Raw genomic sequence first — 72089 nt, forward strand, 5'->3', positions numbered from 1 at the left:
ATATCTTGGCACCCTGCCCTTAACTAAAATGGTAATTAATCTTTGAAATTAATGTACTTGAGTATGAGTTTTATTTATTAATGTAATTTGTCGGCGGTGGTGAACTCTGAGCCTTGATGCCATTCCTCAGCTCCTCAGCTCAAGACTAGTGCTCTACCACTTGGGCCACAGTACCACTTCTATCTTCTTCTGCTTAGGTGGTGCTGAGGAATCAAACCCAGGGTCTCGTGCATTTAAGGCAAGCTGTCTACAACTGATGCACCTTCTCAGCCGTTATGAGTGTCTACAACTGATCCGCCTTCTCAGCCCCTATGAGTGGTATGTTTGTGCACGGGTCTATCAACCAAATCTATTGAGCAAATGTATACATTTGCCACTAGACATATTCATTATGAATTATGAATTATGAATTATAATTAATTATGAATTAAATGATATTTTAATGAATAAAACTGTTATCATTGATACTAGGAAGTGTTTGTCTCCCCATACTAAAAACATGGAGGAGGGTATTTTAAACTAAAACTACAAAAGAAATTTTAAGATCTTGTTGCTAACAAATGTGTCCAAGTATTATTATATTAAACAGACAATTCAAAATAGTTTTTCTTCATGAATACAGAGATCAAAGGTCTTATTATTCTTATTTCAAAATGCAAATTAAAGGGGAAAAAGTCAGGAGGTAATATTTATATTGAATGTTAATAGTTAAAGAGGAAAAGAAGATCCTAAATGACAAACTAAAGACAAAGCCATATCAGAGCACTATATGCTCAATATTAAATAAGAAGGTTTAATTGAAAAATTGAGCTGGAATGTGCACATCAAACAAAAGCAAGAAATCAGAGCCTACCACAAACAAAGAAACACCATAATTCATATCTCAGAAAAAGGAAAAAATTCCTTGTCCTTGATTTCAATGACACATATAACCCCCCTGCACACACACACACACACACACACACACACACACACACACACACACATACTCACGTGCACACACACACACACACACACACACACACACACACACACACACGAATGTATGCAACAGCTCAACCTACTCACATTCATTCAACATGAATCAACGATCTTCCTATAATATTTGGAACTTTAAATGTTTCTAGTCTTGTAAATAATTGATAACAGATGCATAAGCAAATATTTTCTGAATAAAACTCTGTTATGTAAATGAGAATTTATGATGGTTATGTCTACTTAAAATATCTCTCAATCTCGAAAGAATTAAACAAGAAACAATACAAATTTGGGACTATATTTCTACCAGCTATTCTGCAAAGGCTTAATAAGAAATTATGAGATCTAATATTAAATACCAAATTAATACAATTAATACATGTGTAGATGAAGTGAAAGACAGTGATCAGAGACCTATGCTGCCTCCAATTCCCAGCAGGCTGTGCACTGTGACACCTTTGATTCTGCTGTGCCAGGCGCAGAGTTCTTTTCACTACAGCAGTGGCCCTGCTGGGGTTGGGGATGGGGGCTGTGTGGAGAGGAAGGAGGCCACAGGAGAAGCCAAGCTTTGGTTGGGGCTGAGGGAGGTGGGGAGAGGATGGTGGGGAGGCCCTGAAGGAGGCTGTGAATGGAGGAAGAGGCAGTTGGCCAACAGCTCATGCAGCAGCCCTAAAGGCAGCTGGGTTCTGGGGAGTGTATGTGAGGTGTGGAATTTGGGGTGGATTTGCTAGGGCCTGTTTGCTTGGTGAGGAGAGGAAGAAGTCTCGAGTCCCACCCAAACAGATAGTGAAAAATGAGGCAACCAATGGCTGAAGAATTTCAAGAACAAAGGCAGGGACTTATTGGTAACCTCTAGGGGCAGTGAGGACAGCAAGGCTGGGCCTGTGGTTGTCATGCCTCTCTCAGTGCCCTTGGAAGTGAGGGCTAGCTCTGCTGTGGGCTAGGCCTCGCTCTTGCCTTGAAGCAGGCACCAGGAATTGTCAGCACAGCCTCAGCCTGCCCCAAGGAGGTGGCCTGTTGTGGGTGCTGTAGCCTGGGCAGCTGCTAGGAGGCTATACACAGCAGGGCAGAGGAAGCATATTTGGTAGGCTCTGCTACAGCCCAGCCAAGCTCAGGGCCACTTGGGAAGTTCCAGCTCTGGATTAGGACCATCAGGACCAGGCATTGCTCCTTAAACAAGTAGGGCCTCTGGGGACTTGTGCAGTGGCCGCCAAGTGTGGGTTGTGAACCTCCTTAGGATGGCCGAGGAGTCTCAATGAAGAGGTGCATTTGCTTCTGTGCCTCTCCCATCTTCTGGATTCTTGCTCTCCTCTTGCCTCCTGCCTTGTCCAACTACAGGAGTCAACTTCTGCAAGCCACTGAGAGGCCATCCCGGAGATGCTCACAGGGCTATCCAGGCTGCTTCACCATGCACGCAGGGCTCACAGGGTGACATCCTCTAGGCAAAGCATACCCCCATTTCAGTTTGGCCACCCCAGCCTAGGAGACCATGAATTGCATTCTTGCACAGAAAACTAGGGGTACACAAGGCCGTCCTGCAGTCTAAGGCACCCTTTCCTTCCTCTTGCTCAGGTGTGGAGCAGCTGTGGAGCCAACTGCAACATCATGTTTGATTATCTAAAAAGAAGAGGAAAAAAAGCTTCATTGTCCCAGATACAGCTGCCCCTGGGGTTCTCTGTGTACACTAGTCTTGTGCTTAGATAAGGATCCCCAAGACCACCACGGAGCCAGTTCTCATGCAACCACATTAGAGTCATTTATTGCAAGCTTGAGCCTGGAATCACAACTGTCACCATTGCAGTGTGTCAGAGTTGAGAACCCCAACCCTTCAGTTAAATGGGTAATCTTATAACAATCTTATTGGCTAGCAAGTGCAGGCTAAGCAATAAGCAATAATTTGTGGAGGAGAAGGGAAAAAACAAATCGTTTAAATAAGGATACAGGTGGACCCATTGCAACAATGAGATCTACAAGTTCTTATGGAGAAAAACGAACTTTACAACTTTGGTGGGGGGGAGGGGGAGGAGGATTCAATGGGGAGCGGGGGGAGGATGAGAAGGGATGGGAGGGTGAAACAAAGGAGGAGGCTACAATGTTTGATAGGAAATGTACTCATTATCTTGCCCATCTAATTGTAACCACTCTGTACAGTATTTCACAATAAAAAAGTTAAAAAAATTAAAAAATTAAAAAAAATCTGTAACTTTAGATACTTCCCTTCATCTGCTGATGACTATTGTTAGGGGAGTTATGGGCAGAACATTATTATGACATTTCACAGTTTTTCCAGGAACCTGAGTTCTAACTTTCAGTAAAAGTCTACTTACAATGGGTACTTTCAGTAGAGGTCTTCACAAAGGATACTTCCTGATTATTCGGAGTCTAAGTACAGAATGCCTGTACTTTGGCAAAGTCCTCTCACTAGATGTGTGTGTGTGTGTGTGTGTGTGTATGTGTGTGTGTGTGTGTGTGTGTGTGTGTGTGTGTGTGTGTGTGTGTGTGTGTGTTGTGTAAGACAGTCAGACACAGATGAGGTTTGGAGTAAAACACTCCTTCCCTTCAGCATTCAGTTTGTGTATCTATTGTTTGTCCCCCCTCCCCAATCTGGAGTTTTAAGGTTGTCCTTCTAAATATTTTTATCCTTTGATCTTCTTGATATTCAGATTCCTAAGGTCTTCTTGTGAACTTCCACATTTGCTTCATGAAGGTGATGCCTTTCTTCTAAAATTTTTGAAGCCTTTTGCTCTCTTTAAATCCAGTTTTTACTATGTTAGTGTTTTTACTTAGCCCAGACTGTGGTGGTCCTTGCTGTGACTGTTAATTCAGAGATTAGTTTAGGCCAATATGAGATAGTATACTTTCAGAATATCAGTGAAAGAAGTTCAGCATCTTTATTGAAACAATTTCCTGGTTGTAAATACAAACAAAAATATCCAGTGATATAAATCTACAATCTGTTGTTTTTAGTTAATTGTGCACCACTGTAATGAAAAAAAATCTTTTTACTAACTAAAGTGAGTATTTGTAATGGGAAAAATAAAAAATTATAAATCTTAAAAATTGGTGAAATACCAAAAGAAAAAGAAAGACACTGATCAGGAATGAAGTACAAACATAAGTGTTTTATAAATAAATGAAATGTTTAAAATTCATATCCACATAGCAAAGACGAAGTAAAATAAAGAGGAAAGTCAATGAGATCCTATCTTACACACCAGTATAGCTATTACCACTCAAATAAATAAACTGCTGGATAGACTGAAATAAATCAGGAACTATATTTGGTTTTGTGGCATTGTAAACTAGTGCAACCCATAGGAATATATTAATGTAAGTTTACACAATACCAAAATGTCAGATATGTTGAAGACCTTTACCGCAATTGGATACATATTGAAGGAATATAAATCAACAAGAACATCCATGTTCATGGTAGCAATATTCTATAGCAACCAAGCTGTGTAATCAACCTAGATGCACCAGAAAGAGGGAATGAAGAAAATGTGCTATTCATAGCTATAAACATGCTCTGGTATATGAGAAGTGAATGTTTCTACTGTATCATTGTTAAATATTTTGAATATATAACTAATCCTAATTTCACTGCATTTTGTGTCATTGTGTTTTTGCTTTAATGAGCAATGTCCATATTGATTTTCAGACCAGTTACAATAGGTTGAGGTTATCCTATAATATGTGGATATTAGATCAAAATTTAAATATATCAATGAACACATAGAATACCATCATATATAGTATATAATTTGAAGCAATTTTAAGAAGGCAACAGTTGGGGGAAAAGTTGATGTTAGAAGCTTAACAAATACACAGAGATGGAAAAATACAAAAAATGTGCAACTAATTACTGCTAATAGTAAAACATTTTCCTTAAGTTTTAACAATGAAACTATTAAAATAATACTTAATAAAATCAAATAAATATGCCTTGGAAGAAAATGTACCATAGTTATACATTTCCCCATAATTTGTTTTACTTTATAACAAATGGATTAGAAGGAAGTGTAATTACATGTCTGAATATGCTAACACTTTCAAGTGTCATTGATTGAATCCAACAAAGAAAAGTAACAGAGAACTAGAGAGTAAGAACAACCTGGGGTATGGATAAAGATACTCAGTAGAACTTAGTGAAGAAAGAATGTGCTCCATTTTTCTGATTAAAATAGAGCTAGGACAGGTAATTTTTGACAGTACACTTGTAATGTAGAGTAGTGGAGTTACTAATTTAGGTAGTAATTTATTACTTTTATTCCCAAATCTTATGATGTGATTCCCAAATGATGTGAGTGATCCTAGATTTTCTGAGCCCTTTTTTTCATTCAAAGTTTCTAATTCCTCACCCTGCCAATGGTCCTTCTGCTACTCTCATTTCTCTTTGGTTCTGAACTAAACTCTTGTAACCTTTTGGTTCATGAGAAAGAGCTGAAGAAATATGAGGATGGCTTGGAGTCTGAGCTAACATCCACTCCAGCTTGGAGGATCTGGTGAAGGACTTCCACCTGGGTCTCAGAATCAGATATTAATTGGCCTCTTTGGAAATGGAGCAACTAACTCCCTCATGTAGAATCTGTCATTCCTTGACTTTCTCTGAAAAGATTTGATACTAGGGCACAATGAAGAGAATGAGCTTTCCCATTGTCAGAAGTAACAGGTTGAAAACTAAAAGTGGCCTCAGGTCCGAAAGGACCAGTCAGAAGCCAAGAGATCACACTTTCCTCCTCATCAGGGACTTTCTGGTAGGAATAGAGTCTGAGCAAAATCTAAGATGGAGATAAACTGAGCCTGGGCCTAACGAGGACACAAAACAATGACCCTCTCTTTGACTACAAGGGAGTAGTGTAGTGAGACATGACAACTTCCTTCATATATGAAAATTCACTAGGTGAGTTATCTCACTGCCACTTTGCAGGAGGTCAGTTTCCCAAAGGAGAAGTTGTTAAATGTTGTGAGTGCCAGTTTACTCTCTAGGCTGTTGTCACTCTCACCCCTTCTTATGTCAGGAATGCATTGCTTCTTTCAGGCACTCAACTACTTGTCCTGACTCCTCGGGAGGAATACTGCAGGCTATTCTTTGGCTAACCTCTTGGATTTAAGGTAGAATTGGCCCAGGCTTCGCTCATGCCAAGAGGTAGATGCAAGAGGTGAATATAAGCTCAGATTTGTACAGAACAACAATCATATTGAAAAAAAATTAAATGAAATTAATAGTTGAGTAATTTAGGGTTTATAGCCACAAGATTTAGGTAATTAGTAGAAATACATCCAGAATCATGGATTAGGAAGAGAACAGTGAAGTAGGTTCAGGATACGATGGAAAAGACACCATAGCCATAACAGGAGATGTGAGTATGAAGAAATTATTGGCATAGGTTCATTTACTATCTTAAGAGTGACCTTGGATAGGAGGCTTTTAGAATAATAACTAAAAGACTTGCTGGCCAATGGTGTCTCACACCTGTAATCCTAGCTAAGCAGAAGGCTGAGATCTGAGCCTTATGATTCAAATCAAGCCCAGGCAGAAAAAGCCAGAAGTGGTGCTGTGGCTCAAGTGGTAGAGCAAGAGCCTTGAGTTCAGGAACAATGCCTAGGACTTGAGTGCAAGCTTTAGGATCAGCAAAACAACAACAAGAAAACAATAATGATAAAAAAATAAAAGAAGGACTTAAATATATGCGATGTAATCATGATCATATGTAACTCTTTAGGGAACATAAAAGGAGACAAAATTTGGAGCAAAATATATCTATTCTTTACTAATCAAGGATGGAAAGTAAATGCCAAATACCTCTTCTCAAAAACTTCCAAACTTGGGCTGGGAATGTGATTCAGTGGTAGAGTGCTTGCCTTGCATGCATGAGGCCTTGGGTTCGATTCTTCAGCACCACATAAGCAGAAAAAGCCAGAAGTGCTGCTATAGCTGGAGTGGTAGAGCACTAGCCTTGAATTGAAGAGGTGAGGGACAGTGCCCAGGCCCAGAGTTCAGGCCCCCTGTCTGGCCTAAATAAAAACAAAAAAATAAAACAAAAGAAAAACTTATCTTTTCTCATAATTGAAGAGAGGCTCCTTTTAGAGAAATTCTCCTTATCTAGCTCAAGGTTATCAGAACTTCAGCAGACTCATTTTGTTGAGATGTAATGCACCTAACTCTACTGAACCTAATCATGGCTAGGAAAGTATGGACATCGATACATTTGTTGTATTTTTCCTTATAAATATATAATACTGTCAGTTATTATATATAATATATGTTATAATGTAGAATATATTAGACATTATATAATAGATCAAATATATTATAACATGTATTATATATTAATAGACTTCCTAATTTTAGAGTTAGGAACAACATATTGAAAGAAAAATGTTTGAATCTCTGAGTTATTTCTGTACCACAGGACAATACCAGGTTTCATTCTTATTATCCAAAGAGCAACATAGGAAAGCTATGCCCATGGATGTGGTTCTCTGGATTTGGAAACTGTGGTCATATATATATATGATATATGTATATATATATATATATATATATATGAAATATCATTTAATAATAGTGAATATGTAAAACTATAGCAACAGATAAATAAGTGAACACCTATGTGCACACAATCTCAGTCACTTTCATGTATAAGAATTTCTTTTCTATGCTCCTAATCACCTACACAGAGAGTACATGAGTTGCCCTTGAATTGTCTTGGAAGTTCTTTTTTGGGATACTGTAGCTTCACATCCTTTGTTCCCTATGTAGCCAGATGATATGTATTCAATAACAAATCTGTTACAGGCAAAAGTATCCACCCTGACACACAGAGGAACTTGGATTTCAGAAATGCCACAAATAAGTGGGAGGTACAGCAGTACTTTTCAAAATTGAATAGATTACATATTTATTAGAAAGCCGGGTGCTGCAATAGACAATAAATAAAAATTTAAAAATTACATATGACATCAAATTACAAAGTTCCAGGGCATTTCCCTACTCTTAAGAGCTAGAGTAATCCATATTAAAAATAAATAAATGAAAAGACGAATGTTTTATACCAAATTTCAAAACCTACTATCTGTTATCCAAAGGAAATGCAATAAGCATGCATTATTAATCTAGTAACATCATATGGTATGAAAAATCTGATTAACTGATTCATAGAAATCAATACAATGCAGATAAAACATCTGATATCTCAAGTGTCAACTTAGCAGAATACTTTCTATATATGGTGTCTATTTTACATATTATCCAGGCCTATCCATCCAACAATGGCAGAAGGCTCTTCCTGAGAAAGTCCAGTAGACCTGTCTACTGTGAGTGCTCAATGTAGACCTGTTCCCATTCTCTTTTATTTGGGTTTCTGATAGACTGACTATCTGTTAACTTGCCAAAGGCACAATTTGAACAGGCATCCAGTAATGATATTTTAGGTCTCAGAAAAACAGGGAAATTGAAGAGAGAGGGAAAATCTACCAGATCCCTGAAAGATTTCTATCATTGTGCTAAACCTGTAGCTTTCTACTAACACTTGAACAAACTGCAGTAATTGCCACTCCAACCACATGTCCAAAAAGTGGCTTTCCAAATATTGGCCTATTTTCACTTTGGTAAATCAAGACACACTATAAACACTATTGTGGCCCCATTTTACTTAAACTTTTAGCTATGGTTGGCCCAAGGGACAGTTGACCTTACCAATTTCGTAAATTTTAGGTCATCACACAATCACTTAATAGCCCTTAAACATGAAAAATACCTACCCATATAAGTCTGCATTTCATACTTATTACTGTTTTTCTTCATTTGTCATGTTTTACATATTTGTGTATCGCAGGGCTTAGTTCTATAATATTCCTTCTCATGGTTGTTACTACTGAGTACAGTAATTATTTCTGTATTTTTCTCCAGCTCTGTTTTCTTTAATTCAAGTCCTTAATAGCATCCTGTCTACTGACAACTCCTAGCTACTGATTTTAGTAAACTCAAAAGATCCCAAAGTGAGCTTTGATCTCTGTCTACAAACCAATCCCTCATTACTATTTGATTAAGTGATAACTCTTCCAGCTCTCTTGTCAAAATAACTTGGAGTCATTTCAGACTTACATACTTTTTGACACCTCATATTTAATCTATGACCAGGTTTGGACAAATTAACTCACTGTATATTTTAGGAACCATATATATGGTATATGAGTGCTAGTACCATGACTTAAATTTAGGAACTAGGTTCTTTTATTTTTCTTTTTATGGGGGGGGGGTCCGGTCGTGGGGCCTGAACTCTGGGCATGGGTGCTGTTCTTCAGCTCTTCAGCACAAGACTAGTACCCTACCACTTGAGCCACAGCGCCACTTCCAACTTTTTTTCTTTTTGCTTATGTGGTATTGAGGAATTGAACCCAGGACTTCATGCATTCAAGGAAATTGCTCTACCACTGAGCCACCTTCCTAGCTCCTTACTTCACTTTTTTGCTCAGGCTTTATGTGGTATAAAGATCACCTACAATGTCATTACCCACACTTTTTTCATTTAAAAAATATGTATATGTAGCAATGTTATTGCCATTATAACCATAATTAGGAAGATAATGTAGTTTTATCTGTTCCATACATTGTGAAAGGTAATGAATGTGAAACTTACAGCATATCCTCAGATATGCCTGGTGGAAACCTGGATTTGAATTATGGGTCTACAGCTGATCAGTATTAGGTACTTGGGAAATTTGTTTGGCCTTGTTGTCTACTTCTGTTTTTAATAAAACACTTAATTCATTTCTTAACTGGAAGAACTATCATGAGCACTAAAATTACCCTAATGCAGGTGCAGTTCTTGGAATGGGGTCTGCACATTGTGTAGTAGGTCCCAAAGAAGTCAGCTTCCATCAACATAGGCACAGCATCCTACCTGAAAGCCTTAAGAAATATATACCCAACTGACGTTAATATGGGTGAAAATTTGTCTTTACAAAAAAAGGTCTTTTCTTCATATGAAACAATTAATGTTGGGCTGTCCTGTGGCTTTTACTCTGAATGAGTTTTGCCTAAATTTTATTCTTACTCTATTAGTGGTAGCAGTAACATTGTTTAGTGCTACCCTTCATGTTTCTAGTTCTGTGTTCCATTTGGAATATTATTGTAATTTAGTTTATAATCTTTGTTATCAGAATAAATAAATTACAACTGCTGAAATTTTAAATAAAGAGACAATTTTAGGTGTGCATTACATTTATGTGCTTAATACTTTCCTGAAATTATTCCTTTTAAGTTATATATCAAAAAATTATTTTTATGTTTCTTATATGATTTATTATATGATTCTTATATGATTTCTTAGATATCCATAAATAAAACCTCTCAGAACAGGAAAAGAATAGGTAAGAAGTCATAAAAATATTATTATGGTGTCTTAATGGCTAAGTGTCAAGAACATGTAACAAATCAGTTGGAAGACTCATTTGCTCTTTTTGCTATTCTCTCACCCTTCATTGTAGAAACCTTCTCACTATGAAGTGCCAAGTGGTCGAGACCTTTCAAGCCTTGTCTCACTGACAGAAGTGATGGGATTAGGACATGTACTCCTATGACTGGCTCTTAGGAAGTTCACAATAAAGCAATACCAGTACATATAAAGAAACTTTTGTGAGTGGTGTGTATTAAATTCCTCAATTGCCAAAATTAAATTCATATGTCAAAACATAAAATTACATTATAATATATGCAGTTCAACTGGCATCACTAACACATCTATAAATCAAGTGAAAACTAAAAGCTCTATATCAAAAACCAACATCTAAGGCAATGGTGGAAATACAAGATTATACACAATAAATCTAATGGAGTGAGATCTTTACACTCGCAATGAGCAATGATAGCTGAATTTTTAACCAAGCTTGGAAAGTTCAGGTGTCCACTAACTATGTGATTAGAGATGCGGAGTTGACCTTGGTATCAAGATTGGAGGTAAATTTCAAAGGCAGCTAAGGTTGCTGCTGTATTGTAGCTCAATACAGTGTGACCCTGCCTGATAATGGTAAAGCACAAAGTACAAGCTAAGCCAGTAAAATGTATAGGAAGGATTTTCCACTGAGAATAATTGCAGGGGGTGATCATCACTTTTGCGTTGAAAATGTACAGCCCATCATTCTACTTTAAACTCTAGAGTATTTCTGATCTGAAGACACTTATAACAAACCAATGTGCTGTAATTGCTGAGCAGCTTAGGTGTGTATTACTGTAATATATGTAAAATCTTTATAGGTATGGAGTGCCCTGACCCTCACACTTCATTCTGTGTTGTGAAGTTTCATGGAGAAATGTTCATAATTATGCAATTCACACTCATCTAAGTCTGAATCAGGCAACTGAGCTAACACATTAGGATCATCACTCCAGTGACGTGGTTTGTGACCTATGAAATAAATAACATTATTTCACAATGTATATGCGTTTCTGAAAATTTATGCAATACCAAATACCAAATGTACAAAAGGGACAATTGTCCATCGCTTATATTATCAGAAGATAAGATACTCCTGAATTATACTTTCTTGCTAGAGGATCACATGGTGACTGCTGATATTTGGTATCTTTTCAGGTGCTCCTATACATTTGTGAATTTTCTTTGAGGAAGTGTTTTTCCAGTTTGTTTTGAGGTGTTCAAAATATCAGTACTGTTACTAACCACAACCATGGAACAGCAAAGATGAAGGGATACCTGGCCAAAGAACTGAGAAATCACAGGAAGTGATAGGAAAGAAGACACAAGAGGACCCAAAGCCTCATTGCCATGTTCCAGAACCCCAAATCCCACTGAACATGCTTTATATTCATTCTACTACAGGGGAAGGGGAGTGAGTGGCTACAGGTAGGTCCACAAACTAAGGCATCAATCTAGCTTGTGTTTACAACTATTAACTGAGGTATTGTTTGTATACATAGTGATAATTGAATCCCTTATTTTTAGGGAGCGGAAGGGAACAATTGTCATTATGTAATCACTTAACCACCATTAAAATAAAGAACCTCAGGGAAGTTAGGGAGTGAAGGGATGGTAGGGGGAAAACAATGGAGGGGTAACAAAACTCAATAGGAAGTGTACTCATTACCTTGCTCATGTAACTGTAACCCTCTCTATAGTATCATTACAATAAAAAATAAAAAAAGAAAAGAATCCGAAGGCTTGAAAGAAATTCTGTCCCTCACTTTTTTGAATGTGTTTTTACTCATACATAACTTTTCTGTAAACTTCTAGTTGAGAATATTACAGAAAGAAATAATTTGCCGGGAAGTTCCAGTAAGATGGCAGAGGAGAAGCTGGAGGCTAAACAAGCTCTCACATAGAAAGCAGACTTAAAGTTCCAGTGAACAGTCCTAAGCCAGAGAATCACACCAAGTGTGCAATCACAGGACAAAGAGTTAGGCCAGAGAGGGAAAATCCAGGCAAGGAGACAGATCGGAGAACTTGCCAGGAGATGCCACTGCTGTGGGCAGCTGTGTCAGGGGCAGCCATACCAACCATACCTGAAACAGAGAGAGTACAGGAGAAGGAGCCAGCAAGGACTGACAAGGAGCAGACATCTTCATCCTGTAGTTCACAGACCAGAGATGACCCAGGAACCAAGACGCAGCGTGAGTAGAGGCCTAACGTCCTCACTTCCTCTCAGGGAGCAGAGGAGGGAAGGCCATCACCCCCACCCCCAGTACTGGAGATCTCCATCTTGGATACTGACAAAGCTTGGTGGAGCTGCTAGCTCCAACTCAGGCATTGGAAGAAAACTAGGGTCATTTAACAGGTCACAAGACCCTAAAGTGACCTGCCAGACTCAGCTCCACCTAGGGAAAAGTCACTCAGCTCAAGCACCAGCCCCAGGAATGGCTTTCTTCACTGGGTAATCAGAGACAAAGGGTGCCCCTCCCTTTAGAAGCCTTGACAATTTATTGAAATTTAGTAAACATAAACCCAGAGAGTGGCTCCTGGCTGGGCTCTGTGTGTTTCTCACAAACTAACCCCTGGGAAAAGCTACTGTTTGCTGAAAGGCATCAACTCTACCCAGAACCTAGTCTCATCACAGCATCTCCAAACATCAGGAAAAGCCATCTCCCTTTTTTGTGACACTCAAAGCAGATCTCCCTCTCATTGAACTAGCCTGGGAAGAGGATCACAAAATCCAGGGTAAAGCAGAGCATTTATCTGCCTGTGCAAACATACTGACTTAAGAATCCAACCAAGACACAGGAAATTCAAACACCACAACAGACCAGAGAATCCAACAAGAGGCTGGTTACAGACACGAGGGAGATACAGGATTTTTCCCACCCCTCCCAAAAAATCAAAAAACTTTTTATCAATTTTTTGCACCTTTTATAGAAAAATTTTTTTTAATCCTTCATAGCAGAGCTCACACCAATATTCGTCCAACTCTTCAATGAAATAGAAAGAGAAAGTTCACTACCGAACACATTTTATGAAGCCATCATAACCCTCATACAAAAACCAGGCAGGGACTCATCAAAGAAAGAAAACTATGAACCCATTTTTGTGATGAATATTGATGCAAAACTTCTCAACAAAATTTTGGCAAATCAACAGAACGATCAAACAGGATTCATTTCAGGGATGCAAAGCTGGTTCAATATACGCAAATCAATTAATATTATTCATCACATCAACAGGAGCAAGGATAAGAAACACATGGTTATCTCAATAGATGCAGAAAAAGCATTCGACAAGATCCAACGCCCCTTTATGACAAAGGTGTTGGAAAAATTAGGAATCCATGGAACATTCCTCAATACAATAAAGGCTGTATATGACAAACATACAGCCAACATTATATTTAATGATGAAAAACTGAAGCCATTTCCTGTTAACTCAGGAACAAGACAAGGATGTCCATTCTTTACACTTCTCTTCAATCTCGTATAAGAATGCAAAGCTACAGCAATAAGACAAGATGCAGACATAAAGGGGATCCAAATAGGGAAAGAAGAAATAAACCCTCCCTCTTTGCAGATGACATGATCTTGTATTTAAAGCATCCCATAGACTCCACTCCTAAATTATTCAAGCTGATTCAAAACTTTGGCAAAGTAACAGGGTATAAAATTAAGCCTCCAAAATCAATGACATTTCTGTATGCCAACAATTAGAAAAGTGTGGCTGAAATTAGGAAAGCAACTCCATTTGTAATAGCCCCACAAAAAAAAAATAAATACCTAGGAATTAACATAACCAAAGAAGTGAAGGACCTCTATGATGAAAACTTTAAAAACTTGTAAAAGGAAATCAAAACAGAACCTAGAAAATGGCAAAAACTCCCCTGCTCCTGTATTAGAAAGATTAACATCATGAAAATGGCAATACTTCCCAAGGCTATCTACAAATTCAATGAGATACCTATCAAAATTCCAACGTCATTCTTCAAGGAAATAGAAGAGGCAATACAAAAATTCATATGGAACAATAAAAGACCCCAATAGCAAAAACACTCATCAACAGAAAGAACGCTGCTGGAGGAATATCAATACCAAATTTGAGACTCTACTATAAAGCCATAGTAAACAAACCAGCTTGGTACTGGCACAAGAACAGACCTCAGGACCAATGGAATAGAATTGAAAACCCAGAAATAAACCTACAGACCTATAGCCATCTAATATTTCATAAGGGATGTAAAAAAATAGAATGGAAGAAAGACAGCCTCTTCAATAAATGGTGCTGGCAAAATTGGTTAACTACTTGTAGAAATCTAAAGCTAGATCCTTATATATCACCCTGCACCAGAATGAACTCCAAATGGTTCAAAGACCTCCGAGTCAAAGCGGACACTCTGAAAACATTACAGGATGGAATAGGAGAAAACCTTGGTCTCCTTGGCCCAGGCCCAAATTTTCTTAATAGATTCTTGGAAACACAACAAATCAAAGAAAGGTTGGACAAATAGGATTGCATGAAGTTGCAGAGCTTATGCATGGCAAAGGACATAGCTAGCAAGATCAATATAAAGCCCACGGATTGGGAGAAGACCTTCACTAGCCATAAAATGGACAAGGGTCTCATATCTAAAATATACTTGGAACTCAAAAAATTAAATCTGCCAACAACAAATCCTCAAAGAAACAACTGCCCAAAATAAGTGGGCTAATGACTTAAAGAGAAACTTCTCTGAAGAAGAAAGAAGGATGGCCAATAGACACATGAAGAAATGCTCAACCTCCCTAGCCATAAAAGAAATGCAAATCAAAACAACATTAAGATACTACTTCACCCCAGTTAGAATGGCAAAAATCAAGAACTCTAATAACAACAGATGCTGGAGGAGATGTGGACAGCTGGGAACCTTACTTCATTGTTGGTTGGAGTGTAAACTTGTGCAACCACTTTCGAAAGTAGTATGGAGGTTCATCAAAAGACTCCACATAAAGCTCCCCTATGACCTAGCAATCCCAGTTTTGGGCATTTACCCAAATATTTACAAACAAGACCACACTAAAGCTGCCAGCACAAGTGTGTTTATTGCAGCATTATTTACTATAGCTAAGATATGGAACCAACCCAGATGCCCCTCAGTAGATGAATGGATTAAGAACATGTTGAATATATACACAATGGAATTCTATGCCTCCATCAGAAAGAATGACATTGCCCCATTTGTTAGGAAATGGAAAGACTTGGAAACAATTATATTAAGTGAAGAAAACCAAGCCCAAAGAAACATAGGTCCCATGGTTTCCCTTATTTGCAATATCTAGTATATGTATGAGTCAAGCAGAAAAGGTCAGATAAGGTGATGTTAGGAAAATGAACCCTTAGATATGTATTTTAATGTTTTTTTCTTTCATGCATGTGTTTCTAACGCATTTATAAGATTATTTCTTTGTTGCTTTTTATGTCCCTCCCCCACATTATATATCCTGCTTTCACTGTATTTGATGTCGGTATAAATTGTGGAGGGGAAAGGGAAAAAATAGTCGTTTAAATAAAGATACAGGTGGACCCATTGCAACAATGAGAAATACAACTTATGTTGAAAACGAACTTTTCAACTTTGGTTGGGGGGTGAGGATTAATTGGGGAGTGGGGGGGAGGCTGGGAAGTGATGGGAAGGGGAAACAAATCAAAGGAGGAGGCTACAATGCTTGATAAGAAATGTACTCATTATCTTGCCCATGTAATTTTAACCCCTCTGTACATTATTTTCACAATAAAAATAAATTTAATAAAAGAAATAATGTGCCATTTGAAGGGGAGCGTAGAACAAAAGGAAATAACGTTATTTTAAACATGTTCTACTCCAGGGACTGGGAAGGTGGCTCAGTGGTCGAGCGCTTGCCTTGCATGCATGAGGCCCGGGTTCGAATCCTCAGCACCACATAAGCAAAAATAAGCCAGAAGTGGTGCTATGGCTCAATTGTTAGAGGGCTAGCCTTTACTTGAAGAGCTGAGGGACAGCGCCCAGGCCCAGAGTTCAGGCCCATGACTGAACCTCCCCCCACCAAAAAAAAAAAGTTCTACTGCGAAGAAACAAAGACATGGAGGTTTTAAAGTCTTATCGATGTATATTTCACCCCTGAGATGCTTTTCTTGATGCAGGTGTCAGTTATCAATTACTTTAATTTAGACCTGAGTTCTCCAGAGCAAGGAGGATTCCAAAGAAGCATCCAGTGAGTATGATCTGGAAAAGGAGCCTCTTCTCAGATCAGTACTCCTTTACGGAGGGTTCCAATGAAATATCTGAGTTTTTTATTTGCTTGTTTGTTAAGTTTGTGTTGGTTCTGGGGCTTGAACCCAGAGGCTGGACCCTGTCCCTGAACAGTTTTCTTTCCTGCCCACCAGCCCCCAAATCTAGTATTCTACTGCTTGAACCAAAACCCACTTCTGGCTTTTTTCTGTGTAATTACAGATAAGAGTTTGACAGTCTCTCCTGCCAGGGTTGGCTTTGAAGTAAGATAATAAGAAAGCCAAGTGACATCAACTGTATAGACTTCTCTTTTCAAACATGAAATATTAGATGAAGTTTATTTTAAAGCTAATATTTGACAATTTTTTCATTTTTTATTGTGAGAATACCGTTCAGAGGAGTTACAATTACATTGGCAAGATAACAAGTACATTTCGAATCAAGCATTGTTTCCTCCTCTTTGGTTCCCCATCCCATCCCTTCCCGTACTACCCCCCTCCCCCCTCCCGGTCCTTCCCCCCCCCACCAAAGTTGTAAAGTTCTTTTTTCGACGTTACGACTTGTACATATCATTGTTGCAATGGGTCCACCTTTATCCATAGTTAAAAGATTTATTTTTAGAAAATATGACCAGCAAAAAATCCATCACATTACTCAGCAAAATTAGGTGCACTGAATCATTTTGGAATTATTTGTATTGCTTGGGAAGATTATTGATCTTTTCCTTCCTTTGAAACTTAATGTCATATTTCACCTTTTTTATTGGTTGTGGGGCTTGAATTCTGATCCTGGGTGCTGTCCCTCAGCTCTTCAGTTCAACTTGAGTGCACTACCACTTTAGTTACAGCACGACTTCTGGGTTTCTGGTGGTAAACTGAAGATTAGGGTCTCATGGACTTTCCAGAGCAGGCTGACTTTGAACCACAATCCTCTGGTCTCAACCTCCTGAGTGGCTAGGATTACAGGTGTAAATAACCAGCACCTGGCTCATATTTGCATTTATGTGCATTGAATGACACTGTGTTTACAAAGAATGGAAATTTTAACCAAATGATGACATTGCAGCTTTTCATAAAAATTGAGATAGCAATAAATATGTCCTCCATTTCCATTTTGTTACATTAATGACTCATGAGCTATGGGACCCTTACATTAGCATCCTCTGACATCTGTATAGGTGAATTTAGTATCAGGAAATGTTCATTGAGAAATATAGAAAGGCTGTGATTTTTAGAAAGCAAAGAATATCACCTATGAAAGAACAGCATAGAAGGAGATACATTTATCACACAGAGATTAAGAACTAGTCTAAGAGATTTAGAATGCTAAAGACAATGAGGAAAAGCCTAGTTGACAACAAGTTCTTCAATAACCAAAAATGGTTCTCTAGAACAGTTTCTGGTATACATTAGTTACTATCATTTATTCCTTACATCTGCAGTTATTCTTTATCTTCTGTCACAACACTTATTTAACCTCTGCGTTTTTGGTGCCATAACTGACCAAAAGGTTTCAAAATCACACTTAGACTACCCTTCTCTTTGTGATTAGCAGTGACGACCCAAAATCCTGGAATCGTTGAATTTCCAGAATTAATCTTCACCTGACATCTAAGCACATTCCTGGCATTAATAGCTGTGACTTAATGAACAAAACTTTTTTCAACACAGTATCCTAATATAAGTACATGAATTAGGGACTATTGTCAAGTGTCAGTATGGAAGGAGCAATTATATATTACAAGTATGGGTTCTTTATTTTGCATTTACTAACTAAAAGTTTTTGTTTTGTTTTGTTTTGTTTTTGTTTTGCCTGTCCAGGAGCTTAAACTCAGGGGTAGGGAATTATTCCTGAGTTTTTTTTCTTTTTCTTTGCTCAAAGCTAGCACTCTACTACTTGAGGCACAGTACCACTTCCAGAATTTTTCTTTTTATATGTTGCTGAGGAATTGAACCCAGGGTTTCATGCAAGATAGGCAATCACTGTACCATGAAGCCACATTCCAGGAGCCCTAAATGACTTTCTTAAGATGGCATTACATTTTTATTCAATAACTATGTATCATAATTATGGCCAGGTGCTAGAAATGATGTCGAAAGCAATACAATACAATAAGTCCAGTAAGGCTGGATGGACAATGAAGAACTGTCATGGTCTAGCAAGGGCACAGAGGGGCTTATCTCATTGAACTGTTTCAACAGGCTGAGCAAGACAACACCTGACCTACAGCCCACCTCAAGAATGAGAGGGCCACCTTGGGTTCTAGCCACATGGGGATGCGGAACCCCCTCCTCCAGCACCCATTCAACCAGTTCTTGTGAAAGAGGGAGAGAAAAAAGTCACAATTACAATTAAGAAGGTTGCTGGTGGCTTAGAACTCTAATCCTAACTACACAGGAGGCTGGGATACAAACATCATGGTTCATAGCCAGCCGCGGCAGGAACGTCTGTGAGACTATTATATCCAAAGAACCACCAGAAAACCAGAAATTGTGCTGTGGGATCAAGTGGTAGAGTGCTAGCCTTTTGCTAAGGAGCTCAGGAACAGTGCCCAGACCCAGAGTTCAAGCCCCACGACTGACAAGAAGTGGACTTCCTACCACCAGAAGTCTACTGTATAACAACCATTGTCTTAGGGAGGATGGTAGTGAAGTCAGGCTGAGCTTCCTGTGAAGTTGAAGTCATAAGTAGGTCACCTGGCTTCTCTGTGCCTCGGTTTCCCTAGCTGCAAAACTCCACAGAATGAAGGATCCCCTTCCATATGGGGATAGGGTAATGATGAAAGAGAACCATGTTTTGTTTCATAATCCCACATCTGTTGCACGATTAATAGAAGGCCCCATCTGAGCCCTTTCCGGGTATCTTCTTGTCATTTGCAAACAGAACTTCAGAGATCCTTATGTGAAGGCTGCTCCCTCTGTGCCTAGCCATGTTCCAGAGATCCCTCTGCATAAATCCCTTGTTTCCTAACAACTGTCCTGTGAGGAAAATGAGGTCTGATGGTTGCGGCCCTACCCAGAGCTTCACCTATGGTCAAGAATCGGCTGCTATGTACTAAAAGTTGGGAATAAGCCATCTAAATTGATGACTGTGCATGTTGCTACATGTCTACCATCCCAACTACAGAGGACCAGGCCTGGAGGAGCATACCTGTCACATCTAGGAGGACCTCGATCCAGCCCAGCCAGAGCATATATTGAGTCTCTGTTTCAGAAATGGCCAAGACAGAAAGTTGGCTCCTCAGAGCCAGGGAGAGGAAACAAGCAGGGGTCATGGTGTCCCCAGGGGGGGTCTGACCTCGGTGCGGATGATTTGGGGGCGGCCACTCACCTGTGCTGCTGGGAGCAGCTGCTGGAGACTGCTCCAGGTGGGGCGAGCAGTGATGGCAGTGGTATTGTGGACAAATGGGCCCAAAGGAGAGAACCAGGTCCAGGGATCCGGTTGGGGCTTTAATCGGTCTGGCAGCACGACATTGACTGATATTTGAAATCTCGAAACTTAGGAAAGGGGGAAAGCTGCTGGGGCGAAGGCAGGCTTCTCAATTTCCTACTATACTCTGGTCGCCTTGCGTCTCTTCCTCACCACTCAAACACCTCACCTTCCTCAACTGCTGGTAGTGGTGTAAACTAACAGTGGGAATTCCGGTACTACTAGGCAACATGGAATGTGGGCGTGGCCATCATTCTTGTATCCCATTGGTGAGAAAGAACCATGAAAGAATGGGGGTGTGGCCGGAATCCTGTGATGCAAGCAGCATGGGCAGAGTCAAGAAGTTAGCATCTCCCTAGCCATTTTCCCAGGGAACAATGTCAATTCAGTTGGAGACAAGAGGGTGACCAGCTTTAACCGGATGGCTGCACAGATTATGGTGTATGTCTGTTTGTTGCCAGTCCTGGACCTTGAACTCAGGATCTGGGCACAGTCTGTGAGCTACTTTTGCTCAAGGCTGGCCCTCCAAACTAGAGCCACAGCACTTCTGGCTTTGTTGTCACTGAAGTTGGAAAGGGGTCTCAAGGACTTTCCTGCCTAGGATGACTTCAACCATGATCCTCCAATCACAGCCTTGTAAGTATCAACGAGGACTGCTGAGAGCCACTGGTGCCTGCTTAATCATTGGTCTTGCTGATGTTCTTGGATAAACAGGTTAGTTCCCTATCCTTGGGTTTAAGTGGTGGGAGCTGTAGCCCACAGTTCGTATCCTGGTCCTGCCACCTCCAAATGGCAGGAGATCCAAAAAACTTACTCCTATCCATATGATTAACAACGGAATGTGATGTGTGTCATGATTGAATGAGCAGTTCTTGAATGATTCCAGTATAAAATTATACACAATTATATTATAGGACACTGATCGATGTTAGTTAATATTTTATTGAGCATTTAAACAATCACATTAATAAAATGGAGGCATAATGAAATAACTAAGAATTGGGTCTCATATACTATAAAGGTGCCATTTTTCTGCCAGGACTGGTTTTGGAACTCATGGTCTTGGTAACTCTGATGCACTATGTGGGAAGGGAAAGCTGGTTTCCTTGAAGTCAAGAAATTCAAGTCTGTTCCTGAGGCCTGAAATAGATCCCCACCACTGGAAAACATCTTATTCATGTACAATTTACATATATGATTTATATTATAAACATATGTTGACTATATTTCATTCAGTGCAGTTATTTAATTTTTTGTTTTATTCATGCATTGCATTGAACATTTATTTTATTGACTATTATGTCACATAAAACATTGATTACATGGGCCTGGGAGGGTAGCTCAGTGGTAGAACTTTTGCCTTGCATGCATGAGGCCCTGGGTTCGATTCCTCATAAGCAAAAAGAAAAAAGGCAGAAGTGGCGCTCTGGCTCAAGTGGTAGATTGCTAGCATTGAGCTGAAGAGCTGAAGGACAGCGCCCAGGCCCAGAATTCAAGCCCCACGACCAGACCCCACACACACAAAAAGCATTTATTACATTAATTACATAGGATATATGTCTGCATATGTATTCCACTTCATACCTGACACCCAGGACTTTCACAGAAAGGGAAAACATGTGTCACGATCAGCTTCTTACTCCACAATTCATTTTTTTGGCAGTGCTGGCATCTGAACTCATGGCCTACAAGCCTACAAGGCCCAATTCACGAATGGGTGAGTGTCAGCACTCCATCCTGGGGCAAATTGAGCTGACAGGCTGTTCCCAGGACCTGATATCAAGCCCCAGGGGTGAACAAAATAATAACATTGATATGAAGATGGCAGTACATTAATAAATATATATCTTTATCGAGTGTAAAAGATAGCTATATATTATTCAGTTGTATAGATTACATTCCTACCAATTCCTGGGTTTTAATTATTCATCCATGTAATTAATATTATTGTTTTCATCCTTAATGAAATGAGTGTCCTGAAATTATTGTGTTCCTGTAAGTAATAATATTCTTTTAATGCTTCATAAATATTAAATAAAGTCTATCAGCCTCCTGAAATGATGCTGTCTAATTTTATAGGAGCATCATTCACGATCAACTCATTCAACCGTGACATTGAAAACATTCCATTGTTATTCCTATGGATGGGGGACCATGTTCTTAGTATCTCCTGCCATTGGTTGGAGTCAGGACGGGTACTCGATATCAGGGACTATGTTGCCACATTGGCCTATGGCCTCCCCAATAGTCTGGCAGCCTTCACCAATGCAAGATGAAGTACCCTTTGCAACAGTGTCATTCAGACCCACATTTTTTTCTGTGCATTGCTTTCCCTGCAAGGCCTGGGGGTCTAGGATCCCAGGAGCAGCTATAGGTCTAGTGGCTGCACCCCAGCCTAGGGTGATCGAAGCTGAGCAGAGTTGCTACAAGCTGAGTTCAAGCACCATATTGAGAAAAGTAAAATTAAAAAAAAAGCTCTTTGGCTTGCAATTCATGACGTTTCCTCTTCTAGTCTTTGTATTTGAACTCAGGATGTGGGTAAATCTGCAGCAATGTGGATGAAGGGGAGGATCACCGTACTTGAAGATGAGAAAGTCAGGCCTGTTCACTAGTCCTGAATTCAAGCCCAAGCTCTGGAAAACATACTAATTATATACATTGTAAAGATAGGATTTATACTTACCTGTAGATGTTCAGTCCATAGATGTTTGGTGTGGTTGTTCCTTGTATTTTTTGTTTTATTCATTTATTTACCATTGATTGTACTGTGATGAAACCCATTCTGTTTATTTCATTGATGACATCCTATCACAGAGCATCTAGATTTGTAGAAATGTTCTCCACCATGTCAGGATACTCAGGATCACACAGGATATTCAGAAAAAAGGAAAACAAGTTTCACACTTGGCTTCTTACTCCACGATCCACTTGTTGGTAGTGCTGGGATCTGAACTCTGGGCCTAGTAGGACCAATTGGCCAATAAGTCAAGGTTAACACACCAACCTGTGAGCAACTTAGGAGCCAAGCCAGTCGCAGGATCTGACATTGATCACCGAGGTGGTAGACTATAGACATAAATTCATAATTTAAACATACAATCTATATTGACATACATCTGTCAACAGCATATTGTGTTTAGTGAACTTCTCCTTATTTTGTATCTACATCATGGAGGTACTGTGTATTTTACTAAGTATGATGACAGGTATAACTGTGCTGACATGAATGACAAAAGGTTCCCATGGTTATAGGGTTGTCTATGAATTCCCCTTCTTAGTTGATACTCAGGACTTTCACAGGAGAAGAAAACATGTGCAACAACTGGCTTCTGACATCAGGATGAAACTTTTGTCAGTGCTAGGATTTGAACTCTGGTGTGGGTAGCTCTGTTGCACTGTGGGGGAAGGGGAAGCTCACCATCCTTGAAGACTAGAATGTCAGACCTGGTCCAGGGCCTGATTTGAAGCCCAGCACTGGACAAAATAGCAAGCCCACCCTTTTTAAACATAGGACCTCTCTTGACCTACAGGTGTGGTATGCATCTTGCATTCAGTGTAGTTATTCTTTTTTTGTGTGTCTTATTCATTGATGAATTGTGCATTTTATTGAGTATGGTGACAGATATAACTGTGCTGACATGGATGACAACCTATTCCCATGGCTATAGAGTTGCCTATATAGCATTCTCCATCCTCAATGACATCCAGAACATGCACAGAACATGAAAACATGTGCAAACCTAGACTTTTCACATCAGAAAGAATCTTTTGGCAATGCTGGAATTTGATCTCAAGGCCTAGCAGGCACAATTGGTGAATGGGTCATGGTAAGCACACCAGCCTGTGAGCCTCTAAGGAGCTAGACCATTCCCGGGACCTGAGATTGATCCTTGGTGGGGGCCAATATAGTCATAAATTCATAATTAAACAGATGATCTATATTTCCAAACATGGGTGGGCGGCATCTTGCATTTGGTGTAGTCATTCTCTTTATTTTGTGTCTTGTTCATTGATGTATTGTGTATGTTCTTAAGTATAGGTTGACAGATATAATTGTGGTGAACTGGATGACAACCTATTCCCATGAGTATAGAGTTGCCTATACCTTCTCCATCTAGCAGAGACCCAGAATTTGTGCAGCAAAGGAAAACAGGTGCAACAACTGTCTTCTCACATCAGGGTGAATTTTTGGCAGTGCTGGGACTCGAACTCGGGGCTTAAGAGGCCCAACTGCACAGTGGGTCCACATGATCACACCAGACTGTGAGCCAGTAAGGAGCTGGGTTGTTCCCAGGAACTGAGATCGAGCTCTAGTGAGGCCAAAATAGTCCTCAATGCATCATTGAAACATGGGTTGTATATTCACATCCGTGTGTGGACTGCATCATGCATTGAGTGTACTTACTGTCTTTATTTTGTATGCTATTCATGAATGTATTGTGTATTTTCTTGAGTATATGATGACAGGTATAACTGGGCTAACATGTATAACAACTTATTCCCATGACCACAGGGTGACCCATGCAATCGCCATCCTAGCTGTGACCCAGTACTTGCACAGGAAATTAAACAGGTTCAATGATTGGCTTCTGGCATCAAGATGAATCTTTTGGCAGGGCTGGGATCTGAACTCAGGTCTAGCAGGCACCATTGGTGAATGGTACCACATGAGCAGACCAGCCTGTTAGCAACGAAGGAGCTAGGCCTTCCCAGTACCTGAGTTTGAGCCCCCGTGGGGGGAGAGTGGTGAGCACAATAGTCACCCTTCCATAAGCTGAAGGTAGTATGCAAATATGTATATATTTCTATAGAGTAGGATTGATGGTGACCTGTGATGGAATCCAATCTGTGTGACTACTGATTCTTGGATCTTTCCTGATGCCTCCATTTCATGACTGTGATTATTATTGTCACGCTTCATCAACTCTCCTTTACAAATAATCTATACCCCATGAGTCTTGCCTATCATTTCCTACTTGCATCATGCACGAATTACTCATTAAAGGATGAGATCGATTGCATTCCATGACTCTGCCTAGGTCCAGAAATGAATATCTCAGGATCTCCCGCTATTCCCTCTTCATAGGAGGGCTGAATTCAAGCCTCATGCCTGGAAAAGATACTCCTTATATACATTTTAACGATGGGATTTATACTTCCATACAGATGTTCAGTCCATATTGTGTTTGGTGTGGTTATTCATTTTATTTCTTGTTTTATTCATTTATTTACCATTTATTTTATTGACTCTGATGATACCTATACCATTTATTACATTGCTTACATCCTATCACAGAAAATCTAGACTTCAGATATGTTCTCCATCATGTCTGGCAGTGTGAGGATCTGAGAGCTCGGTGTCGAGCAGACCCAATTCATGAATGGGTGAGTTTCAGCATGGCAGCCTCTAGACAATGAAGCTGTCAGGTGTTTGCCCAGCACTAAGATCAACCCCCAGGTTTGGCCAAAACAGCAATACATGGATAGGCAGATGGTGGTATACAAATAAATATATATTGGTAAAGAGTGCCAGAGCCATCTATCTATGATTGAATGACAACTAATACATTCCTACCAATTCTTAGGTATTTATTATCCCACCATTGAAGGAATATTATCCTTTTCATGCTTAATAACATTAAGACCAATCAGCATTCTAGGATTATTGAATCCAATTTTACACAAGACCGGTGTTACTCTTTTAATCACTATTCCTATGCATAGGAATGAGTCTCTTGTGATCTCCTTCCATTGGTACCAGGACTGGGATTTGAACCCACGGCATATGTTGACAGGTTGGCCTATGGCTTCACTGATAACCCACCAGTCATCAGCAAGGGCAGGGCAGGTCCATCTTGCAGCCATGTCATTCAGACCCAGGATGGTTACCGTCCAAAGAAAAAATCATAAAACCCCAGCCCTTGCCACTTTTTGTGCTTTCCAGGTTTTTTTTTCTACCTGCAAGAACTCTGAGCCTAGGATCTCAGGGTCGGCTATGGGAGATTCAAGCTGAGGCAGAGTTGAAACGAACTGAGTTCAAGCCCTATGGTTGAAAAAAAATAAAGAAAGAAAGAAAAAACGTTATTTAAGTAAATTGAAAAAAATAAAGCTCCCTGGTTTGGAATTTCTGCCAGTTTTCTTTCCTAGCCTGGGATTTGAACTCAGGGTCTTGGTAAACTTGTAGCAATGTGAGGGAAGAGTTGCCACAGCTTGAGTTCAAACCACACAAAAATGAAAAACTAAGTCACTGACCTCGGCAGCGTGAGGTAGTTGTGGAGATGGGAGGCAAGGGATGGTAGGGGAAAAACAAAGGAGGAGTCAACAATGCTCAATTGGAAACGTACTCATTACCTTGCTCCTATAACTGTAACCTCTCTGTAAAACATTTTTGCAATAAAAAAGTACAAAAAAGAGAAACAATATAGTTCTCAGAGAAGCACTTTAGAGGTAAGGAAAGTATGTCTGAATATCTGTACAAAATTCTACACTGCTTTTTTTTAATGTTCAGTATGGAACTGAGTAAACATGATTGCTTCCATTAAAAAAAGTAAGTCACTCTCAAAACTTGGGACAATATTTCTGCCATTGCTAGCATTTGAGGTCACCATCCATGTAACTCTTACACCATGGGTGAAGGCGAAGCTCACTGTCTTTGAGGAGAAGAAATTCAGGCTAGAGTTCCCAGGGCCTGAATGAAGGCCCTGCAATTGAAAAAATATTTCTATACATGTGTAATATATGATATACACTTATGCATGTTAATTTCATATTATGATTTTATTGATTTTGTATTTTCTTTTTCTTTGATTCATTAATTGATTGATTATTGTATTTAGCATATTATACACATAATATTTATTACATTTTGCACAACTATAATAAAATTCTATGCAACAATTTAGGACATTGACTCATTTTTCATTAATATTTTATTAAGTATTGAAACATAATACATAATTAAATGGATGCATTTGTCACAGTTTTCACATGTTTAGAGTTTCTTCCAAGTATGAGCTTTGTCCAATCTTTGTACTTTTTCCTATTGGGATTTCTTTAGATGATTTATAGTCAGAAACCTTTTCCTGAGGATAGGCAAGTGAGGGGTAAGATTGAAAGGATGGAGCTAGAAATGTGGCTTAGTGGTAAAGAGCTCGCTTAGAATGCATGAATGCCAGGGTTTGAATCCTCAGTGCCACATACTCAGAAATAGGTAGAAACTGTGGAGTGGCTCAAGTGGCTAGCCTTGAGATAAAGGAGCTCAGAGACAGTACCTAGGCTCTAAGATCAAGACCCAGGACTGTCAAAAACAATAGACCAGATGCCAGTGTCTCACACATGGAAATCTAGCTTCTCAGGAGGCTGAGAGCTGAAGACCACAGTTCAAAGACAGCTTAGCCAAGGAAAGCCTGTTAGACTCTTATCTCCAGTGAACCACCAAAAGACCCCATGTGGTGCTTATTACTCAAGTGGTAGAGTGTTCGTCTTGACCTGAGGGGCTAAGTGACAGTGCCCAGACTTGAGCTCAAGACACACTATTGGGAAAAAAGTGAGGGTTAATCCAGGCACTTTTCCTATTTGCTAATTATGAGATCATTCTTTGGAAAATGAACACTGATGTATACCAGAACTGGAGTCAGAGCTTAAAGTTCAAGTGTAACACATCCATATGCCCAGCCTCTCAGACGCTAGCATTGTAACCTTGTGTCCTACAGGGTTCTGAAAGGTCCAATGTTGAAAGGCTTAATATGCTCCCCAAGCCCATTGTGATAGCAGTTGATTTGTACTGTCAAGGTCATTACAGCTCTGAGCCTAGCAGAGCACCAGTAGTTCAGGCCTGTCACCCTAGCTCAGGAGACTGAGGTTTGAGGATTACAAGGTGAAGCCAGCCAGGGCAGGATAGTCTATGAGACTCTGACTTCCACTTCTGAAAGGTCAGATGTTCAAGAGCTTCCTTTGTTTCCCTTGGTGATGAGAAGAACTTGCACTCTAAATGTTCTTAGAATTCTTGAGCTATAGAAGCAGGAAAGAATCATTGACCCATCTTGGGTTCACATGAAGTTCTTAGGCTCCAAACCCTAGCCCTGTTAGCAGAAAGAACTCCAGTGTAGCACTGTAATTGAAGGACAGAAAACAGTTTCAAAACCAGGCTAGGTGCAGAGACCAGGCCTACAGGATTCGGAGGCAGAATGTACACATTCAACAGATAAGTGAGCAGTAAAACCACTTCATATATTCCAGGCCATTCCAGCAATGGGAGGAAATCTAAAACACTCGTTAGAGTTACAACAGGGTCAGGCTTTTCTCAGCCTCTTCAAACAATGACTAATTAACATTCTTCTCACAAGTTAAGGGAGATTCAGGCTATCTTAGGTTACCAATAGAGCCAGTTTAGTCGGTGAAAGGGGAGGAACAGAGTAGAAAATCCCTGATCTCTGGTTTTAGGGAGTGGGTTTTTGACTCTCCATTTTTCAGATTTGAAAGCCCTTCTTCTCCCTCTGCCCGTCCTTTCTCCTTCCTTCATTCTCCACATAATTAATTCAAATCCCCAGACCAACTAGAGTCAGGGTTGTTTCTCTTCTTTCTCCAAGCATCTGAGTTAGAACCTGGCTCTGCCCAATTGGCTCTGGTGCCCTTGGCTGCCTGAGAAGTGGGAAATAGAGAGTCTTCTTGCTCTCTTGTTGTGTGAAGGCAATGCTGGTGTCCTGGCACACTGCAGAAGACCTAATGACTGGGAATTGTTCCCTTCTTTCCTCCTGAAATCCAAGACCAGATTCATCTATCATCTTCCTATCTATCTATCTATCTATCTATCTATCTATCTATCTATCTATCTATCTATCTATCTATCTATCTATCTATCTATCTATCTATCTATCTACCTATCCTATGTCTGTCTATCTATCTATCTACCTACCTACCATTCTACCTAGGTATCTCTTTGCCAGTTCTTGGGTTGAACTCAAGGCCTGGGCACAGTCTGTAGCACTCTACTACTTGAGCCACAGCCCCAATTGTGGATTATTCTGTGTATGTGCTACTGAGGAATCATACCTAGGGCTTCTTGCATGCTAGAAAAGCACTCTCTCTGTAATCCACATTCCAAGCTCCCTCATCTTTTCCTTAATGGTAGTTTTTTAGGAAAGTATGTTGCCATTTTACCTCCCCAAGTTTAATTTTCTGAATACTGGATACTTCTATGAAACCTGTTATACTTTTCCCCTGCCTAGTTTGTTATGGTTCCTGAATTGGCCTCATAACAAATGTAAATGAAGGCTCCTGAGAGTGTCAGTGTATCATATAAGGACACAGGCCTGGAACCCTGGAAGAGAAAAGCCATGGGCCTGAAATGAAGAGAATGATGCAGTATATGAAAGGAGCATATCTGAAATATAAATCAGTAAATAAAAGGAGAAGCACTGCATAAGGTCTGTTTGCATTCAGGGAGGTAATATACAGACATAAGTAGGTAGGGCACTGATACATAAAATTGGCCTTCTCTTTTTGAAAAATTTTTGTGGACATCCCAAGGCTTAACCTCAGGGCCCAATGCATTCCTCTGCTGTTTTTCCCAAAGCTGCGGCTTTATCACTGCCACAGCTCCACTTTCAGCTATCTGATCATTAATTGGACATAAGCACCTCCCTGGCTTTCCTGCCTGGTCTGGCCTGTGTCTCCTTCTTGGCTTTCTCTCTCAAAGCTGGAACTCTGCCCTCTGGACCACTGTTCCACTTCTGGTTTTCTGGTGGTTTATTGGAGATAAGAGTTTCACAGAATTCTTGCTCAGGCTGAATTTGAACGGCGATCTCCCAAACAGGATTCAAGCGGCTTTCCTCAGGGATACACCAAGGAGTCCTTCCACATAAACCCTTAGTCTAAATCTCGAGAGGCACTAGAGAAAAAGAGATACATGAAGATGCTTCTAGTGGGTTCTAGATATTTAAGGTTGTAGACACACAACACTCATAATTACTAGATCATTTTATAGACAAAAGGAGTAATGCAGACAGTATGAGGATAGCTCCAGCTTTTGGTCTTCTCATCTTGAGACAACAAATTCACTGCAGCTCAATGCTAAGTGACAGAATTGACATGTCCTATGGACATTTGCTCCCAAATCCTGTGACACTCATTTCTCACTTTTGGCTTCAAACATGTGTCCCAGAGGAGAAGATGAGGAGAGAAAATCTTTCTCAGGTAAAGCAGTTCTAAAGAATATTGGGTAGTTAATTTATAAATTCAAACCATTGGAATGACCCTGCTAAGAAGTCAGATTGTCCAGATTAAAAATGAAGAAGAAAAGAAAGAAGGTGCTAGTGGCTATTCACTGTAATCCCAGCTCCTCAGAGGGTGAGATGTAGATAAACTGAATTTGATTCCAGCCAGATTAGGAAAGTCCATAACACTTATTTCTAAGAGATCACAGAAAAACCCAGAAGTGGGGATGTGACTCAAGCTTAATGCATTACCCTTGAGCAAAATGTGCTGAGGGACAAGTTCTAGGCTCATAGTTCCACCCCAAGGCCTGCCCCCTCAAAAAAAGCCTGTACTTCCATTTCTTTGGGTATGTATGGATATATTCCTATAGGTGAAGCTCCAGAGTAGATATGATGAATGGCACCAAACTAGGTAATGTATATTCAATAAAATGATTTCACAACAGAGACTGCTTTCATGATAGTGCATGTTCCGGGGCTCCCCTCACTGTTCCCAGTGTAACCTGAGGGTTTCTCTGCATCCCAGGTCTGCTGGAAAAAGTCTCTCTCATTGTCTGGACAGGCAGACAAAAGGACTCAGTCCTGTACAACTGTGTAGCAAACAACTCCGTCCGAGTCAGATAGTGAGGATGAGTGTTAGTGGGCTCTGAAGTTCAGGAGAAATAGGTCTCTTTGTACCCCAAACTATTTCCCCAGTGCTCTGGTTTGACAGGAAGCCTTCATATGTGCCACCTTCTGTGACAGGCCACGTCATGTGCACTTATCCTGGTTTTGTGAGACTATATTCCAGTGTTCAGATACAGTGCTCAATATAATTCAAGAGTCCTGGCGGACAAGTAGGGCATTGAACCTAATGAAATGTTTCATTGCCTGTGATGATGGGCCTATGATGTCTCTCTTAGATTTCAGGAAGCTTGGGAAATCCAAGCACATATCTGGTATCACAAAGCTTCCTGTCATCTAGGGCTGGTGAATCTCATCAGGTTTTGAAACATTTGACCTCTCCTAGTTGGGCCCTGGGTGGCCAGGTTTTGGGGTAGAACACAGGGCCTGGGTGCTGACCATGAGCTCAGTGCAGAAGCATGGTGCTTTACCATTTTGTGTAACAGCATCACTTCTTGTCTGTGTATGTGTGAGTGTGTGTGTGTGTGCGTGCACACGTGGGAGAGGGCGCATAGGCATATACACGATTCTTGGAGGTTGAACTCAGGACCTGAGCACTGTACCTAGTTTCTCTTTTTTAAGTATAACCCTCTCCTACTTGAGCCACAGAGCCAGTTCAGGCTTTTTTTTAGGATTGTGGTCCTGAGAAATCAAACTCAGGGTTTCATATTTGCAAAGCACTCAAACCCTAAGGCACATTCCCAGCCCTCTACTTCAGGTTTGTTTGTTTGTTTCTGTCTTTTTTTATTGTTGTAGAAGATGATGTCTGGTCCTGGGTGCTATCCTTGAGCTCTTCAGCTCAAGTCTTGTGCTCTACCACTTGAGCCAAATGCCTCTTCAGCTTTTCTGGTGGTCCATTGGAGCTAAGTGTCTCAAGGACTTTCCTGCCCATGCTGGCTTTGAACCATGAACCTCAGATCTCATCCTCCTGAATAGCTTGGATGACAGACATGAGTGACAAGCAACTAGCTTCCACTTCAGGTTTCTTAGTGGTGAATTGGAGATAATAGGCTCATGAGACCTTTTGTGTCTGGGATAGTTTGGAACCCATGTCCTCAGATCTCAGCTTCCTGAGAAAGCAGGATGAGAGACCTCAGCTCTAGACCCCTAGGGCTGTTGCCTCTCCATGCAATTAATAATATTGTTTTCATCCTTAATGAATTATTAATGAAATCAACCACTGTTCCAAAACTATTGAGTCCATGTCATTAATACTATTCTTTGAAAATGTCAAAAATATTCATTAAAATCCATTTGCCTCCTAAAATCACTCTATTTATATAGTAGTATTCAGAAACAACTTATTCAACCTTGCCATTCATAATCTTCCGTCGGTATTCCTATGAATAAGAAGGAGATTCTTAGGATTTCCCACCTTTGGTAGGGGTCACGACTAGGCTTCAAACACAGGGCCTACGTTGCCATGTTGGCCTATGGCTTCCTTGGTAGCTCACCAGCCTTCAGCAATGCCAGGTTACCAACATTTTTCAACAGTGTCATTCAGACAGAATGGTAAAACCGGCAGCCAACTGCAAGTTGCCAGTTGTTTTTTTTTTTTTCCTATGTCGCATTAATTTTTTTTTTCTTGTCAGACTTTAGGGCCCAGGAACCCAGGTTCGGCTGTGGGTCCAGTGGCTACACCCCAGCCTAGAGTGATCAAAGCTGAGGCAGAATTGCCACAACATGAGTTCAAGCCCTATGCTTGACAAAATAAAAATACATACATACATACATACATACATTAAAAATATTTTAAAAATTATGAGGCTCCTTGGCTTGGAATTCACACAATTTTTTCTGCCAGGCCTGGGAATTGAACTCAGGGTCTGGGTAAATCTGCAGCATTGTGAGGGATGGGGAAGATCACCTTTCTGGAAGACAAGAAATTCAGGCCTGTTCCTAGGGCCTGAATTCAAGTCCTAGCACTCGAAAAATTAATATTCGTATATATTTTAAATACATGATTTATATTTACCTACACATGTTTACTGCATACTATGGTTAGTGTATTCATTTTATTTTGTGTTTTATTTGTTTCTTATGGCACTTTAGTGAGTATGACTACAGTTATAACATTTTTTTGCATCCTATTACATAAGACGTAGATGAGCCTATGTATTCTACATCATTCCTGAGTCCCAGAAATTTCACCGATAAGGAAAACAAGTGGGACAATTGGCTCTCCACCAGGATTAAGTTTTTGGCAGTTTTGTAACTTAAACTCAGGGCCTAGCAGGCCCACTTCATGAATGGGTAAATGTTAGCACACCAGTCTGATGCAAGAGACGTTGTGGGGAAATTTGAGGACCTGAGATCAAGCTTTAGGAATGGCCAATATAAAAACAGATAGATGTTTAGATTGCAGTGTGTGTGTGTGTGTGTGTGTGTGTGTGTGTGCGTGTGTGTGTATTTACAAATGTGTATGCATCTATAAATGTATACAGAGAGAGACAGATAGACATTTATGTAGACTCTAGTGTATAACCCTATATAAAGGGTGATCTCTATATATTATTACTATATATTATATTACTACCAATTATTTAGTATAAAATTATGCCTCCATTAATCAATTATAGAAGAAGACTTATAAAGTATTAATCAATGACCTATATTTATTAAATACAATCTTAAACTGGAATGACTAGCTAATTAGTAATTCAGTTAGTACATTTCAAACATTCTATTAGTGTTCCTATAGATAGGAATAAGTTTCCTAGGATCTTCAGCCATGTGTAGGTGGCAGTCCCAGGATTGAACTCCCAGGACTGAATTCAGGGCCTAGGTGTCTAGGTTGGGCTCAGGCTTCACTGAGAGCCCTAAGCCTTCATCAATGCAAGCTCATGTACAATTTTCAAGCTGAGTCATTGAGACCCAGGAGGGTCACAGTGCTAAGGAAACAAAGGTAAAACTGTTGTATAAAACTTCCTGATTTTTCCTCCTCCATTTTTGTTGGTTCGTTGTATTTTTGCCAGCGCTGGGAGTTGAACTCGGGTCTTAGGATCCCTGGATTATCTGTGGGTGTAAAAGCTGCACCCCAGCCTAGGGTAATCATGGTTTAAGACACAATAAAATGCTTCCTTGAGCAAAAGAAGCTCAGTGAAAATGTCTAGGCTCACAGTTCAAGTCTCAGGACATGCCACAAAAAAGAGCCAGTAACTCCATGTGTCTGTGTATGTATGCATGTATTTATATCAGTGAACATCAGAGTCTCTATGAAGAAATGTACCCAGCTAGGAAATTTGCTTTGAATAGAATGATTTCATAGCACAGCGAATGCTTTCAAGACAGTGCATGTTCTGGGGCTCCCCTTATTGTTCCTAGTGTAGCCTGAGGGGTTCTGCATACCCTGCTGGAGTAAGTCTGACTCATTGTTGGAACAGGCAGACAAAAAGCCTCACTCCTGTATTGCTGTGTAACAAACAATTCATCTGGACCAATTATTGAGGATGTGTGCAGGCAGGTTCTGAAGGTCAGGAGAAAAAGGCCTCTTTGTACCCCAAACTATCTCTCTCCCCAATGCTCTGTTTCTTTTGTTTTTGTTTTTGTTTTTTGGTCGGTCATGGGGCTTGAACTCTGGGCTTGGGAGCTGTCCCTGCACTCTTCAGCTCAAGGTGAGCCCTCTACCACTTGAGCTACAGAGCCACTTCTGGTTTTCTAGTGGTTTATTGGAGATAGGAGTCTCATAGTCTTTCCTGCCCAAACTGGCTTTGAACCATGATCCTCAGATCTCAGCCTCCTGAGTAGCTAGGATTAGAAGTGTGAGCCACCAGCGCCAAGCCCAGTGCTCTGTTTTGACAGCAAGCATTCATTTGTGCAACCTCAATGGCAGGCCAAGTTCCTGCCCTCATCCTGTCATTGTAAGATTGTGTTTCAGTGTTGAACCAAACTGCTAACATTAATTGAAGAGTCCTTCTGGCAGATAATTAGGGAACTGAACCTAACGAAATGATTCATTATTGGCAATGGTGCCTCCGTGTTTGTGTGAGTGTGTGTGTGTGTGTGTGTGTGTGTGTGTGTGTGTGTGTGTGTGTGTGTGCTTGAACTCAGGACCTAACCACTGTACCTGAGTTTCTCTTGTCCAAGGACAGCACTCTACCACTTGAGTAACACAGCCACTTCAGCCTTTTTTTCTAGGGATGTGGATCAAACCCAGAGTTTCACACATGTAAAGCAGTCTACCCCTAAGAAACAATCCTAGCTCTCCACTTCAGGTTTCTTTCTTTTCTTGTAAGTTGGAGGAGTTCAAATCGGGGCCTGGGTGTTGTCTCTGAGCTCTTCAGCTCAAGTCTAGTGCACTGCAACTTGAGCTACAGCACCTCTTTAGGCTTTCTGATGGTTTATTGGATATAACCATCTCAAGGAATTTCCTGCCAGGCTGGCTTTCACCTGTGATCTGGGATAATTTTTTTTAACTCCATAATTTAGTGACTTTAATTTTGAGAGCAGAAATTAACAAACTTTTTGAAAATTTCATTAGAATATTTTAAAATCAATTTCAAAAGTATTTTTAAAAGGTACTTTAAAAGTCCTTGGATAGAGATGTGCTCATTTCCAGATACAAACATCTGTCTGGCATCATTACATCAAGACTAAAGGAGCATCAGAGCCACTCAACCACCAAGCGGAAAAGGTACCAAGATTCTCAGCTTCCTGAGCAGGCAGGATGATAGATCTCAGCTAAAGAGACCTAAGCAGTGACACTTTGCTGCAAGGGGGTCCTTGGCTCCACATAGTAGAACATTAGCCATGAACCCAAGAAAAAAGTCAACACCTAGGCTCTGAGTTCAAGGTTCATGATATAGAAAACTAAACCAAAACAATTGTCTACAGGAGACAAGTCACTAGAGCTCAGTATATACATTAATTTGGCCCTGCCTTCGGGACATATCTGAGCCTCGAATTTCTCATCTGCAAAATCATCTTACTTGTGTAGATCTTATAAGGACCAGATGAAAGAATACAACTCATGAAGGGCTCAGCACATAGTACCCTGTGAATGAGTCAGCACACAATACCCCATGAACAACCCAGTACCCCGTGAAGGACTCAACACCCAACACCCCAGGAAGGACTCATAACATGGCTGTATCCTACAAACTGTCATTAGAATTAGGGTGCTTATCACCACTCTTTCAGATACAGGTTACAAACTGCACAAGTTCACATCTAACAGTTTAGAGGGGTGTTTTTTTGGGGGGCGGGCCATCAGCCTAGGAGATTTCGCTCATAGGTTGAACATACTGTCCTAAGACCTTTTCCTCAAGGCTATATCTCTACCACTTTGAGGCACAGCTCAAAGTCTAGCAGATTCCCTGGCAGGGCTTAGTTTTCAACACACCAGTGTCTGATCTCACCCTCTGAGCAGCTAGGGGTGAGCCAGCAGTGTCTGGTTCCATGATGCTGGGTTGCAGCTGTTGACCTCTGGCTAAGTCAATTCAGATGACAGCCATCAGGTTCAGACTACCAGCTTGATCTGTGAAGAGGTATTTGAAATCTTGGCCTTCTATTCTTGCAGTTAGAACATTCTAACTTGTTTTTGGTGCCAGTCCTGGGGCTTGAGTATGGGCCTAGATACAGTCCCTAAGCTTTCATGTTCAAAGCCAGTGCCCAACTGGTTGAGTTACAGCACTACTTCTGGCTTTTTCTGTGCATGTGATAGTGTGGAATTGAACTCAGGGCTTCATACATACTAGGCAAGCACTCTACTACTGAGCCCCAGGAATGACCAGTGTAGAAATAGATAGATAGATAGATAGATAGATAGATAGATAGATAGATAGATAGATAGATAGATAGATAGATAGATAGATAGATAGATAGATAGATAGATAGATAGATAGATAGATAGATAGATAGATAGATAGATAGATAGATAGATAGACAGATTGTTACATACATATATATATATATAAGTATATATGTAGGTATGTATATATGTATGTATGTATGTATGTATATAAAAACAAGACAAAGATGTCTGTATATTATTTAATTATATATACGATATTACTACCAATTATTGATAAATTATCCCTTAATTTATTTAAGTATTATGGTTGAATACATAACAAAGTATTAATTGTAAATTAGTCAATGTACTATAATTATTGTGCATAATTTTATAATGTAATCATATACTACTAATGTAATTGGTACTTTACAACATTCCATTCATATGGATGTATATCAAAATGCTTTTCTTTGGATCTCCCGCCCTTGATAGGTGGCAGTCCTGGGATTCACACGCCGGGCCTAGGTTGCTGGTTTTGGGTATGGCTTCCTTGATAGCCCACCAAAGTTCAACAGTGCAAGGTCATGTACACTTTATGGTCCCTGATATTTAGACCCAGGATGGTTGTAAAGGAAAAAATGTAAAACCGCCTTATGGAACTTCCCAGTTTTATCCTTCTCCCTTTTTTTCCCAGCACTATTTTTTTCTTTCTTTTTTTTGGTTTGGGGCCAGAACTCTGGGTCTGGGTGCTGTCCCCCAACTCTTCAGCTCAAGGCTATCTCTCTATCACTTGAGCCATAACACTACTTCCTGCTTTTTTCTGCTTATGTGGTGCTGAGGAATCGAAACCAGGGTCTTATGCATGCATGGCAAGCAATCTATAACTGAGCCACCTTCCCAGCGCTTCTGTTTTTTGTTGTTTTTTTTTTGCCAGTCCCAAGATTTGAACTCGGGTCCTAGGATCTCAGGATGGACTGTGGGTCCAGATGCTGCAGCCCAGCCTAGGATGATCAAGGCTGAGGCAGAGTTGCCATGAACTGAGTTCAAGCCCTAATCCTGGCCAAAAGAAATTAAGGCCCTTGCTTAGAATTTTGATCATTTTTCTGGCAGGTCTGGGATTTGAATTCAGGGTCCAGGTAACTCTGTGGCACTGTGGGGCAGAGGAAGCTCACCATCATTGAAGACAAGAATTTCAGCCCAGTTTCCAGGGCCCAAATTCAAGCTCCAGGACTGATAAAAATAATATTCATATATGAGATCTATTTACATAGATGGGGCTACTCCATATGACATTTATTAATCTTATGTTTTATTTTAGTTTATTACATATATACCATTTATTATATTTATTACATATTATCACATGGATATATTTCATGTGGATTATACATCATACTAAGACCCAGGACTTTCACAGAGAAGGAAAAAGTATGTGTCAAAATTGGCTTCTGACTCCACATATAAAATTTTGGAAATGCTGGGATTTGAACTCACAGCCCACAATGCTGAACTTATGAACGGGTCAGTTGTAGAACAAAAGCCTTTGGCAAACTGAGCTACCAGCCAGTTCTGAGAACCTGGGAACAAGCCATAATTGTGACTGATATATATATAGATATAGATTTAGATGTAGGTATAGATATAGATGGTTAGATAAATAGATAGATAGATGTGTAGTTTGCAATATATATAAGAGAGAGAGAATGTGAGGATATTAAATTATATATATTGTGAATTATTATTAAATTATGCCTCCATTTAATGAAGTATGATGGTTGAATATTTATTAAAGCATTAATGTAAAAGTATTCAGTATTCTTTAATTGGGATAATCATACCATGGTGCTAGAATGGAAGACATAATCCACTACTTTTTTATATACCAATATGAATGGAATGTTGTAAAGTAACAATTACATTAGTAGTGTATGACTACATTTTAAAATTTTACAAACCTACAGCCAGCATTATACTCAATGGTGAAAAACTAAAGCCATTTCCTCTTAACTCAGGAACGAGACAAGGATGCCCACTCTCTCCAATTCTCTTCAATCTAGTATTAGAATGCCTAGCTACAGCAATAAGACAAGATGCAGACATAAAGGGGATCCAAATAGGGAAAGAAGAAATAAAACTCTCCCTCTTTGCAGATGACATGATCTTGTATTTAAAGAATCCCATGGACTCCACTCCCAAATTACTCAAGCTGATTCAAAACTTTGGCAAAGTAGCAGGTTATAAAATTAACCCCCCAAAATCAATGGCTTTTCTATATGCCAACAATGAGAAAAGTGTGGCTGAAATTAGGAAAGCAACTCCATTTGTAATAGCCCCACAAAAAAAATAAAATACCTAGGAATTAACTTAACCAAAGAAGTGAAGGACCTCTATGATGAAAACTTTAAAATTTTGAAAAAGGAAATCAACACAGAACTTAAAAAATGGCAAAACCTCCCATGCTCCTGGATTGGCAAGATTAACATCGTGAAAATGGCAATACTTCCCAAGGTTATTTACAAATTCAACGCGATACCTATCGAAATTCCACCCTCATTCTTCAAGGATATAGAGGAGGCAATCCAAAAATTCATATGGAACAATAAAAGACCCCGAATAGCAAAAACGCGCCTCAACGGAAAGAACACTGCTGGAGGAATATCAATACCAAATTTCAAACTCTACTATAAAGCCATAGTAATCAAAACAGCTTGGTATTGGCATAAGAACAGACCTCAGGAACAATGGAATAGAATTGAAAACCCAGAAATGAACCTACAGACCTATAGCCATCTAATCTTCGATAAGGAAGCTCAAACAATAGAATGGAAGAAAGACAGCCTCTTCAGTAAATGGTGCTGGCAAAATTGGTTAACTACATGTAGAAAACTAAAGCTAGATCCTTATATATCACCCTGCACCAGAATCAACTCCAAATGGATCAAAGACCTTGAACTCAAAGCAGACACTCTGAAAACATTACAGGATGGAATAGGAGAAACCTTAGGTCTCCTTGGCTCAGGCAGAAATTTTCTGAATAGAGACCCAGAAGCACAACAAATCAAAGAAAGGTTGGACAAATGGGATTGCATACGGTTGCAGAGCTTCTGCAGGGCAAATGACATAGCTAGCAAGATCAATAGAAAGCCCACCGATTGGGAGAAGATCTTTACTAGCCATACAACGGACAAGGGTCTCATATCTAAAATATACTTGGAACTCAAAAAATTAAACCACCCAACAACAAATCCTCAAAGAAACAACTGCCCAATAAATAAGTGGGCGAAAGACTTAAAGAGAAGCTTCTCTGAAGAAGAAAGAAGGATGGCCAATAGACACATGAAGAAATGCTCAACATCCCTAGCCATAAAAGAAATGCAAATCAAAACAACATTGAGATATCACCTCACTCCAGTTAGAACAGCAAAAATCAAGAACTCTAACAACAACAGATGCTGGAGGGAATGTGGACAGAAAGGAACCTTACTTCATTGTTGGTGGGAATGTAAACTTGTTCAACCACTTTGGAAAGCAGTATGGAGGTTCCTCAAAAGACTTCACATAGATCTCCCCTATGATCCAGCAATCCCACTTTTGGGCATTTACCCAAATGTTTACAAACAAGACCACACTAAAGCTACCAGCACAACTATGTTTATTGCAGCATTATTTACCATAGCTAAGATATGGAACCAACCCAGATGCCCCTCAGTAGATGAATGGATCAAGAAAATGTGGTATATATACACAATGGAATTCTATGCCTCCATCAGAAAGAATGACATTTCCCCATTTGTTAGGAAATGGAAAGGTTTGGAAAAAATTATATTAAGTGAAGTAAGCCAGGCCCAAAGAAGCATAGGTCCCATGGTTTCCCTTATTTGCAATATCTAGTATATGTATGAGTCAAGCAGAAAAGTTCAGATAATGTGATGTTAGGAAAATGAACCCTTAAATATGTATTTTAATGTTTTCGTTTCTTTCATGCATATGTTTCTAACGCATTTATAAGATTATTTCTTTGTTGCTTTGTATGTCCCTCCCCCACAGTGTAACCCCCGCTTTCACTATATTTGATGTCAGTATAACATGTGGAGGAGATGGGGACAAACAAGTCGTTTAAGGATTCAGGTGGATCTGTTGCAACAATGAGAAGTACAAATTGTCATGTCAAAATCAGCTTTACAAAGTCGGTGGGGGAGGAGGGGGGTATAAGTGGGTGGGGGGAGGGGGGAGGCTGGGAAGGGAGGTGAAGGGTAAACAAAGGAGGAGGCTGCAATGCTTGGTAAGAAATGTATGCATTATCCTGCCCATGTAATTGTAGCCCCTCTGTACAGTATGTTCTCAAATAAAATAAAATAATATTTAAAAAATTTTACACAATAATTATAGTACAATGACTAATTTGCAATTAATATTTGTTATGTATTCAACCATAATACTTAAATAAAGTAAGGGATAATTTATCAATAATTGGTAGTAGTGTATATTTAATTAAATAATATACATGAACTAACTGCAAATTTAATTGTTATTTTTATAACATTCCATTAAGCATTCACATGAATAGGAATGCTTTTCTCAAGATCTCCCTCTATGTGTAGGTGGGAGTCCTGGCATTTGAACTCAAGGCCTGGGTAGTTTACTTCAAAATGCAAACCATTAGAATGACACTGTGAAGATTTCATTTTGTCACAATGAAAAAAAAGAACAAGAAGAAAAGAAAGCCAGGTGTCAGAGGTTCCTGCCTATAATCCTAGTTCTTCAGGAGTCTGTGTGGTAGAGAATGCCAGTTTGAATTCAGCCGGGACAGGAAAGTCTACAGCACTCTTACTTCTGAGGGATCACAGGAATAAAAGATCGTCATGAATGGGGTTGTGACTAAAGGGCAGAGGGCTACCCTTGAGCAAAATGAGCTCAGAGACAGTGCTTAGGCTCATAATACAACCCCCGGACCTGCCAAAAAAAAATACAAGTAACTCCATGTCTCCCCTTGTATGTATGCATGCATTTCTATCTGTGAATGTCCAGAGTCCCTATGATGAAAGGCACCCAGCTAGGAAATTTGCTTCAAATAGAATGATTTCATAGCACAGAGAGTGTTTACAAGACAGTGTATGTTCTGGGGATCTCCTCACTGTTCTCAGAGGAGCCTGAGGTTTTCTCCACACCCCAGGCTGCTGGAGAAAATCTGCTTCATTGTTGGAACAGGCAGACAAAAACCCTCACTCCTGTACAGCTGTGTAACAAACAACTCCATCTAGGACAATTAGTGAGGAGGAGTGTGGGCAGGCTCTGAAGGCTACGAGAAAAATTCCTCTTTGTACCCCAAGCTATCACTCTCCCCAGTGCTTTGTTTTGACAGGAAGCCTTCATTTGTGCCACCTCCCGTGGCAGGCCAACTTCCCTGTACTTATCCTGTCTTTGTTATACTATGTTCCAGTGTTGAAATGACCTACTACAATTAATTTAACGGTCTTTTTGGCAGACAATAAGGGAGCTGAACCTAATACAATGATTCATTATTGGCAACAGTGCCTTCCTAGATTTCTGGAAGCTTGCTAAATCCAAGCATATGTCTAATATCACAATGCTTCCTGTTATTTAGGGCTGTTGAAGCTCATCAGGTTTTGAAACCTTTTACCTCTCCTAAATGGGCCCTGGGTGGCTAGGTTTTGAGGTTGAACACGGGGCCTGGGTGCTGACCATGAGCTCAGAATTTTACCATTTGGTATCACAGCTTCAATTCTGGTATCTATGTGTGTGTGTGCGTGTGTGTGTGTGTGTGTGTGTGTGTGTGTGTGTGTGTGTGTGTGTGTGCGCGCGTGTGTGTGCATGTGTGTGTGTGCATACACTTGTCCTGGAGTTTGAACTCAGGACCTGAACACTGTACCTGAGTTTCTCCTGTGCAAGGATAGCACTCTACCACTCGAGCCACACAGCTATTTCAAGCTTTTTTCTAGTGATGTTTTACTAAGGAATCAAACCCAGGGATTCATACCTGCAAAGCACTCTACCCCTAAGACACAGTCCCAGCACTGCACTTCAAGTTTCTTTCTTTCTTTTCTTGAAAGTTGGAGGAATTGAATCTAGGCCTGGGAGCTATCCTTGAGCTCTTCAGTTAAAGCCAAGCACCCTACCACTTAAGCTACAGCACCCCTGCACGATTTTGGTAGTTCACTGGAGAGAAGCCTCTCAAGGAATTTCTTCCCAGCCTGGCTTTGGACTGTGATCCTTAGCTCTCAGGCTCTTGAGTGGCTAGGATGACAGGTGCAAGTCAACAGCGCCCAGCTTCCACTTCAAATTTCTAAGTGGTGAATAGGAGACAATAGACTTATGGGACCTTTTGTGTCTGGGAGAGTTTGGAACGGAGATCATCATATCTAAGCTTCCTGAGTAGGAAGTATTACAAACCTCAGCTACAGATACCTAGACTGTAACACTCTGTTGCAAGGCGGTTCTTGGCTCCATGTGGTAAGGTGCTAGCCATGAGCCCAACAGGGAATGGTCAGTGGCTAATCCCTAAGTTCTAGGTTAATGACTGAGAAAAATAAACCAAAACAATTATCTGCAGGAGACAACTCACTAGAGTTAGGTACATACATAATTTTGACCCTGACATGGGGACATATCTTAGCCTCAATTTTCTCATCTACACAATCATCTTACTTGTGGAGCTCTTCTAAGAAACAGATGAAAAAATGCACCCTGTGAATGACTCAGCACACAACACCTCCTGAAGGACTCATCACATAGCTGTATCCCACACACTGTCGTTAGAATTAGGGTGTTTTCATCAGTATTATTATTCTTTCAGAAACACATCCCAAGCCACACAAAGTTCACATCTAATGATTTAGAGGGGTGGCTTTTTTGGGGGGAGGTGGAGTGAGACATGGGGATTGCACTGAAAAGTTGGGGGTACTGTCCTAAGATGGTTTGCTCAAGGTTAGAGCTCTACCACTTTGAGCCACAGCTCAGAGTTTCACAGACTTCCTGCCAGAGCGGGTTTTAAACCCACCAGTGTCAGATCTTAGCCTCCAAGTATATTGGATGCCAGGGGTGAGCAAGCCAGCAGCATCTGGTTCTGTGGAGCTGGGTTGCAGCAGTTTACCTCTGGCTAAATCAGGTTAGATGGCAGCTGTCAGCACCAGACTCAAGGCTTGCTCTGTGATGAGGTATTTGCAGTGCTATCCTTATATAGTTGCAGTCAGAACATTCCATCTTTTTTTGGTACCATTCCTGGGTCTTGAGTAAGAGACTAGACACAGTCCCTACGCTTTCATGCTCAAAGCTAGTGCTCGGCTGCTTGAGCAACAGCACAACTTCTGGATTTCTGTGTGTACATGGTAGTGAGGAATCCAGGGCTTTGTACATACTAGGCGAGCACTCTACAACTGAGCCCCATGAGCGACAAGTGTATAAACAGATAAATGTGTAGATTCGTAGATAATCAGACAGACAGACAGACAGACAGACAGACAAGATCGATAGATAGATAGATAGATAGATAGATAGATAGATAGATAGATAGATAGATAGATAGATAGATAGATAGATAGATAGATAGATAGATAGATGTAGTTGCATAAAACAAGAGAGAGATGTCTGTATACTATGAAATTGCATATACCATATTACTCAACATTATTGGCAATTAAATTATTCCTTCCTTTTCAAAGTATCATGATTGAATACATAATAAAGTACTAATTGAAAATTAGTCAATGTAGTATAATTGTTGTGTATAATTTTATAATATAATCATGCACTACTAATTTAATTGTTACATTTATAGCATTCCATTTGTATGGATTTATATGGGAATGAGTTTCTTAGAATCTCGCCATTCATTAGAGGCAATCTCGGGATTCGACCTCCATACCTAAGTTGTCAGTTTTGGCTATGGCTTCCTTAATAGCCCACTAAACATCAGCAATGTTAGGTTATATTCACTTTCTGGGCCTTGTCATTTGCACTCAGGAAGGCCACAATACAAAGGAAAATAAAAGTAAAACCACCTTCTTGAACTTCTCAGTTTTATGCTTCTACTTTTTATTTTTTTCCCAGGCCCAAGAATTGAACTCGGGGCCTGGGATATAAGGGTCGGCTGTGGCAAAGATGCCAAGACCTGAGTGCAAGCCCTGTGCTAGGCTAATAATAATAATAATAATAATAATAATAATAATAATAATAATAATAATAAGGCCCTGGTTTGGAATGTGCACCATTTTTCCGGAAGCCTTGTATTTTAAATCAGGTTCTGGATAACTCTGTGACACTGTGGGTGAAAGGGAAAGGATCACCGTTCTTGACTACAAGAAATTCAGATCGCTTCCCAGGGCTTGAATTGAAGCCCCAGCTCTGGAAAAAGTAATATTAATATATAAGATCTATTTATATACATAGGTATACTGCATATGTTGTTTATTACTCTTATATATTTAATATTATTACATATATAAGTTTCTTTTATTACATCATATCACATAGGATATATTTGCATATGGATTATACATCATATTGAGACCCAGGACTTTCACAGAGAAGGAAAAAAATGTGTCAAGATTGGCTTCTGACTCCAGGAATAAATTTTTGGCCATGCTGGGATTTCAACTCACGGCCTACAATTGCCAATCCCCAAATGGGGTCACAATCTTAGCACACCAGCCTCCAGCAAACTGAGCTGCCAGGAAGTTCTGAGTACCTGTGATCAATCCGCAGGTGTTCCCAATAGTATATACATGCATAGAGAAACAGGGAATGTGCAGATATTACATTGTATATATATACCAATTATTAGTTATTAAATTATGCCTCCATATAATACTTAGGAAAGCATTAATTAAAAATTATTCAATATCTTTCCATTAGGGGAATCATACCATGGAGCTTGAAATTATTGTATCCTTGTGAGAAATAATATTCTTTTAATGCTTCATAAGATATTAAATAAAATCAATCAACCGACTGAAATCATGATGTCTAATTGTATACAAATATCATTCATGATCATATCATTCAACTGTGACATTGATAATATCCCATCGTTATTCCTGTGTATAGGAATGAGCCTCTTAGGATCTCCCACCATCCAGAAGTGGCATGACTAGTATTCGAAATGTAGGCCCATGTTGCTGGGAGGGACTATGGCTTCTCCAATGGCCTGCAATGAAAAAAACATATTTAGCTCCCTAGTTTGCAATTCATGCCATTTTTTTCTGCCAGGCCTGGGATTTGAACTCAAGGTCTGGGTAAATATGCAACACCATGAGGGAAGGGAATCTGACCATGCTTAAAGACAAGAAAGGCAGGCCTATTCCCTAGGCCTGAATTCAAGCCTCAAGCCTGGAAAACATACTCCTTATATCCATTTTAAAGAGAGGATTTATACTTCCATACAGATATTCCATATTTTGTTGGGTGTGGTTATTCATTTTATTTCTTGTTTTATTCATTTATTTTCCATTTATTTTATTGACTCTGATGATCCCTCTAACATTTATTACATTGTTTACATCTTATATCACAGCATCCAGATTTGTCTATACATTCTCCATCATGCCTGACACCGAGGACTTTCCCAGAAAAGGAAAACATGTGTTATAATTGGATTCTTACTCCAAGATTAAATTTTTGGCAGTGCTGGGATATGATCTCAGGGATTAGCAAGCCCAATTCATGAATGGATGAGTGTGAGCACAGCAGCCTCTAATCAATGAAGCTGTCAGGTGCTTAGAACCAGTCCCAGGTTTGGCCAAAACAGTGATACATGGATAGGCAGAGGGTGGTATACAAATAAATATGTATTGGTAAAGAGCACCAGAGCCATCTATCTATGATTGAAGGACACTTACTATGTTCCTACCAACTCTTAGGCATTTATTATACCACCATTGAAGGAATATTATTCTTTCCATGAATAATAATCTATTAATTAAGATCAATCAGCGTCCTAGGATTATTGCTTCCAATTTTAGACTAGACAAAAGCATGAACTACTCTCAACTGGTATTCCTATGCATAGGAATGAGTCTTTTGTGGTCTCCTGCCATTGGTAGGTGTCAGGACCGGGATTTGTACCCAGGGCCTATGTTGACAGGTTGGCCTATGGATTCCCTGATAGCACGCCAGCATTTAGATATGGCAGGTCAGGTTCACTTTGCAGCCATGTCATTCAGACCCAGGATGGTCACCCTGCAAATAAAAAGAGGTAAAACACCCAGCCCTCTGCAGCTCGCCACTTTTTATGCTATGTTACTTATTTTTCTTCCTGCAAGCCCTCTGGACCTAGGATCCCTGGATTGTCTATGGGTCCGAGGGTGTACCCCACACTAGGGCAATTGAAGCTGAGGCAGAGTTGCCACTACCTGAGCTCAAGCCACATGTCGGCAAAATAAAGAATAAATAAAAAATAATCATTTAAATTAAAAAAGAAACAAAGCTCCCTGGTTTGGAATTTCTACGAGTTTTCTTTCCTAGCCTGGGATTTGAACTCAGGGTCTTGGTAAATATGTAGCAATATGAGGGAAAGTGCAGAGTTGCCACTACTTGAGTTCAAACCCCATACAAATCCAAAAATAAAAATTAAGTCACTGAGGTTGGCAGAGGGAGTAGTTGTGAGATGGGAGGGAAGGGATGGTAGGGGGAAAACAAAGGAGGAGGCAACAATGCTCAATAGGAAATGTACTCATTACCATGCTCATTTAACTGTAATCTGTCTGTACAACATTTTTACAACAAAAAAATGAAGAAAAGTAGTGCTCAAAAGAAGCATTTTGGGGGTAAGAGAAAGATGTCTGAATAGATGTACAAAATGTTACACTGCTTTTTAAAAAATGTTCAGTATGTCACTGAATAAACATAACTGCTTCCATTAAAAAAATTGTCACTATCTTGGAAGTTGAGCCAGTATTTCCATCATTGCTGGGATTTGATCTCACCATCCAGGTAACTCTTTTGCACCATGGGTGAAGACATAGCTTACTGTCCTTGAGGAAAAGAAATTCAGGCTAGAGTTACAAGGGTCTGAATGAAGGCCCTGCAATGGAAAAAATATTTCTATATATGGGTAATATATGATATATATTTACATATGTATGTGTATTACATATTATGATTTTTATTATTGATTTTTGTATTTATTTAATTTTTTACTTGGTTCATTTATTTATTGTATATATTGTATTTAGTATTATTATACACATAATATTTAGTACATGTTGTACATCTATTATAAATTTATACACAACAATTTAAGACATTGACTCGTTTTTCATTAATATTTTAAGTGTTGAAACATGATATATAATTAAATGGAAGCATTTGTCACAGTCTTCATATGTTTAGAGTCTCTCCCAAGTATGAGCTTTGCGTTCTTTATCTTTGGAACCTTGCTGTAGGAATTTTTTAGATGACTTTTACTCAGAAGCCTTTTCTTGGGGATAGGCAAGTTGAGGGATAAAATTGTAAGAGTGGGGCTAGAAATGTGGCTTAGTGGTAGAGAGCTGGCTCAGGATGCATGAATGCTAGGGTTTGAATCCTCAGTGTCACGTAATCAGAGTGGCTCAAGTAGCACAGCCTTAGGCTTGAGAAAAAGGAGCTCAGAAACAGTACCCAGGACCTAAGATCAAGCTCCTGGACTGTCAAAAACAATAGGCCAGATGCCTGTGGCTCACAACTGGAACCATAACTTCTCAGGAGACTGAGATCTGAAGACCACAGTTCAAAGACAGCCTAGGCAAGGAAAACCTGTTAGGCTCTTATCTCCAATGAACCACAAAAAGACCACATTTGGTGCTGTGGGGCAAGTGGTAGAGAGTTTGCCTTGAGCTGAAGGCCTCAGGGACAGTGCCCAGCCTTGAGTTTGAGACACAAAAGTGGAAAAAGTGAGGGTTAAGTGAAGTACTTTTGTTATTTGCTAATTTGGATAACATTCTATGGAAAATGAATGCTCATGTACACCAGAATTGGAGTCAGAGCTCAAGGTTCAAGTGTAGCCCATCCATATACACAGCCTTTCAGACTCTAGCATTATAACCTTGTGTCCTACAGGGTTCTGAAAGGTCCATTGTTGAAAGGCTTAATATGCTGCCCAAGCCCTTTGTGATAAGCAGTTGACTTGTAATACCAATGTATTTACAGTTCTGAACCTAGCAGAGCACCAGTAGCTAACGCCTGTCACCCTAGCTCAGGAGGCTGAAGTCTGAGGATCACAGGGTGAAGCCAGTCAGGGTAGGAAAGTCTGAAACTCTGAATTCCACTTCTGAAAGGTCAGATGTTCAAGAGCTTCCTGTGTTTCCATTGGTGATGAGACGTTACTCATACGCTAAAGGTTCTTAGAGTTCTTGAGATATAGAAGCAGGAAAGAAACATTATTGACCCATCCTGGGTTCAAATGAAGTTCTCAGCATCCAAGCACTAGTCCTGTTTGCAGGAAGTACTCCAATGTAACAATATTTGAATGCAGAAAACAGTTACAAAAGCTAGGCTAGGTGAAGAGAAAAAGGCTTGCAGGGTTAGGAGGCAGAATGTACACACTCAACATTCCAGGCATGGCCAGCAATGAGGGGAAACATGAAACATTTGTCAGAGTTACACAAGGATCAGGCATTTCTCAGCCTCTTCAAACAATGACTAACCTTCCTCCCTCAGGTGAAGGGAGCCTCAGGCTATCTTTAAGTTAACAATAGAGAGCCATTTTATTGGGAGAGAGGGCAGGAACAGATTAGAAAACCTTGCTCTTTGGACTTAGGGAGTGGGTCTTTGACTCTCCATCTGTCAGATTTGAAGGCCCTTCTTCTACCTCTGCCAATCCATTCTCCTTCCTTCATTCTCCACTATATTAATGCAATACATTAATGCATCCAAGGAGAGGCAAGGCATTTTCTCTTCTGTCTCCAAGCACCTCAGTTAGAACTTGGCTCTGCCCTCTTGACTCTGGGGCCCTTGCCTACCTGAGAAGTGGAAAGAGACAGTCTTCCTGTTCTCTGGTTGTGTGAAGGCCGTGTTGGTGTCCTGGCACACTGCAGAAGGCCTAATCACTGGGAAGTCTTCCTTACTTTCCTCCTGATATCCAAGTCCAGATTCATCTATCATATTTCTATCTATCTATCTATCTATCTATCTATCTATCTATCTATCTATCTATCTATCTATCTATCTATCTATCTATCTATCTATCTATCTATCTATCTATCTATCTATCTATCTATCTATCTATCTATCGATTGATCTATCTATCTATCTATCTATCTATTTATCTATCTATCTATTGATCGATCGATCGATCGATCTATCTATCTAACTATCTATCTATCTATCTACTTACCTACCTACCTATCTAAGTAGCTATTTCTTTGCCAATTCTTGGGTTGAACGCAAGGCCTGGCACTGTCTCTAGCATGCTACCACTAGAGCCACAACACCAATTCTGGTTTTTTCTTGAATGTGCTACTGAGGAATTGAACACAGGGCTTCTTGCAAGCTAGGCAAGCATTCTCCCACTAATCCACATTCCCAGCCCCTTCATCTTTTTCTTAATGTTAGTTTTTACATAAATATGATACCATTTTACATCCCCAAGTTTAATTTTCAGAATACCGGTTACTTCTAAGAAACCTGTTCTTCTCTTCCCCTGGTTTGTGATTCTTCCTGCGTTGGCCTCAAAATAAAATTTAAATAAAGGCTGTTGAGGGTGACCTGCTTTAAGTGGATGGCTGTACAGATTGTTGTGTATGTCTGTTTGTTGCCAATCCTGGACCTTGAACTCAGGATCTGGGCAGTCTGTGAGCTGCTTTTACTTAAGGATAACCCTCTAACTCTGGAGCCATACGGCTATACTTCTGGCATTGTTGGCCTTGAAGTTGGACAGGGCTCTCAAGGACTTTCCTCCCTAGGGTGACTTCAACCATAATCCTCCTATCACAGCCTTTTAAGTATCAAGGAGGACTGCTGAGAGCCACTGGTGCCTGCCTAATCATTGGTCTTGCTGATGTTCTTGGACAGACAAGTGAGTTCCCAATCCTCTGTTTGAAGTGGTGGGAGCTGAAGCCCACAGTTCAAATCCTGGTCCTGCCACCTCCAAATGACAGGAGATCCTAAGAAACTCATTCCTATCCATATGAATACCAAATGAATTTGATGTATGTCTTGATTGAATGGGCAGTTCATGAATGATTCTAGGATAAAATTATCCACAATTATATTATAGTACAATGATGGATTTTAATTAAAACTTTATGAAGCATTTAAACAATCACATTCATTAACTGGAGACATAATACCTAAGAATTGGGCATCACATAATAAAGAGATGCCATTTTTTCTGCCAGGACATTTTTTTAGTTAATTGTTGTATTGCATTTTCTGAATGTAGTTTGGTATATGAAAGTAAGATATATTAAAGCTGACCAGAAAATCAATTATTCAGTTTTTATCAGAAATGTTTATAGCGAAATTTAGAGATAAATCCAAATTATATATATTTGAAGACAATGCTTGGTTAGTCCTCTTCTCAAATTCCCCATTCCCTTCATGAGAATAATACACATTGTAAGGTAATGCTTAGAATGTTTTTGTGAAACAGGTTGACTTTAAACCAGTGAGTTACTCTATGCTGCATTTGTTTACTTTATATCTAGAAAAGCTAAACTCTTACTTTATCGTTTTCCTTAGGCTTTATACTCAGATTTAATCTCTGATGGGTGACAAATAAAGATATAAACATTTTTTTTTATTTTTTTATTTTTTTTCTTTTTATTGTGAAAATAGCATACAGAGGGGATACAATTACAGGAGCAACGTAATGAGCACATTTCTTTTTTTAAATTTAATTTAATTTTATTTGTGAACATACTGTACAGAGAGGTTACAATTACATGGGCAGATAATGCGTACATTTCTATAAACATTTTTTAACAGTGGCTAAATTTAGGCTTAGGAGTCTCGGTACAACGATACTCGTGCAGATAGGCCTTATAAGTCATGCGACCCTGATATCAAAATGATAACCAATTCTTATTGGTATCCTGCTTATGAGATTTTGTGTATTATATACAGTGGTTATTTGAATGTTTTTGGAATCAACATAATTTCATGGATTAGGAACTGAAGTGAGACACTTTACTCAGAACAAAATTTAAGGAGGCATCCAAAATTAGTTACCAAGATATACATCATGTAACACAATGTTTTGAAAATGCAAACTAAAGGAAATAATTTATGAAAAACATCAACATGTACAATAAATACAGAATCACTATGACAGATTTTTCCTTTACCCCAGTTGCAATATGGCTTACATGATGACTTTTCTGGTGATATGTTTAGTTAGGTCTTGATATTTAGTTAGAGAATTTATGTTCTTTCTTATATTCATTTGTCACATCAAACAGGAAATGAATTCCATGCCAGAGTCAACATCCATAATAATGTTACAGATGTATCCTGCTACTTTGCCAAAGTTTCAAATCCGCTCGAAAAACTTGGTTCCTTTTTTGGAACTAAATGAATAGGTATGCAATTTTGTCAGTACTAGAAATATTTTGACCACCATTTGTTAAACTATTATTTTCCAGAAAATCCTTCTCTCTTTTCATGAGATTTTTAATTTCATTTATGTCATGTGTTGATGTTTTCCCTTAGATAAGCCACATTCAGTCTTCTACAAAGTGTAATTTGGAGTAGTTTAAAATTATGGACACTCATGTACACTGCTCAGATTCTATTATTTGCATATTTTTTCTTGTTGTACCAGTAGGCATTAGTTCTCAGTATGGATGCTATTGGACATATTCATTACATTTCTGATTTTTTTACGTACGTTATGATTCTGTTATTTTATTCTTTTAAATATGTGCATATCTCACTCCGCCTACAGTCACATTTGTTTTAAACAATTTGATCCCTTCAAGGGATTTGCAATATTAGGTTCATCTAGAATAATTTAATTACAAATTAACACAACTGTATTTATGAGACACAGTTATCTTTACGGCTCTACTCAAAGTTAATATGTATTTGGGGTTTTTGTGCTTAAAAAATTGGGCAAAGCATGTTTTTGTTCCTGGGGTTCTACTTTGTTGGTTGTTTTTCCAGTTGTAGTGACTTCAACGTTTGTGCGCGTTTTATTTCAATTGTTTTGTGTCAATGATTTGTTTCATATAACAGAAACTGCAAAAACAATCAGTGATTTAGAACTTTTCCAAATATAATTTTAAGAGAGACACTTGAAATTTTGTGACATCTGGGAATGGGCAGGTCTTCATAATGGAGGTGGTAGCAGAATAACAGACTTGTTTGATGTGATTTTAATTCATCCTCCTATTGCCTCACTATTTCCAATGGTATTACTTGAAAGTCTTTAGTGGAAAGAAAGTATTTCTGTCTGCATAAACTCAGAATTTTTGGTTTAGTTGGGACACATTACACATTCATATTTCATTTTAACTCGAAAATCTTCTTTCTTTCATTTAAAATCAGAGATGTGAATTTATAATGCTAAAGTAGCAACTACTAATTTATACAAAATGGTCCAAATTATTTTCACTTCACATTATATGTAATATAGAGTGTAATAAGAATAATGTGTAATACAGTATGTAACAATGGACTTTGGGGAAAGTAAATTACAGTGGATTATTGTGAGATACTGAATAAATATAAAACATATATTTGATTCTATTAAAAATACCAAGTTACATCTAAAAATAACATAGTTATAAACTAATGCTGAAAATATAATATTGTTTATTAGAAAAAGCCAGAAGTTTCCATAAGATTGCTTTTTTTAAAATTTATATTATTGTATTTGTGAACATACTGTACAGAGGGGTTACAATTACATAGGGAGGATAATGAGTACATTTCTTACCAATCATTGCAGCCACCTCCTTTGTTTATCCTTCACATCCCTTCCCAGCCTCCCCCATTCCCCCCAACTCCCAATCCTTCTCCCCCTCCCCCCCCCGCACAGACATTGTAAAGCTCATTATGGACATGAAAACTTGTATTTCTCACATTGTTGCAACAGGTCCACCTGTATCCTTAAACGACTTGTTTTTCCCCATCTCCTCCACAAGTTATACTGACATCAAATATAGTGAAAGCAGGGGTTATACTGTGGGGGAGGGACATACAAAGCAACAAAGAAATAATCTTATAAATGCATTAGAGACACATGCATGAAAGAAAAAAACCTTAAAATACATATCTAAGGGTTCACTTTCCTAACATCACATTATCTGACCTTTTCTGCTTGACTCATACATATACTACATATTGCAAATAAGGGAAACCATGGGACCTATGCTTCTTTGGGCCTGGCTTACTTCGCTTAATATAATTTTTTTACAAGACTTTCCATTTCCTAACAAATGGGGAAATGTCATTCTTTCTGATGGAAGCATAGAATTCCATTGTGTATATATACCACATTTTCTTGATCCACTCATCTACTGAGAGGCATCTGTTTTGGTTCCAGATCTTAGCTATGGTAAATAATGCTGCACTAAACATAGTTGTGCTGGTAGCTTTAGTTAGGTCTTGTTTGTAAACATTTGGGTAAATGCCCAAAAGTGGGATTGCTGGGTCATAGGGGAGTTCTTTGTGGAGTCGTTTGAGGAACCTCCGTACTGCTTTCCAAAGTGGTTGAACAAGTTTACATTCCCACCAACAATGAAGTAAGTTTCCCTTCTGTCCACATCCCTTCCAGCATCTGTTGTTGTTAGAGTTCATGATTTTTGCCATTCTAACTGGAGTGAGGTGCTATCTCAATGTTGTTTTGATTTGCATTTTTTTTATGGCTAGGGAGGTTGAGCATTTGTTCATGTGTCTATTGGCCATCCTTCTTTCTTCTTCAGAGAAGTTTCTCTTTAAGTCTTTTGCCCACTTGTTTATTGGGCAGTTGTTTCTTTGAGTATTTGTTGTTGGGGGGTTTAATTTTTGAGTTCCAAGTATTTTTTAGATATGAGACCCTTGTCCGTTGTAGGGGCTTTCTGCTGATCTTGCTAGCTATGTCTTTTGCCATGCAGAAGCTCTGCAACTTAATGTGATCCCATTTGTCCAACCATTCTGTGATTTGTTGTATTTCCGGGTCTCTATTCAGAAAATTTGGGCCTGAGCCAAAGAGAACCTAGGGTTTCTCCTATTCCATCCTGTAATGTTTTCAGATTGTCTGTTTTGACTTCGAGGTCTTTGATTCATTTGGAGTTGATTCTGGTGCAGGGTGATATATAAGGATCTATTTTTAGTTTTCTACAAGTAGTTTACCAAATTTGCCAGCACCATTTACTGAAGAGGTTGTCTTTCTTCAATTCTACTGTTTTAGCTCCCTTATCGAAGATTAGATGGCTATAGGTCTGTAGGTTCATTTCTGGGTTTTCAATTCTATTCCATTGTTCCTGAGGTCTGTTCTTATGCCAATACCAAGCTGTTTTGATTACTATGGCTTTATAGTACAGTTTGAAATTTGGTATTGATATTCCTCCAGCAGTGTTCTTTCCGTTGAGGAGCGTTTTTGCTATTCGGGGTCTTTTATTTTTCCATATAAATTTTTGGATTGCCTCTTCTATTTCCTTGAAGAATGAGCTTTGAATTTTGATAAGTATCGCGTTGAATTTGTAGATAGCCTTGGGAAGTATTGCCATTTTCACGATGTTAATCTTGCCAATCCAGGAGCATGGGAGGTTTTGCCATTTTTTAAGTTCTGTGTTGATTTCCTTTTTCAAGATTTTAAAGTTTTCCTCACAGAGGTCCTTCACTTCTTTGCTTAAGTTAATTTCTAGGTATTTTATTTTTTGTGGGGCTATTACAAATGGAGTTGCTTTCCTAATTTCAGCCACACTTTTCTCATTGTTGGCATACAGAAATGCCATTGATTTTGGGTGGTTAATTTTTTACCCTGCTAATTTGCCAAAGTTTTGAATCAGCTTGAGTAATTTGGGAGTGGAGTCTATGGGATTCTTTAAATACAAGATCATGTGGTCTGCAAAGAGGGAGAGTTTTATTTCTTCTTTCCCTATTTGGATCCCCTTTATGTCTGCATCTTGTCTTATTGCTGTAGCTAGGCATTCTTATACTAGATTGAAGAGAAGTGGAGAGAGTGGACATCCTTGTCTTGTTCCTGAGTTAAGAGGAAATGGCTTTAGTTTTTCACCATAAAGTATAATAATGGCTGTAGGTTTGTCATATACAGCCTTTATTGTATTGAGGAATGTTCCATGGATTCCTAATTTTTCCAAAACCTTTATCATAAAGGAGTGTTGGATCTTGTCGAATGTTTTTTCTGCATCTATTGAGATAACCATGTGGTTCTTATACTTGCTCCTGTTGATGTGATGAATAATATTAATTTATTTGCGTTTGTTAAACCAGCTTTGCTTCCCTGAAATGAATCCTGTTTGATCATGGTGTATGATTTTTTGGATGAATTGTTGAAGTCGATTGGCCAATATTTTGTTGAGAAGTTTTGCATCAATGTTCATCAAAGAAAAGGGTCTATAGTTCTCTTTCTTTGATGAGTCTCTGCCTGGTTTTGGGATGAGGGTTATGATGGCTTCATAGAATGTGTTCGGTAGTGAACTTTCTCTTTCAATTTCATTGAAGAGTTGGAGGAGTATTGGTGTGAGCTCTGCTTTGAAGGCCTTGTAGAATTCCGCTCTAAAACCATCTGGTCCAGGAATTTTCTTAGTTGGAAGGTCTCTTATTGCTGTTTCTATTTCAAAGCTTGATATGGGCCAGTTAAGTTGGATTAACTCATCTTGGTTTAGTTTTGGCATGTCAATATGTGCTAGGAAAAGGTCCATTTCTGTCAAGTTCTCAAACTTATTAGCATAAAGTTTTGAGAATTATTGCCTTATAATGTTTTGAATCTTGGATTTTTCCGTGGTGATGTTTCCATTCTCGTCTCTGAGTTTATTTATTTGGATGTGTTCTCTTCTTTTTCTGATAAGATTTGCTATGGGTCTGTCAATTTTGTTAAGTTTTTCGAAGAACCAACTCTTTGTTTTGTTGAATCTTTCTATAGTTTTTTTGGATTCTAATTCATTTAATTCTGATTTAATTTTAATTATTTCTTTCCGTCTACTGGATTGGGGTTTATCTTGCAGCTCTTTTTCAAGGAGGATTAGATGTGTCATTAGATTGTTGTTTTCAGTTCTCTCCAATATGTTGATGTAGGAGCTCAGAGCTCTAAACGGGCCTCTGAGTAGTGCTTTTGCTCTGTCCCACAGGAGCTGGTAATTTGTGTGTTCATTTTTGTTGAGTAGCATGAACATTTGAATTTCCTTTCTAATCTCTTCCATGACCCAATCGTGATTCAGGAGTGTGTTGTTCATCCTCCATGTGATACCACACTTTCTTAGGTGGCTTTTGGTGTTGAGTTGTAATTTTATTCCCTTGTGTTCAGAGAGAATGCAAGGTATAACTTCAATGTTTCTGAATTTGGACAAATTTGCTTTGTGGTCTAAAATGTGGTCTATTTTAGAAAATGTTCCATGTGCTGCTGAGAAATAAGTGTATTCTGATGCTGCTGGGTGAAATTTTCGTTACATATGTGTTAAATCTAGTTGATCTATGCAGCTGTTTAGATCTGCGGTTTCTCTGTTGAGGTTTTGCCAAGTTGATCAATCTAGTGGGGAGAGTGGTGTGTTAAAATACCCAACAATTAATGTCTTTGGATTTATATGGGATTTGAGGGGAAGTAGTGTTTTTTGGATAATTTTTCGTGCTCCATTGTTTGGCAAATAGATATTTAGATTTGTAATATCCTCCTGAAAGAGAGATCCCTTAATTAGTATGTAGTGACCTTCTTTATCTCTTCTCACGAATTTTAATTTGAAGTCTATTTTATCTGATATTATTATTGCAATTCCCGCCTGTTTATGGGGGCCATTTGCTTGGTAGATTTTGTTCCAACCTTTAACATTGAAAATATGTTTCTTTTTACGGGCAAGATGTGACTCCTGCAGGCAGCAGATAGAAGGGTCTTGTTTTTTAATCCAACTAGACAGTCTATGTCGCTTAATGGAGAGTTCTGTCTGTTAACGTTAAGAGAAAGGACTGAGAGGTATTTGGAGTTCCTGCCATGTTATCCACCTTCTTGGGGGTTGCGAAAACTGGGTACTTCCTATGGTTCTTGGATTCTCAGTTTGGTTGCAGTTTCTTGACCTTTATTGAGGTCTTGTTGGTTTTGTTTTTTTTGGTCGGTCGTGGGGCTTGAACTCTGGGCCTGGGCGCTGTCCCTCAGCTCTCCCCCTCAAGGCGAGCGCTCTACCACTTGAGCTACAGCTCCACTTCCTCTTGTTGGTTTTCTATGTGCAGGACATCTTTAAGAATCTTTTGTAGGGCTGGTTTGGTGGAGATGTATTGTTTCAATTTTTCTTTGCTATGGAAGGTTTTTATTTGGCCTTCAGTTATGAAGGATAGTTTAGCTGGGCACAGTATTCTTGCTTGATAGTTGTTTGATTTTTATGGCATGGAATACATCGTTCCAGGCTCTTCTTTCTTTGATTGTCTCTGCTGAGAAATCTGAGGTGTTTCTAATTGGTTTTCCTTTATAGGTGATTATTCTTTTCTCCTTGACAGCTTTAAGGATCCTTTCCTTGGTCTGAGTTGATCCTGTGTGGATTATAATGTGAAGGTGGGATGTCTTATTCTGGTCTGGTCTGTTTGGAGTTCTAAAAGCTTCTTGTATCTGAATAGGCCTATCTTTTTGCATGTTTGGGAAGTTCTCTGCTAGGATCCTGTTAAACAAATTTCCTAGGCCATTGACTTCTTTTTCTAGGTGCTACTCTACACCCATTATCCTTAGATTAGGCCTTCTGATGGTGTCTTCCAGGTGTTGGATAGATCTATCATATTTCTTGTACTTGTCTTGGATGGTTGTATGTTCTTTCTCTATAATATCTAGGCTGTCTTCAATCCCTGAGATTCGATCTTCTTCATGGTCTAACGTGCTGTGAAGACTTTGTACTTTGTTTTTTATCTCTTTTCCTTCTAATTGGTCAGCTTTGATGGCTTCAATTTCTTTGTTGAAGCTTTGTTTTAGATCTTGTATGAACTTCTTTACTTCCTTAATTTGATGTTCAGTGTTTATTCTCAGATCACTTAGTTGATTGGTTATGGTTTCCATGGATTCCCATTCCGTCTGTTGGGTTCCATTCAGCATTCTCTTTGTGGTCTCCCTGACTTCCTTCAGCTCTTTGTTAATGGATTCCATGAATGCCTTTAGAGATCTTTGTGTATTCTCTTCCTTCTCTCTCAATTCCTGTATTACTCTTTGATAAGCTTCCTCCTGTTCATGGGATTCCTGTAGTTCTCTTTGAGTGTTCTCAGCCTGTTCACGCCATTCCTGTCTTTCTCTTTGAGTATTCTCAAGCTGCTCATGCAAATCCTGTATCAATTTTGGAGTAGCTTCCTTATTCTTATGATATTCCTGTATAAAATTTTGAAATGCCCGGCCGGGCGCTGGTGGCTCACGCCTGTAATCCTAGCTACTCAGGAGGCTGAGATCTGAGGATAGCGGTTCAAAGCCAGCCGGGGCAGGAGAGACCGTGAGACTCCTATCTCCAATAAACCACCAGAAAACCGGAAGTGGTGCTGTAGCTCAAGTGGTAGAGCGCTCGCCTTGAGCTGAAGAGCTGAGGGACAGCATCCAGGCCCAGAGTTCAAGCCCCACGACCCACAAAAAAAAAAAAATTTGAAATGCCTCCTCTCTCTCCCTATCACGCTCATACAGAGACCTTTGTATGCTTTCAATCTTTGGATTTATCATGTTTGCCAGCAGTGTTTGTAGAGCTATTTGGGAATTCTCCTCTGGATTATTCATTATCCGTTCTGTCCCCTGATTATCGGGATTGGAAATTGGGATACCCGGATTTGCCATTTTTCTTGTGTTTTTCCTGCTTACTCTGCGCATTTGAGATGAAAATAGCACCACTTTTGTACTAGAACACTATCTTAAGGCAAGCATCAACCCAAGTCTGAATTTGCACAGTCAATAGTCTACAGATACAATCTAGTTCAACAGATACATCTATTCAACATCAAACAACTATAAGTTAATGGGCTACAGACTGCAAAGAAGAATTAGGAAGACCAGAAATTATTAGGGTTAGGGAGAGATGTGGGGAAAAAAATAGGAATAGATTGATGTGGGGAGGCTCTGGGGGAGTTAACTAAGTCCTAATCTCAAAACAGGAAATAGGTTGGGTAGGATGAATGTAGAGAGAGAGAGAGAAAACAGAAAAAAAAAGAAAGGGAACCGGAAAAGAAAAGAGACCAGAAAAAATAGAAAGGTAGAAATTAATAAAAATTATGTAGATTCGATAACAATCTATTTAGATAACAACATGAATTTATTCAGAGAAGAGGAGGGATATAAAGTAGATGTGAAAAACTTAAAAATAAAAATGCTGAAAATATTATATAGGTATAAAGAGGTAGTACTGCTATTAGGGAATTTACGTCTTAGAGGTTTTGACTTGTGTAATAAATTTGTGGATTAAGTGTGTACACAACGGGATAGGGTCTAATAGTCAACTACAGGTTTATCTGAGGGTGTGCAGGACAAGGATTAAGTCACATAAAGAAGAAAGGAAGAGAGGAGAAGGTGAAAAAGATAAGAAAGGAAGAAGAAAAAGATGAGAAATTTTGTAGAGCTAAACAAAAAACAAAAAGATAATTTAAAAAGAGAGTAAAAAAGAGAAGACCAAAAAAGAAAGCAAGAACACACACTCCCATATCCCCACAATAAAAAATTATAAGAGGAAAAGAAACTTTCTGGAAAACATTTTTTTATCAAAAAAGGCAAAGATTAAAGATTGAAAAAAATTTTAGAAAAGAAAAAAAATTTTAAATAAGGTACCAAAAATAAAAACTAAAAAAAAAAAAAGAAAAAAACAACAACAACAACAAAAACAACCCAAAAAAAAAACCAAAAAAAAACAAAAAACAAAGAAAACCCAAAAATTTCTTTGATTTTTTGTTGTGGGGGGGAGTAGTGGGAAAAATCCTGTATCTCCCTTGTGTCCTTAACCAGCCTCTTATTGGAGTCTCTGGTCTGCTTGTGGTCCTGTGGCTTGGTTGGTTTCTTAAGTCAGTTTGTTCGAACAGGCAGTAAAATGCTCTGCTTTAACCAGGATTTGGCAATCCTCCTCCCAGGCTAGTTCATTGGAAGACAGATCTGCTTTGAGTATCACAAAAGAGGGGGATGCAGTGATGAGGCTAGGTTCTGGTAGCTTTTCCGGGGCTGGTTTGTGAAAACCTCACAGAGCCCATCCTGGAGCCATTTTCAGGGTTTCTGTTTACTGATTTTCAATTGCTTGTGGAGGCTGCTAGAGGGAGGGGCAGCCTCTGGCTCTGATTACCCAGTGAAGAAACCCACTCCTCGGGCTGGCGCCTGAGCTGGGTGACTTTTCCCTGGGTGGAGCTGAGTCTGGCAGGTCATGCCGCCGTTAAGTTCTTGAGACCTGCTAAATGACTTGTTTTATTCCAAGGCCTGAGCTGGAGCTAGCGGCTCCTCCGAGCTTTGTCGGTATCCAAGATGGAGATCACCAGTGCTGAGGGGGGAGGGGTGGCCTTCCCTCCTCTGCTCCCTGAGAAGGAGGGAGGACGTCAGGCTTCTACTCACGCCGAGTATTGGTTCTTGGGTCATCTCTGGTCTGCGAACTGCAGCATGAAGATGTCCGCTCCTTGTGGGTTCTTGCTGGTGTTGAGTAGAATCTGCTCGCCTGCTGTGTCTGGCTCCTTCGTCCCAGACTCTCTCCATAAGTTTGCTTTTTAAAAATTGTCTTGAAACTGGGCTTTGGTGGCTCATGCGTGTAATCCTAGCTACCCAAAAGTCTGATGGGGAAAAACAAGTCCATTAAGGATTCAGATAGACCTGTTGCAACAATGAGAAGTACAAATTGTCATGTCAAAAACAAGCTTTACAATGTCGGTGGGGGGGGAGGGGAGGGAAGGACTGGGTGGTGGGGAGGGGGGAGGCTGGGAAGGGAGGTGAAGGGTAAACAAAGGAGGAGGCTGCAATGTTTGGTAAGAAATGTATGCATTATCCTGCCCATGTAATTGTAAACCCTCTGTACAGTATGTTCACAAATAAAATAAAATAAATTTTTAAAAAAGTCTGAGATCTGAGGATAGTGGTTCAAAGCCAGACTGGGCAGAAAAGTCTGTGAGACTTTTATCTCCAATATATCTTTAGAAAACTAGAAACAGCACTGTGACTCAAGTGGTACAGTGCTATCTCTAGAGCTGGGGGACAGTGCCCAGGCTCAGCATTCGAGCCCCACCACAGACAAAAAAATTGGCATGGATTTTTACTTTGTTATTTCATGATTTTTAATGTGAACATACAGAGGGTTTTAAAATTACATGAAGAAAGTAATGAGTACCTTTCTTTTTTTTCATTTTATTTTATTTTATTTTTGTGAACATACTGTACAGAGGGGTTACAATTACATGGGCAGGATGATGCTTACATTTCTTATCAAGCATTGCAACCTCCTCCTTTGTTTACACTTCACATCCCTTTCTAGCCTCCCCCCCATCCTCCCCTTTCCCCCCTCCCACTAACATTGTAAAGTTCATTTTCGACATGACAACTTGTACTTCTCATTGTTGCAACACGTCTACCTCTATCCTTAAACGACTTGTTTTTCCTCATCTCCTCCACAAGTTATACTGACATCAAATATAGTGAAAGCAGGGGTTATACTGTGGGGGAGGGATATACAAAGCAACAAAGAAATAATCTTATAAATGCGTTAGAAACAAATGCATGAAAGAAAAAAAATCCTTAAAATACATATCTAAGGCTTCATTTTTCTAACATCATATTATCTGACCTTTTCCGCTTGACTCATACATATACTACATATTGCAAATAAGGGAAACCATGGGGCCTATGTTTCTTTGGGCCTGGCTTACTTCGCTTAATATAATTTTTTCCCAAGTCTTTCCATTTCCTAACAAATGGGGAAATGTCATTCTTTCTGATGGAGGCATAGAATTCCATTGTGTATATATACCACATTTTTTTGATCCATTCATCTACTGAAGGGCATCTGGGTTGGTTCCATATCTTAGCTATGGTAAATAATGCTGCAATAAACATAGTTGTGATGGTAGCTTTAATGTGCTCTTGTTTGATCAAGCATTATTACCTCCTCCCTTGTTTCCCCTTTCCATCCTATCCCATCTCCCTTTATGCCCCCCGCAAACCACGCCCCGCCTGCCATGTTTATGTCATTGTTGCAATGAGTCCACCTGTATCCCATGTTGTTTATCTGTTCCCCTCACCAAATTATACCAACATCAAATTCAGTGAAAATAGAGATTAAAGCATAGGGGAGGGACAGACAAAGCAACAATGAAATCATCTTGTAAATATGCTAGAAACAATAGCAAGAAAGAAAAACCATTTGATTCCTTATCTTGGTTTTCATGTCACCTAACATCAACTTGTCTGACAGTTTGTGTTTATCTCCGACATATACTAGTTATTGCAAATAAAGGAAACCATGGAACCTATGTTTCTTTGGGCATGAATTACTTCACTTAATATAATTTTTTCCATAGCTTTCCATTTCCTAACAAACGGTGCAATGCGTGCCATTTTTTTCTGATGAAGGCATAGAATTCCTTTGTGTATATATACCATATTTTCTTGATCCATTCATCTACTGAGGGGCATCTGGGTTGGTTCCATATCTGAGCTATGTTAAATAATGCTGTAATAAACATAGTTATGCTGGTAGATTTCGTATGGTCCTTTTTGTGATCATTTGGATAAAAGCTCAATAGTGGGATTGCTGTGTCATAGGGGAACTCTTTGTGGAGTCTTTTGAGGAAGCTCCACACTACTTTCCAACGTGGTTATACAAGATTATAGTACCACCAACACCCCGTCCAGCTTCTTATTATATTACATTATGGCCATTCTAACTGGGGTAAGGTAGTATTTCAGTGTAGTTTAGATTTGCATTTCTTTTATTGCTAGGCAGTTTGAGCATTTCTTCATGTGTCTATTGGCCATCCTTCTTTGCTCTTCAGAGAGGTTTCTGTTAGTCTTTAGCCCACTTATTTATTGGGCAGTTGTTTCTTTGAGGATTTGTTGTTAGGGGATTTAATTTTTTTGAGTACCAGGTATATTTTAGATATGAGACCCTTGTCTGTTTTATGGCTAGTGAAGATCTTCTCCCAATCCATGTGCTTTCTATTGATTTTGCTAGTTTTGTCCTTTGCCATGCAGAAACTCTTCAATTTCACACAATTACATTTGTCCAACTTTTGTTTGATTTGTTGTGTTTCTGGTATCTATTAAGAAAATTTTGGCCTGTGCCAAGGAGACATAGGTTATCTCCTAGTTTGTCGTGCAATGTTTTCAGGGTGTCTGCTTTGACTCCGAGGTCTTTCATCCATTTGGAGTTGATTCTTGTGCAGTGTGATATATATGGATCTAGCTTTAGTTTTCTACAAGTGAGTAACCAATTTTGTCAGCAATGATTTAGGTTTACTAACCTAGTATTTCTAGTAAGTTTAGAGAACATAATTAGCATATAAAACAATGAACTGTACATCTTGTGTTTTGGATTTTAAATGTTGTCTTTTATTCAAATGAATACTTAGGTTTAATTTTCAAAATAAATGCAATTTTATCTCCTTTCAGAACAAGTACTTACCGTGCAATTAAATGTACTAGGATATTCAGGTATTTAAAAGCTAAATTTTCTGTTTGTTATGTAGCTCTACATATTCAAAATGACATGATTTTTCTATTTGTAAATGTCTAACCTGTGAGATTTTTTTCCTCATCAATATACATTATCTCATGTGGTTGTTGTGAAGGCTCCAGTAAACAGTGTGGTCAAAAACATTTCCTGAATTCTAAATTTTAAATCTAATCATTTTTAGCCTTTGATTATATCATTTATTGTCTCTTCAGTGCAATTAAACTAAAATAAATACTACTTTTTAAACTTTTCACTCACATTGTAAATAATATTAACATAGGTTAAACAGAGACAAATCATTTCAAACTCACCATATTTGATGATCTTAGCGTGAAGAATGTAGAGAGTATAAGAATCTTATACTCAATATTTTTGGCTAGATTAAATTAAATTATATATCTGGATTTCTAAATTGGAGTAAATCACATGGAAATAGGAAAACAAGAAGAAAAATGATTACTTTGGGATCACTTTCTTCTTAAAAAATTTTTTTATTGTGAAAATACAGTACAGAGGGGTTACAAATATATGGGCAACGTAATCAGTTCATTTGTTATCAAGCATTGTTGCCTCCTCCTTTGTTTCCCCTTACCATCCTTTCCCATCTCTACCCCTTCACCAGCCAAAGTGGTAAAGTTCGTCTTTCGACATAATGTCTTGTACATCTCATTGTTGCAATGGGTCCAACAGTATCCCTAAAATTATGAAGCAAAAACTTCTCCAAGAAATATTTTTTTCAATAAAATGTTTCAATCCTTAGGTAAAGTGCTTTATCTTTCAAATATTGAAGAATAAAATTTTTCTCAAAATAGAAATTCTGCAAATAATCTAATGTATGTTTTCATGCACAAAATTCTATGACTTCTACTCTTGTTATGTGATTTTCATTATATTTTTATTGAGAAATGATTCCTAATTATATTTATTACAAACTTCTGTATTTATACAAATCATGCCTGTACATGCTAATTTACATAATTTAATACACAAACAAAATTATCTTTTTTCCTGTCTCCCACAGGTAAAGATGAGGTGCTAAAGTATATTAAATGAAAGCACTCTAAAAGAGAGTCTATGTGTCTTTCCCCTTCTCCTCCACAAATTATACCGACATCAAATACAGTGAAAGCAGTGGTTATACTGTGGGGGAGGGACATACAAAGCAACAAAGAAATAATCATATAAATGCATTAGAAACAATCGCATGAATGAAAAAAAAAAACATTTGAATACATATTTTAGGGTTCATTTCCCTAACATCACCTTATCTGACCTTTTCTCCTTGACTCAGACATATACTAGATATTGCAAACAAGGGAAACCATGGAACCTATGTTTCTTTGGGCTTAGCTTACTTCACTTAATATAATTTTTTCCAAGCCTTTCCATTTCCTAACAAATGGGGCAATGCCATTCTTTCTGATGGAGGCAACAGTGAGAAGTACAAGTCATTATGTCGAAAACGAACTTTACAATTTTGGTGGTGGGGGCGGGGAGGATTGGGTGGGGGGGCGGAGGGAGGATGGGAAGGGCTGGGAAGGGGAAACAAAGGAGGAGGCTGCAATGCTTGATGAGAAATGTACTCATTATCTTGCTCATGTAATTGTAATCCCTCTGTACAGTATTTTCACAATAAAAAATAAATAAAAATTAAAAAGAATAAAAGAGAGTCTATGTGGACTGGAAATTTACAACATGAAGATGGGATCATGAGCACTTTCTACTTGGCTGAACAGGAGTTCTTGTCTATACAGTACTTTCTTGCCATTTAAGCACACAGAGAAAGCCACAAAATTTGAAGTTCATATGAAAGAATTACACTCCTAAAAGTTGTGGCAACCCTGCTCAAAAGCTCAATTTTATCACTAGCTCTTTGTGCTTGCTGGCTGATCAATTTCCCTATCATATTTACATATTATTAAGCATATTAGTCATTCAACTGGCAGTACATGGCAGAAGACTCCTGAAATCACATCTATTGCTGTGTAATATTTAGAAGATAAGAAAAAGATTATATTGATCTTTAATTCCTCCCTTTTGCCTTCAATATAGTAATTAATTTTCAAAACAATCGTATAAGATGTTAGTCTATTTTCCAAATTTATTTAGAGATTAAGCAAGTGTTTTTTGCAGTAAAGTGATGACAGTAGTATCACAGCTCTGATATGAGCACATCCTCCCTAACAAATAATGCTTTATTGACTGTAAATATGGACACCACACTAAATTCTCTCTCTCTGTCTCTCTTTTTCTCTCTGTACTCACACACACACACACACACACACACACACACACACACACACACACACACACACACACATAGTGCTGCCACCTAGACACATCGGAGATCAGTTCCATTCCTTTGTAATTATAGTTGATTGATGTTTGTTCCCTTACTTTTCTTTGATTCAGGATCTTGCTTGGACCTGTATTTTTCCCCGAGATCAAGTCCCTTCTTAGTATACCGCTTATCTTTGTATGCTTCATGCCAATTAACAGTACCTTGAATACAATATCTTCAAACTTGACATTCAAGTCAAACTTCATGAATTCATACTACTATTCCAAAATATTAAAATGTATTGGATCTAGGGACAGAATGCCCACCTTGTTATTTTAGAAAGAATTGATATCATGAAAAAGAAGAATATTAATCAGGTACTGAGGTAAGAGAATGGAAGTATGTGGGAAAATGTAGAATACTGTATGTGTGTTAGAGATAGAGAATAATAGGCTCATTTATTGAAAACTTGTCATCCTATATTGAAAGCTCAATTTATGTATACAGTTTTCCAGGTACTTTGCTTACCTATCACTTCTGATCACAAATCTTCTTATAAATGTTTATAGTATCTTTGAATAAATCACACAATTTGCAGGTACTTATCATCTTAAGGAAAGACAGTCTGCTTCTACGTTTTTCATTATATGTGACAAACCCTTATTTTTTGTTTCCCTGTTTGCTGAATAAATATATTACTGGAAACAGAATATTGACAGCAAATCTGAGTGTAATTTTCATTTTGCAAATTTCAAATATAATATAAACTTTGTATTGACTAGTTATTTTTTTAAATGAGTGATATTCATGAACACAATATTTTGGTGCATGTAAGTCAATGGAGAATTGCTGTGGTAGTTCTTGTGTCTTTTGACTTAACCATTATGTTATTCATGTATAAACATTGCATTGCACTTTTTTATTTTTATATATAAAATAATCCCCAAGGGTTTACTTTAAAGTGATAATGGAGAGAGGTTGTCTTCTTGTTCCATTCTTTATATTTATGTCATTAAAAGTACTAGAAACACATGATGTTTACTGGAGGAATATAAAAGATAAGGACATATTTCTAAAGCGAATGGATTTATTGATTAAAACATAGAATAGAGTAAAATAGTCAGGTTTCTTGTTTGAGACTGCATAAATTTCATATGAATGTAGCTCAAGATAACATTCAAAGATAAATTCATATTTATATTACTGAGAGTTACATCACAATATAAGAAATATAGGTATTTTAAGAAATTGGACATTCAAAGCCCTAGATACCTAATGGATGAAAAATGGACTTGATAAAAAGCAGAGGAAAACAATTCAACATGCATTTATTATGATTTTATAATACTAATATGAAAACAATGGAGCTTTTCCCTTTCTGAAGAAGAACGTTTAGGCAGTAATTTTAATGTAAGTTATAAATTGTAATGAGTATAAAGTCTTTTCCTCCAAGATATCCAAGAGTACTATACTCATCCTTTGAAGAGTAAATTAATAATTATTTTCATTAGCTTTGCTTAATATGAATTTATTTGTAGTAAATAGGTTAAAATATCTTCTTTCTCCCAAATTTAATAACAAAAATGTTGTCTCTTTCGGTTTCTTCATGCAAGCCTGAAATCACTACTTCAACATAATATAAGCAGAAAAAAATAACCTGATACAACAATCGCAAATCCTAAATTATGTGAAAACATTACAATATAAAAATAAATCTGAGGATTCTTGGGGAAGATGGCGGAGGACAAGCTGGATTCTGAACAAGCTCTCACATAGAAAGCTGTTTTAGAGTTCCAGTGAACAGTCCTAAGCCAGAGAATCACACCAAGTGTGCCATCACAGGACAGAGAGTTAGACAAGAAAGGGGAAGCCAAGGCAAAAAGACACATCTGAGCGCTTGCCAGCAGCTGCCGCAGCGGCGGCTGCAGAGTCACGGCAGAGAACGCAGCCCAGGCCATAACTGAGCACTCACACAAAGAGTCCGGGACAAAGGAGCCAGACACAGTGAAGCGGGCTAGCGGATTCTACTCAACACCAGCAAGAACCAACAAGGAGCAGACATCTTCATCCTGCAGTTCGCAGACCAGAGACAACCGAGGATCCAAGACTTGACGTGAGTAGAAGCCCAATGTCCTCACTCCTTCTCAGGGAGCAGAGGAGTGAAGGCCACCCCTCCCCGCCAAGCACCAGTGATCTCCATCTTGGATACCGACAAAGCTCAGAGGAGCTGCCAGCTCCAACCCAGGCCTTGGAATAAAACGAGTCATTTAGCAGCTCACAAGAACATAACGGTGGTGAAGTGACCTGCCAGACTTGGCTACATCCAGGGAAAAATCACCCAGCTCAGGCACCAGCCATTGGAGTGGCTTTCCTCACTGGGTAACCAGAGCCAGAGGCTGCCCCTCACTCTAGCAGCCTCAACAATCAATGGAAAAACAGAAACCCTGAGAACGGCTCCAGGCTGGGCTCTGTGAGGTTTTTTTTTTTTTTTTTTTTCACAAAATAGCCCCAGGAAAAAGCTACTGATTGTTGAAAGACCTCAACTCTACCGAGAACCTAGCCTTACCACTGCATCCCCCCTTTTGTGATTCTCAAAGCAGATCACCCTCCCAGTAAACTAATCTTGGAGGGGGATCTCAAAATCTTGGGTAAAGCAGAGCATTTTTTTGCCTGTTCAAACAAACTGACTTAAGAAACCAATCAAGCCACATGACCTCAAGCTGACCAGAGACTCCAACAAGAGGCTGTTTACAGACAAAAGGGAGATACAGGATTCTTCCCACCCCTCGCAAAAAATCAAAAAAAAAAATCAAAGAACTTTTTTTTTCTTCTCTTCCTCTTCTTTTCTTTTCTTTGTTTTTTCTTTTTTTGGTACCTTATATGTATAATTTTTTTTCTTTTTCTAAAAATTTTATTAATCTTTTATTTTTGCCTTTTTTGAAAAAATAATTGTTTTCCAGTAACTTTTTTTTCCTCTTATAATTTTTATTTCAGGAATACATGAATGTGTGTTTTCCTTTCTTTTCTTGTCTTCTTTCTCTTTTTCTTTCTTTCTTAACTATCTTTTTGTTTTTTTGTCTAGCTCTACTGAACTTCTGATCTTTTTCTCTCCCTTTCTAACCCTTTTCACCTTTTCCTCTCTTTTGATCTTCTATATGTGACTGAACTCTTGTCCTGCACATCCTCAGATAAACCCATAGTTAAATAGTAGACCCTATCCCCCATTGTGTACACACTTAATCCACAAATTTATTACTCAATTCAAAACCTCTGAGACTTAAATTCCTTAATAGAAGAACTACCTCTTTATGCCTATATAATATTTTAAGCATTTTCTTAAGTTTTGCACTTCTCCTCTATGTCCCTACCCTTCTATTAATATAATCAATTCCTCTCTAAATAGATGGTCTTTTAATCTCCATAATAATATTAACTTTTACGTTTCTATTTTTTCTAGTCTCTTTTCATTTCCCTTTCCCTTTCTTCCTTTTCTCTCTCTCTCTAGTTGCTTCCTACACAACCTATTTCCTGCATTGAGATTAGGACATAGTTAACTCTCCCTGTGCCTCCCCACACCAATCTATTCCTATTTTTTACCCACATCTCTCCCTAACCCTAAAAATTTCTGGATTTCCAAATTCTTCTCTGCGGTTCGAAACACATTAACATATAGTTGTTAGATGTTGAATAGATGTATCTGTTGAACTAGATTGTATCTGTAGACTATTGACTGTATAAATGCAAACGTTGGTTGATGGTTGCCTGAAGATAGTGTTCTAGAACAAAACTGGTGCTATTTTCATCTCAAATGGGCAGAGTAAGCCAGAAAAACACAAGAAAAATGGCAAATCCGGGTATCTCAATTCCCAATCTTGACAATCAGGGATCAGATCAGATAATGAACAACCTAGAGGAGAGTTCCCAAATAGCCCTATAAACACTGGTGGCAAACATGATAAATGAGAAGTTTGACAACTTACAAAGTACTCTGAATCAGCATGATAGGGAGAGAGAGGAGGCATCCCAAAAGTTTATACAGGAATATCATAAGCGTGAGGAAGCTACTCAAAAACTAATACAGGATTTGCGTAAACAACTTGAGAATACTCAAAGAGAAAGGGAGGAATGGCGTGAGCAGGCTGAGAACACTCAAAGAGAACTGCAGGAATCCCACGAACGGGAAGAAAGAGAACTGCAGGAATCCCACAGATGGGAGGAAGCTAATCAAAGAGTAATTCAGCAATTGAGAGACCAGGTAGAGAATACACAAAGATCACTAAAGGCATTCATGGAATCCATTAACAAAGAGCTGAAGGAAGTCAGGGAGACCACAAAGGGAATGCTGAATGGAACCCAACAGAAGAAATGGTAGTCCAAAGAAACCATAACCAATCAACTAAGTGATCTGAGAAAAAACACTGGACACCAAATTAAGGAAGTAAAGAAATTCATACAAGACCTAAAACAGAGCTTCAACAAAGAACTTGAAGCCATCAAAGCTGACCAACTAAGAAGAAAAGATATAAAAAACGAAGTAAAGAGTCTTTACAGCAGGTTAGACCATGCAGAAGATCGAATCTCAAGGATTGAAGACAGCCTAGATATTATAGAGAAAGAACATACAGCCATGAAAGCCAAGTCCAAGAAATATGATAGATCTATCCAAAACCTGGAAGACACCATCAGAAGGCCTATTCTAAGGATAATGGGTGTAGAGGAGCACCTAGAAACAGAAGTTAATGGTCTAGGAAATTTGTTTAACAGGATCCTAGCAGAGAACTTCCCAAACATACAAAAAGATAGGCCTATTCAGATACAAGAAGCTTTTAGAACCCCAAATAGACCAGACCAGAATAGGACATCCCACCATCACTTTATAATCCACACAGGATCAACTCAGACCAAGGAAAAGATCCTTAAAGCTGTCAAGGAGTAAAGGGTAATCACCTATAAATGGAAACCAATTAGAATCACCTCAGACTTCTCAGCAGAGAAAATCAAAGCAAGAAGAGCCTGGAATGATGTATGCCATGCCCTAAAAACAAACAACTATCAACCAAGAATACTGTACCCAGCTAAACTCTCCTTCATAACTGAAGGCCAAATAAAAACCTTCTATAGCAAATAAAAATTGAAACAATACATCTCCACCAAACCAGCCCTACAAAAGATTCTTAAAGATGTCCTACACATAGAAAACCAACAAGACCGCAACAAAGGCCAAAAACTGCACCCAAACTGAGAATCCAAGAACCATAGGAAGAACCCAGTTTTCGCAGCCCCCAAGAAGGTGGATAACATGGCAGAAACTCCCAAATAGCTCTCAGTCCTATCTCTTAACGTTATAGGAATGAACTCTCCAAATAAGCGACATA

Source organism: Dipodomys merriami, unplaced genomic scaffold (genome assembly GCF_024711535.1).
Source record: "Dipodomys merriami isolate MVZ:Mamm:240054 unplaced genomic scaffold, mDipMer1.0.p SCAF_733, whole genome shotgun sequence".
Classification (NCBI taxonomy): domain Eukaryota; kingdom Metazoa; phylum Chordata; class Mammalia; order Rodentia; family Heteromyidae; genus Dipodomys; species Dipodomys merriami.